The following is a 65,905-nucleotide window of genomic DNA, read 5'->3' as shown; positions in this document are numbered from 1 at the left end:
GTAGTTTTAAACACTTTATTTGCCATTAAAACCTTGGTTTCCAAATGAATTGGAAGGAATGGGTTAAGATTTTAAGCAATGATGGTTTCTGATGTGTATCTTGGCCTGTCTGCCTGCCTCTTGGTCTGCAAACCAATTGATTCCATAACTTTTCCACAGCTGGTGGTTACATTTAGTCCTGGGTGCAACTAGAAGTAAATAGCTTAAGTCACAATATGAATCTCCAGAATTTCAGGTGTTAAGTTTTTTGCTGTCACAGGACAGGCACTTATGGGGAAAGCCCCATGTCGAGCCATAAACCCAATCTAGGTGGGGATGCACAAAAAGGCGATTGAGGAAAGAAACAGCACTAAATGTACAAAAAGAGAGAGGCAGATAAAACTGTAAAAGAGAAAGGGAGGATAAAAGCTGAAGAAATGGGTACTTAAGTGTGGTAATTGCAACAGAAAAAAACACTCTAGCAAGAGAATCTGAAGGAAGCGCTGGGTAGAAATTGGATAATAATAATAAAAAGGCTTGGAGGCTACCACTGTAGTGGAAAAAACGTGAGTGAGAAGCATGTCCTTTGGTATGTGCTCTTAAGGGTGGTTGTGGGAAGCCTGCCAAAAATCCAGCCTAGCTGCACAGACATTTATGTGATTGCACAGAGACTGAGAAAGAATGCCGAAAGAATGTTGAAAAACATTCTGCTGGGATTGCTTTCAAAAGCCCACATTATTGGAAAATCCATCCAGATAAGCAGTTAGACAACGTGTGGTAACAGATGCTCAGTGGAAGTAAGATGCACTAGAAGAAGCACAATGACTTGGAGGGCTGAAGAGAACACCCTGCATCTTTCATCACTTCCTGTCTGGTTCCAAGAATGTGCCAGATTCACAAAATGGTAATATGGATTGAGAGTCAGATGTCACGGCCAGTGCTGTCTGTGGGTACAGGGCAGTCAAAGTCTGAATAACTTTGTCAATCACAGAGACATAAACATAACTTCCATGGTCAAACCGCTGTTGGAATTCCAGGCTTTGGGGTCCTACAGAGATTCTCCAGGTTGGGTCATGCATTCATGGAGTGAGGGAAGTTAACCCACAGCTGTTGCTGGCATGCAGGTATGGGGAGAGTTCCTACAGGTAACAAGCCTACAGGCACTTCTTTCCTCCTGAGAAAGCAAAAAGCAGCCCGAAAACTGAAAGGGGTTTGAATTGTGTTTATGTGTATGTGTATTATTCAAAACAACTGGGGCCGTATTTTTACCTCTCTGCTGCACTCCAAGGTGCACCATTAACTGCTAGCAGATTCCCTCTCCCTCTGAATTATGAAGCATGTATTCTGAGCCTGAGGGGGTTTCTCATGGCTCCGGTGAACAATTTAAACCACGTCGAAAGCAAATTGCTCTCGTATTATCTCAAGCTGAACAAGACAGGCTGTGATAACGCTAAGCGCTAGAAATAGATGTTGCTAGAGGAGTATAATCACAAAGGAGCTGCCATGAGCAGGTGGCCGCCTGCAGATTGTATTTCACTGACAAGGCCATCTCCTCTCTTCGTCACTAGTTGTAGGTGAGCTGTGCTTACAAATACTCGGGACACTCCTGAGCAACAGATTTCTCCGTCCATCCATGTACTGTTTATTCAGTTTGACGACGGTGTGGATTAATTAAGCTTGTTTGCTCTGTTGCCAGAGCAACCACTGTTCTTTGTACATGTCATTCTGTGGCTATGATGAGAACACTTAGGGGGACATCCAGTGTTGTGTGAGTGGACTTCTTATGAATGCAACAACTCCTTCCTCTCTTCCTTGCAATTCCCCCCTCCCCCTGCCATTCTGCTCTAGAGGATCCTCCAATCCTCTGGATCAAAGTGGGGCAGAGGGAAGGGAAGTAGTTCTGCTGGTGGGACTGTTAGAATTCCTGATCCATGATTGCAGTCATGGGATTGTTGTCCTTCACATGATGGTATATGTTTTCACTCCACAGAGTGGGAAGTGACAGAGACAGGATGTTTGTGTTACTGTGTTCCATGAACACAGAACTATTATCCTTTGTTCCTTCTCTTTGCTGTCTGATTGGCTCCCTCTCTTTCTAGCATCAGACAGCAAAGCAAATGAACAAAGGACATAGTCCCACTTCACAGAACACAGTAACACAAACAACCTGTCTCCGTCACTTCCCACTCTGTGGAGTCAAAACATACACCATCATGTGAAAGACAACAATCCCATGACTGCAATCATGGAACAGGAATTCTAACAGGAACACCACTGGGTTTCACCCATAAATATTCCCAGGATCTTAACTGCAGTTGCATGCTCCTGGTTATGTCAGCTGTGGTTAAGATACTGATCTTGGCCATGATAGATGTGAACCAGATTTCACCATTCAGCAGTATTTGGAACCCATATCCAAATGCTGGTTAACAGCAAATGTGGGTTAAGGTTTCTGCCAGCAGACGTTTTAACCAGGCAAGCTGGTAGGAGACTTTCTAAGAGAAAGGCACTTTATCCTGTTCCACAGAAGAGCAGCCCATGCCTTTTTCTGTCTTAAGCTCCATATGCTCTTGTTTAGAAACTCACATAACAGGAAAGCTAATAGCCAGTAGGGGCAAGTCTCCTGAATGGAAGACCTAGTTTTGCATGTCTTCACAGTTAATACGTTGGGTACATTTTTTCACTGCAAGTTTAAGTCAGTTTCGAAAATGGGTTAAATGCTTTGGCTTTCCCCAAAGAATCTTGGCTTTTTAAAGTAATGCCAAGAGTCTTCACTTATCCAGGTCCTGTGCAGCTCCAAAGAACTAGTGGCCAGATTCCCCTGGCTTGTAACTCGATAGTGAGACCTGGGAGTTTGATGGGTGTGGGTGTGGTTGGAAGGTGGTTTGTTTGGTTGTTGCTGTTGTTTTGCTTTTGTTGTTTTTAAGGGATGGCATCCAATTTCGTTGCACTTGTGCAATGTTGCACTAGTGTAATGACAATAAAGAATCTATCTATCTATCTATCTATCTATCTATCTATCTATCTATCTATCTTGTAGCCAGGACAATTTTAACAGGTTTTAGGTTTTTGACATAGGCAGATGCCCCCAACCCATAAAGCCAAAAAGATTTGGATGCCCGATGTAACTGTGAGCTTGATCTTAGATTTGATGGTATGTCCCATTGATTATGGTGGGATTTATTTTCAAATAAATGTGGCAACCAGCACAGACCAGGAATTCAATTATACAAACACTTTTTTTGTCCCCACCTTGTTATCTGAAGAAGGGTTTCAGGAAAGTAAGTAAAACTTTTGCAACTACTCTAAGAGGCTGCTTTGCGCAACACTCCCTTTGGAGAAAGGCAGTGGTGAAACAAAATCCTCTGCCCACCACTGAATTACCTCTGCTGAAGAGAACATACCTCTGTCTGAGAATACTATTTTGGCTCCTCTGAGATCCGGTTAATGGCATGATTTGTGGCCAGAGCTCATAACACCCCTGCTGAATACTTGAGCAGCCTAGTTGTTGACAGCCTATATTAGATTTCAGGACAGTCCAAAGCTTTATTTAGTTAATTGCACCTTGCAGCAAGTGTCGCAAGGCATTGCTTATGGAATAAAGGATAAATAATTAAAAGCTTTCATAGCTGTGAGTTGTGCTCTCTGCTGCTTCCATTCGGATTCTAGCAGCATGAAAGCAACTGCCCTCTCTGCTTCCTATAGGAAACACTAGCTGTTTTGCCCAAAGGCAAAACATTGAATGTCTGAACATCACAAAAGTATTGTGATATTCAGAGGCATCCCTGTAATTGTTACCTAGGTTTCCAATCATATAAACAGAGGCTTCACGTCCCTCTCTTGTTAAAACACATCCAGTAATAGCGATAGAAGTCCCAGTGCAAACATAAAGTAAGCTGCTGTTCGCTCCTTGCTTTCAATCCCAGAGTGCTTACTGTGCTTTTGTTATTATTTACTCATTTATTGCCTGCCCTTTATAAGGTTCCAAGGTGGCTTGCAGCATTAAAACACAGTATTAAAAACAATTTATAACCATAAAAATATGGGGCCCTGAAATCGTAAGTGTCAAAAGCCAGGGTAAAGAGGTGCGTCTTCAGCAATCTCTGAAAGCTGTATCACAGTGGTGCAAGAGGCACCTCTGTGGGGAAGTGATTCCAGAGTTTAGGGGCCACTACTGAGGCTGCCTCCCTCAAAACTCTGAGGATGGAGGAACTACCAGGAAGACCCCCTTTGCACCTGAGAAGGTCTGTGCGGAAGGAGGCGGTCTTTCAGATATTTGGGGCCTGAGTTGTTTAGGGCTTTAAACACCAACGTGAGCACCTTGAATTGGGCCCGAAAACAAACTGGCAACCAGTGCAGCTGTTTTAAAACGGGATTTATAAACTGAACGCAGGCCAGTATCTGGGTCTGCTGCATTTTGGACCCAACTGAAGTTTCTGAGTTGTCTTCAAGGGCAGCTCCACCTAGAGTGCATTGCAATAATCTAATCTTGAAGAAATCAAGGGTTCAGCAGCCAATTCATCTCTATCCGGGGTATTTTTAGAAGCCAGACAGAGCAACGAGGAGGACTCTGATGCCTTCCAACCAACAGATGCCAAGACCTGCCTGTCTGGTGCCAACTAAGGCAAGATGGGGAGGGTGGAGAGGAAAGAATATGCCAGTTTCACGGCTGGTGTACTTCCTCGTTCCCTCACGATGGGAGAGTATCTGCTGAATCCAAATCTGTCCCTGTCACCCTTTCGGCCTCTTCACCGCAGGAGTGCTGCTGGCCAGAGGGGCAGTAATGTCAGCTGGGAAGGGGCTGCCCCAGGAGAAATCTCCCTAATAAGAGGGGCAGATCCACAAACTCCTCTGGATCTAGGATGCCCTCGCGGCATCACAGGAGAGTGCCCTAGAGAGCACACACAGCTCACTTCTTTTACAACTGACACTGCTTGGATATGCAGCTCTATTCCACAGCCTGGCTTAGCATTTACTTTTTCAAAATCTTATCTGCCAACCTGTTTGCATCCTCATTAGCAACTCTTGATTTCAGTAGTGGGTAGCCCAAACTTCCGAACTAAATAGAAAACAATTTCGTAAAATGCATATCCTGGGAGAGTTCAAAATCACTGTTGAGTGTGGCATATGAGTTAGCAGCTGTGCAACCATGTTAAATTCCACAGACGCAACAACGAAAGAATCACTAAAAGCAGAGCTTAAGTGTTTCCACCTTTTTGGAGGAAGGGAGAGATATAGAGACAATCCAGTTCAAAAATATTTTATGTACCTTTACAAGCATATTTACATCCTCTGCCATTTACAAACCAATAAAAAATTGGTTACATGAGGCTTCTCTGCCTAAAACATCACGTGAGTCGTCACGCAAGTGCAAATTTTCGTGTTCCGTACAACCTATAAAACTATTCTGATCATGTGTTCGTGCATTAATCAGCTGAGAGAGAATGGCTTGTCCTTTGGCTATTACATAGTCACACAAATGCATGTGACGATGTCCGATGACAGCAACAGACTGAGTCACCCATCTTGGCACTTTGATGCACAAGAGCACTTAACAGAACTGGGAAAACCAACCACAAGATAGCTGTGCTGAAAAACATATAAGGGAAATAATTGTTTCTCATCTGTAAAAGGAAGTGTAGAATTATTTTCTCCCCGGGATAGAGACTGAAGGCTCAAGCCAAGGCCCACTTGCTGTCTTCACATCATTCTCTAGTCTTCCAGGAGCAGCTCCAGCTCTTCAATTGGTACCCGCACTCTCAGCTCTTTCTCGGTCATTAGATCAAGGATCTCTTGCAGCTCATCTGGAAAATAGCTTATAGCATCCATATACAGCACCTACAAATACAAGTATTACATTGAAAATAATCAATCTGCCATGCTTGTGGAACAGCACAAGTCGGGCCAGGAATCAATTTGACAAGAGAGCAAATTCATGGCCAAAGAGGGGGTGGTCATGAAGAAATGCGGAGAAGAAAAAGAAAAAGACAAACCCAGCTCTAATGAAATGAAAAACAATCAAGGCAACTAAGCTGTTTAGGATAGGTGGGTACAGCTCCCTTCCACGGTGCCGCAGATCTCGAGCCCTTGCTCCAAACTACACTATGCTTCCAGTGCTCCCATCCTCCAAGTCTGCACACTCTGACCCTCTTGAATCTGGTCCATAAAAAACTAAATAAAAAAAAATCCAATTCTGTATGCCCAAAGTTTTCCATCGAAAGAAATTAAACGCAAGAATTTGCTATCTGTGCTATAGGTCATGAAGAAATGCTTGGGGAAATCCCCACCAAGTCCAGTTAAAACCAAACTTGTCAAGAATCAGGAATAATTCACAGTATATTAGACACCGGTCATGTAACCTTTTAAGTCTCTATTCCTTTGATTACATATTTCATAGATTTGGACTTCAGTTTCGCTGCTTTCTGGGCAGTTTCTTTTTTAAAAAACAACAACACCATACTGTTGCAGAACCTATTGCAACCTACTGTCAATTATAAACAATAGTTCCATTTTACCAGCTATGCAAATAAACAGGAATCTGGTTTGACCCTACCAGAGACACATGTTCTTTTGCATTGTCACTGTGTTCTTGAACATACATACATACATTAATTTTTTAAAAAGAAACCTACTTTTGTCCAGGGGCAGTTTTGAAGCGCTCTGTAAAACACTCCTTTACTTTTTTCTTTATCTCCTAAAGAAACCTGAAAAGAATAAGAAAAAGTTTTGCATTTCAAACATACATTTAAAAATAATAATAATGCAGAACTCTATGTACATAAACAATGTTATTTTCATTTAGAATTGAAGAAAGAACCATTAAATATTCAGACTGAGAATTTCTCAGGGGAGAAATCTAACTCTAAAGAACTGTATACAGTGGTGCCTCGCAAGACGAAATTAATCCGTTCCGCGAGTCTCTTCGTCTTGCGGTTTTTTCGTCTTGCGAAGCACGGCTATTAGCGGCTTAGCGGCTATTAACGGCTTAGCGGCTATTAACAGCTTAGCGGCTTTAAGAAAAAGGAAACAAACTCACAAGAACTCGCAAGACGTTTCGTCTTGCGAAGCAAGCCCATAGGGAAATTCGTCTTGCGGAACGACTCAAAAAATGGAAAACTCTTTCGTCTTGCGCGTTTTTCGTCTTGCGAGGCATTCGTCTTGCAAGGTACCACTGTATTAATATTATATGATGTGATATAACATCTATGCATATTTAGGCTGTCTATATCCTAACTCAACTGGCAATGGTCAGGAGGGGGAGCTGTCAAAAATTACTGCCCTCCTCCTTAAATGAAGAGAGGATCAACATGGGATCTGAGCCGTATATTTTTTTACACAAAAAGGTTTTCTAATAATCTATGTTAAGATTTGCATTAACATCCCTACAGTGCATTTTTAAATGTTAATTTTTCTATAGCTTCTGATCTACACAACAGCATCCAAGAATCACTTAATAAAATTAAGAGGGGGCTGCAGTCTCTCACCATAAAGTTTATATATAGCCTCCAAAGCAATGGACAATGAGCACCATTTTCAGTCTCAATGGCATGTTCAAATAAAGCTTTGATTCGATTGGTTATGCCGGTTTCAGGGATGGTTGCATACACATCGCCAGTGGCTACTCTGAAACAAAGAAAAACAAGAGCATGAACAGTGTTTTCGGTGGTCAGGTCCAGGAATGAACACAGTTCTTCTTTCCAATACAAACTCACACTGGAGATTTCGAGAGCAGAGATGGGCAACCTTCTTGCCCCCAAGAGCTACATGTGGTGCTGGGGCTTTCCTGTCACCTGATGGAGGTGGAGATGCCCAGGAATGACCTCTGGATCCTCGGCATGCAGAGGATGTGCTCTACCCAACCAAGAGGTGGCACCTTGTTTGCATCCAAATGTATGAGTGGAGGAAGAAGAAAAGAGGAGGAGGAGGAGGAGTTTAGATTTGATATCCCACTTTATCACTACCCGAAGGAGTCTCAAAGCGGCTAACAATCTCCTTTTCCCTTCCTCCCCCACAACGAACACTCTGTGAGGTGAGTGAGGCTGAGAGACTTCAGAGAGAAGTGTGACTGGCCCAAGGTCACCCAGCAGCTGCATGTGGAGGAGCGGGGAATCAAACCTGGTTCACCAGATTACGAGTCCACTGCTCTTAACCACTACACCACACTGGCTCCCTGAGTTTTAGAAATCTCCCCTCACACTACAACTCCAAGGCTTTGTGTGTAAGGAGCTGCACCGGGGAGAAGAGGGTAGGAAAGTCATGGGGCATGACCACTCATGTTAATGTTTGCATGCAATCCTATGCTGATTCTTTTTTAATCCTCCAGCAAGCTCAGAACAGCATACAGAGCATCCTCCTCCTTCTCTGCATCTTGTCCTCTCAACATCCCTTTACGTTAGGTTAGGCTGAGGAGGTAACTGGCACAAGGTTGGCCAACAAGTTTCCAGTCCAAGCTCACACCCCGCCATAGTGCTCTCTTCAATTATTGTTATACCGTAGAGCAGCCCTCCCCAGCCTCAGGCTCACCAGATTATTCTGGCCTCCCAACTTCCATTAGCCCCATCCAGGTTGACCAATGGTCAGGAATAACGAGAACTGTAGTCCGACAACCTTGATTGTGTGCACAGCAAGGCATTCTTCGTGGTGGCACCTAGTCATGGAACTCCCCATGGATATGCGGATAGCTGATTTCTGCTACATGGTGAAGACTTACTTGCGCTCCCAACCTTCCTGAAGTCATTTTTAGTTTAATTTCACTTTTCCCAGCCTTTAGTCCTTCTATGTTTTATACCTACTGCCAGTATGAAATTGGATTTTAATTGCATTTTTATCTGCTTTCTGCAATTCCTATTAATATGTTTTGTTCTGGTGCAACCTTTTGGGAAGTCAGGGGTTTTTTTGTTGTTGTTGTTTTGCAAAAGGTGATGTAGAGGAATGCAAAATAAATAATCTGGAGGGCTGGGGAAGGCATGTATGTGACAACAGAAGAAATGTAAGTGGATGTAACCCTGCAGAAATTAACAATGCAATATGGCAGTGCTTTCAGCATAGCTCATCGGTATAGCATCCCAGGTTCAAAACCCAGCAGCTCCAGGAAGGGCTGGGAATTTCTCTTGCCCAAAACCCTGGAAGGTTGCTATCAGTTAGTGGTCTGACTCAATATAAGGCAACAGCCTATGTTTGATGTGGAAAATTGGTGCTTGAATCACCACTTGGCCGTGAAGCTCACCTTGTATCCCAGGGCAAATCAAATCTTAGAGGGCTGTTCAGGAGATTTAAAAGACTGGCCAGAGCTCCCTGAAGGAGGGGCAGGATACAAATGTCACGTAGAAATGAAATTAACTTTTGCAAAGGGGAATAGGCCTGTGCCAGTTAATAAGCAAGCGAGGCAGAGAAATGCATCATCTGTAAGCTGCAGTATTACCTTTGGACACTTTCCACAAGCTTTTTCCTCATCTGCTCAGCTATGATTGCAAACAGCCACGGCTCCAGCGACTTCGCAGCCCTTGCAACGCTGTCAAAAAACCGCCGCGCTTTGCTAGCATTGTGCGACTTGCGTTGGATCTGGATATACGCCCTCCAGAGAGGCTGGTTGCTAGGATACCTCTTCAAAGCCTCCAGCAGTGCTTCGCGGAGAGGAGCCAAAGGATAGACGCTCGTTCTCATGTGGTATCGGAGCAAATGCACATGCATCAGTGCGACAGCTTCAAGGCTGGCAGTGCAGTTCTGACCGCCAGAGCTTTCGCCTTCCAGCTTCTCAAAAACCTGCCTGTATATCGACACTGCAGAATCAATCCCAAGAGTCAAATACTGGAAAAGGGTGTAACAACCAACCAAGCCAACGAGGTGGCCGGAGCCGCAGATCTGTTCTTGTTTAGAGGTGGCTCTCTCGCTCAAGTAATCCTGGAGAAGATGTTCATATGTTTTCCGAGCTCTCAAAATGTTCACGGATGATGTCTGTCCACTGTATGGTGTGTAAGGTCCTTGCTCGGCCAGCCTGGTCAATATGTGAACGGCGCGAGACTCGAGCGTTCCCTCCTGGCTCCCCAGCAACTCTGCTTCCAGTTCGGCATAAAGCAGGCCCAGATTACAGAGGTGGGGGTCCTGGATCCCAGCCGTTCCCACCGTGCTCAGAGACATATCAAAAACTTTCCTAGCATCTTCCACGTTGCCAAGCAACCATTCCAGGTAGGCGTAGAGTCGCCAAAGGGAGACATCGTTTCTGTTCTCATGGGTCTTAAGAAGGTTCTTGGCTAATTTCTTACTTCTCTTCCCTTGCCATTTCAGTTTCTTTTTGTTGCCTGTTTCCAAACACTGAATAACCTGCATGTTAATCAATAATAATAATGATGAAGCAGCCAAGAAAAAACAAAACCAGGTTCATTGTTTTGCTTATTTGTAAGCAGTTCCACATAGCTGGCCAAGGGACCTTTACCCCATTTAGGAAGTAGAAGCTCTGGGGGGTGGAACTGGAGCGGGGGGGGGATTATGGGGTGGGGGCAGGAAAGGAAGGGTTAACCTACACAATGGCTTCGTGTTTTTGGAGTGCTTTAGGGATAATTTTACCCAAATGTATTTTTCTATTAGTCCCCAGATCCTAGAATTCCATGGGGATTCTCAGCTAGCCCGGGCAAGCCACTCCAGAGTGTCTGGTGTTTGTTACAGAGATGATTATTTTACAAGTACATCTTGCCTTGTTCCATCACAGAACCCAAGACAGCTCCCGGATGGTCACCGAACCAGTCACTCACCAGACTCAAGACTGGCTTAGCTTCAGCCAAGGGGGAGCCTTGCTAATATTTGTACATTTGCTGTTTGTACAAGGTGGCGGAAGAATTTAAAAATAAAATCCCAACTTACCTTAGAGACTTCATACTGAAGCCAAAAGTTGGATAGATTAGATTTTTCTTTTCCTGAAAGCAGAGGCAGAATCATATGGAAGAAATTCTGTATGAACTCCTCCCCTTCTTTGGGGTGGCCAATATGTCTAACTCCTTGGAGCATCGAGTCCATCTGGCCAATTCTACTGACTCCGGGAAGTGACAGGTCAAAAGAAGTCAGAGGTCCTTGGCCATGCTGCCGATCCTCAAAGATGTTGTTCTCATCCATTGCTGTGTAGAGGAAGGAAGGAAGGAGGCTGCACTCACATGGCACGCCTAAGAATTGCAGAAACGAGCAGAGCAGCTGAAACTGAAGATCTGGGCTGGAAATTTGTATTAGCGATGGACCAAGGTCATCAAATAGGACCTGTTAAACACACATAAAAATGCAGTTAGGTACGAAGGGAAGGAATTTTAGAAAGAAAACGGAATAATCCTAGAAACCATTCAAGAAGTGGAATTCAGAGGGCAAGAAAAAAGGCAAGCGTAAAACAACCCTACAATGTTACTTGGTGCTTTACAGAGTGGAAGAGGCCAGGTCCCTGTCCCGAGGAGCTTACAATCTAAAATCTGAAAATGGGGAAAAGAACAGGAGATGGATGTGGAAGTAGAGGCAGGGCGAAGAAGGAAAGCAATATGCCAGGAAGGAAGGACCACTGGCCTTCAAGATGTTGCTGGATTCCAACTCCCATCAGCCCCAGTGAGCAAGACCAATGGTCAAGAGGATGGAAGGAGTTGCAGTCCAGCACATCCGGAGGGGCACAGGACCACTTTCCCTCCACGTTATGCATTATTGTACAAACTTCTGTCATGTCATAAAAGCATTAGAAGAGCCTGCTGGATCAAGCCAAAGGCCTATCTAGTCTATTTTCCTGTTCCAACAGTGGCCACCCAGCTGCCTGTGGGAAGCCTCCGAGAAAAGCATGAGCACAACAGAACAGAACAGGCCAACAACAATGATCAAGGGGGTGGAACAACACCCCTACGACACCCACCTGTCTCTCTGGATCTTCACAATCATCTACTGTCTCCTTCTTGGTTTTGTCCGGCCGCCAAGGCAGCCAGTGCCTTCCTTCACGAGAACGTTCAACGTGAAGCCAGTTTTGCCACTTGGGTAGAGATCTATCCTTTATTTCTTCCTCCTCCTCCGCGTCTTCCTCGTCTTCATCTGTCGAGAAGCCAAAAACACACCAGCAGGTTTTCAAAATCTGGCCTGTTCAATCCCATCAACTCCAGGCTTGCAAGCTGCTAAAGGGCAGCAATCCCCCCCCAAAAAAGCTCATAAAATTCAAGTAGCCTCGCTGAATTTCTGCCAATTTCTTTAGACCGGCGTGGCAATTTTGCAGGGTGGCGGTACCCTGTTGCAGCAAAGACAACAAGGAGTCTTCTGGTGCCACAAAGGCTTACAAATTTATTATTATATTATAATTTAATACAGCACCATCTATGTATGTGATGCTTAACAAATATATGGTATGGCAGAGATCCCAATCTATAACAGACACCAGAAAATTACAGAGATGTTGTGGGGTGGGAGGACACAGAAGTATGGAGAGAAAGAGCATCTGATTATGTGAATTGAACATACCTCAGCTTAAGTTGCAATAAGGCAAAGGTGGGGGAACTCCTAGTGCATGAATGGGGGCTATGTGAGGAGACAGCTACAAAGAAACATCCGGGAGCATAAAGTGAGCTCCTGCTTGCTCCTCTCACAATATTAGAGCCTAGGGATGTCCAACGAAGCAGAAATGTTGAGAGATTAAGGAAAGAGAAAATAAGAAAGCACTTCTTCGCACAGCACAAACTATAGAATTAGGTCCTAGATGCCCTGATGGCCACCAACTTGGATGCTTTTAGAATGGGCACAGATACGTTAATGGTTATCAACGGCTCTCAGCCACGATAGCTACAGTCTACCTCCATACTGTCAGAAGCAGTGTGACCCTGAACACCCATTTCCGAGCACGGTAAGTGGGGAGCAAGCTTGCAGGCTCCCTCCCCATAGGCATCTGGTTGGCAATCATAAGAAGAGGATGCTAGACAAGATGCAGAGTTCTCCTTATGTTCTTACCAGGTGGGTTGATGGCAACCCAACCACCCTTTTCTTGTTGGTGCATCCAGGCCTTCCAGCCTTTCGCTCCTTTTTCTCCAATCCGAGGCTCGCCACTGTCCCAAAATGGCTCGAAGAACTCCACCTAAAGTTTGAGGATAAAGACACACACATTCTTCAGTCTGATACACAGCACGTACAACTGCAGTTATATGTGCAAAAGAATCTGGAGACATGTTTCGCTAGTTCAACTGATAAGTCAATTTTATAAGTTTCTGGCTGACTTAAGAGCAGTGTTGCCAATTCATGGTTCCACATTTTTTATATAAAAAAAAAATCACAAAATTAAATGTAAGTACTTCTTTAAAAGGGACAGGAGGGAAGCATGAGTCTACTGGAAGGCTAGTTTTTCATCCAACCTGGGCTGCCAAGTTCATGTCTACAAAAAACTGTAAAACGTGGACTTCACAGCTTTTGAAGAGCCATTTTGGAATCACCGCTGTCCATGGAGGCGCAGGTCAATTCTGTGTCCAGGACAGCTGTCTACCACCTCCATCTGTTACACAGGCTGAGACCCTACCTGTCCGCAGATTGTCTTACCAGAGTGGTGCATGCTCTGGTTATCTCCCGCTTGGGACTACTACAATGTGCTCTACGTGACCCAGAAACTACAACTAATGCAGAAAGTGGCAGCTCGACTGGTGACTGGGGGCGGCCGCCAAGACCATATAACACCAGTCTTGAAAGACCTACATTGGCTCCCAGTACATTTCCAAGCACAATTCAAAGTGTTGGTGCTGACCTTTAAAGCCCTAAATGACCTTGGCCCAGTATACCCAAAGGAGGATCTCCACCCCCATTGTTCAGCTTGGATACTGAGGTCCAGCTCCGAGGGTCTTCTAGTAGTTCCCTCACTGCAAGAAGCAAAGTTACAGGGAATCAGGCAGAGGGCCTTTTCAGTAGTGGCACCCACACTGTGGAATGCCCTCCCATCAGATGTCAAGGAAATAAACAACTATCTGACTTTTAGAAGACATCTGAGGGCAGCCCTGTAAAGGGGAATTTTTAATGTCTGATGTTTTACAATTTTCTATATTACAGGAAAGAAACCTTTCATTCTGAGGCATAATCTGGGTTATAGCTGCACTATGTCTTCTTGCTGAAAGGAAAATACTAGTGGGTTTAACTGAAGACTAGAGCCAACTAGTGGTGACTTATATGTAAACTTGCTTAGCACAAAACAGAAAAGGCGATATTTCTGTTTTTCAGTCCTAGTGGCATGGGCACACTAAGCATCAAGTTCAACCTAAGCTGGGAAACCAGTGATGAAATGGTAGGGATGGATCTGGTTAAAGGCAGGCATCCCTGTGACATTTCCTTTTTCGGTCTCCAGTTCGTTGCTCTAACTTGGAGAGGAACTATACTTACTACCAATATATTTTAAATTTAGCCTCGTTGGAATTCAAAACTATAAATAACAAAGCAGTCCTAATATGCACAAAAGATGTTCCAAGCTGAATTCAATTATTATGCTATTTATTGCTAAGGAAAGCCTCCCTTCTCTGTGTTCAGGGGCTGCAGATTAGGACACGGTGCCAAATCCTTGAAATTATGAGTCGCGACCCCTTCGTGAGCTGAGAGGCCACATGCTACGGGCTGCCTGTGCCGCTTGAACACTCACTAAGCCACACGCAACTAACGGCTGTCGCAGAGAAAAGGTATCTCTGAACAATGGGTTACTACCCTGGGATAACAACCTTTTGAACTCATTTCAACTTCTAGCTTATTCACACATTCAAAGGGTGAGTCAGAGATAGAAGCAAGCCAAAAGAGAGGTAGTCATCTCCAGCAAGATTGACAGCTTCCTAGGCAGGTCATTGATCCCATCATGATACGGGGGGGGGGGGACACAAAACAAAGAAAATGCTGTTATTTTGGGAGGCATGGGTGTCATGGTGGCCTTTGAATAACCCAAATAGTCACGGTAAAGAGGTCGGAGCTGAAACAGCCAGGGGGTTCTTCTTTGCACTGATAGGACTAGGCCTGGGCGGTGTATCGATACATCACCCAGGACCAGTATGATGGCCAGACCGTGATGGCGGCTTCGCCCAATGGTATATCGCAAGTGAAACCGCCACCGCTCCCGAGCCCCTCTGCTACCAAGCACTAAGATTTGGGTTTGAAGATAGAAACCCTGGTAGTTTGGGAACTGCAGTGGTACCTTGGGTTACATACGCTTCAGGTTACAGACTCCGCTAACCCAGAAGTAGTACCTCGGGTTAAGAACTTTGCTTCAGGATGAGAACAGAAATCGTGCTCCGGCGGCGCAGCAGCAGCAGCAGGAGGCCCCATTAGCTAAAGTGGTGCTTCAGATTAAGAACAGTTTCAGGTTAAGAACGGACCTCCAGAACAAATTAAGTACTTAACCCGAGGTACCACTGTATCTCCCATAAACCAGCTAATAATTCTTTTCTTGAAAACCAGTAGATGTTTCTCTGCTTCTAAACACCTATGGACCCGTAGTATTGTAGTGTTGCTGTTTTGTTATTTCCCCCCTCCTCTTGTTGGAAGGCAAAAGAATGGCAACCCCCCAAAAAAAAACAATATCATTTTCTTGATCATGCTGCGTTTCAGTCCTCATGGCCAAAAGAAGCGTCTCTGCACAAAACAATCCCAGAACACTGGTGTAACATGCTGACTAAAGAGACTGGGCTGTGAATCGGCACGTTCACAGTTCGAATCTTGCCTTTGCCACGAACTCACTTGGTAGCTGCAGGCAAACCGTTCTCTCTCAGGCTCAGTACCCTCATTTGCAGCATGGGAGACGATAATACTGGATTACCTTACAGGATTGTTGCAAGGGATGGCATGTAGGCAGTACACGTGAACATTGGGAAGCACTGCACAAGTGTTAAGTTTTTATTATTAAAATGATTCAAGCAGGTGATGAACGTTTGTGCATTCTGCAGAGGTTTTTTTTACAGTTACAGAAACCCAGATTTATTCCTGAACTGTTCTATTTTGCTTTCTTATGTAAGAGGGAAGGAGGAGAACAAGAGGAAACAACTTGGGGGGGGGAGATGGGGGGAACAAAGCAGGGCAGATGAAAAGATACAGAGCAGGGTTAGAGCAGGCGATGGAAAATACAATTGCCTCCTCTTACCTGCCGCCTTGTTGGCAGTTCCCTTACGCTATCTGGTTTCAGGAAGGTGAAGTCAATCAGGGCCTGGAACAACGATATTGCTTTCTCCGAATGGCCAGCCTGCCGGAGGAAATGGCACTGCTGAAGGAAGATGGCTGGAAGGAAGGAAAGAGAGGCAACATTTCACACAGAGAGTGCCAAGAGATTTGGGTCCGCGTTTCAGCGAGTCACACAAGAGGCTGCATTACGGCGATTGCATTAAATAAGAATAAATGTTATGCCTTTTATACTTCCGTTTGAAGGAATAAAAGGTTGGGGCCAACTGAATTCTTAATTTCATATTAAAAGTAAACCTCCCGTTAATGAGATTAACCAATCATTTAAACAAATCTGCATTTTACCAAAATCTCAGTGTAGGCGAACGAACTGTAACTTGGAGGCACCCAGAGGCAGCTGGCTGGCTGCTCTTGGGAGCAAGGAAAGGGAAAGGGAAAGGGCCCGTGGACGGTCAAGTCCAGTCAAAGGCGACTATGGGGTGTGGCGCTCATCTTGATTTAAGGCCGAGGGAGCCAGCGTTTGTCCACAGATAGCTTTCTAGGTCATGTGGCCAGCATGACTAAACCGCTTCTGGTGCAACAGAACACAGTGACGGAAGTCAGAGCGCACGGAAATGCCATTTACCTTCCCGCCACAGCGGTACCTATATATCTACTTGCACTGGTGTGCTTTCGAACTGCAAGGTTGGCAGGAGCTGGGACAGAGCAATGAAAGCTCACCACCATCAGGGAGAATTGAGCCGCTGACCTTCTGACTGGCAAGTCCAAGAGGCTCAGTGGTTTAGACCACAGTGCCACCAGCATTCCTGCACTTGGGAGCACCAGCAGGGGTCTCCTTATGAAGGAGGAAATAGCAAGCGAAGCGTCATTGGGAGCTGAATGAGAAACAGGGAAGAACATGGCAGGAGTGCGTAAATGCGTTTCATGAGGAAGAGGTTTTTATTTTATTTTTTAATGAAAATATATTGTGCCCTTAAAAGCTGGATAACTACATTAGGAACAGAAAAGGAAGCAACTGGCAATGGAGGGACTGAACTAAAATGCTATTCATCTCTGGACAGGAGATCTCTGGACGAATTAAAGCTTAGGGATGTAGAAAGCTGCCTTATACAGACCATGGGCCTACCTAGCTCAACACTGTCTATTCTGACTGGCAGCAGCAATCCTGGGTTTCCGACAGGTGTCTTGAACTGGGGATCCAATGCATGTGCTCTGCACTGTACTATGCCAACCGGTAACTGCACTCCATAAACTAAACTCTTAAGAACCTCTGGATGCTGAAGGCCCTCTCTGAGCGCACAGATGGGTCTAAAATGACCAGGATCCACATTTGTTTGACGAATTCCGTCACGGCAAGCAGTGCAACGAGCCGAACGCTAGGGGGCAGAGGCCTTCAGCATATCTTGGTTCGCAGACATTGCCAGCGCTGATCAGAGACTGTCATCTGAAGCTGGCTTTATCCAACAGGATCTTCGTAACAGGGCTAGACATTTGATATAGCCATAAATGACTGACAATTGTGTAATTTCCTTAATAAGTAAATGGGACCCTGTCAAGTCAAATCTAGTCGAAGTTAGCAGTGTGGTTAAGAAGGAGCATTCAGAAATCCTCAACCCGACGGCAATCCTTCCCCACAGCGGCATTCTTTTTTACAGCCATGTCAAAAGTAATTGGCTCCGCTGCTTGCAAACACTGTAGCGTTTAGCACCACCGCAGACCCTGGTGATGCGGCAATAAAATTGCTGCCGTGTTTGCAGAGCTAAGCAGGGTCTGGTCTGGTTTCAAATTGGATGGGAGACCACAGTGTGTTTGGATTCCTGCATCTAAACTGAATGACCCTCAGGATCCAACTCTACAATTCTATGATTCTAAGGTAAACAGGAGGAAGGCTGCAGCCCAAGAGGGTTGTGTGAGTGTATACAGAAGCAAAACCTACTGCATAAAGATAGATACATTCATTGTTCCACCCCTTTTTGCTTCTGGCCTCACCGTCATGTGACCTTGGATTGGAAAAGATTCGCTGCCTCTGCTCTGTGCGGAGGGAAATCCCACAGAGAAGGCTCTCTCTCTCTCTTTGTCACGTAATGTACCTCTTACAACAGTATTTGCTTTAGCAGGTCGCTGAAGAATATCACTGTTTCCATGTCAAAAAGAGGGGAAGTGAGTGGTGGTCTTTAAGAGTCAACGGACGGGCAAGACAAGAGATGGGAACCAGGCAGAGGGCCTCCTCAGTAGTGGCACCCACCCTGTGGAACGCCTTCCCATCAGATGCCAAGGAAATAAACAACTATCTGACTTTTAGAAGGCATCTGAAGGCAACCTTGTATCAGAAAATAATTAATGTCTGATGTTTTACAATTTTTATGTGCTGTACGGGGGTTATAAATAATAAAATTGTTGGTTTTGTTATTGTTGTTGTGCTCTCACCTAGCATGGCTTCCTCTGTGTGCGGCAGGGCTGGGTGAGACACCATGCTGCCATCATGCACCGCCGACAAAGTACTCAGGCATTTCCCGTACAGACTGTGAACTTTGGAAACGGTAAAGGTGCTGAACTGACTCTGGCAGAACAGGAGATATTTCTGCCACAGGGCTGGGTTGTTTGGATGCAAGAACACCAATTTCTGCCATTCCTTGATCACAGCCGACGGCTCCCAAAACTCCGTGCAAAGCTTGAGCCTGGCCAGTTTCAGGTCGGCGTTGTTTGGGTTGCTCTCAATAGCTCTTTCCAGAATGGCCAGCTTCTTCTCCAAGACGAGCTTGAGGGACACCTTCCTCGTTTCCCGTTCTCCCTCGCTGAGGGCATAGCAGCTGGGGCCTCTCATGACTTCATCCTTTCAAAAAAAGTAAAATAAAAGGAGTGGTAGAAAGCAAACTGGCAGCAAGAAATCTCCGCCAAAATCCTCTGTTGCAGTTCGGATGGGAGAAATGGCTTAAAGGGGACTCAAGCGTCCCATAAATGGGGATGGAGTCTGTGTTATGGACTCCCCTTAGGCATGTGGTTGGCCACTGTGAGGACAAGGTACTGGACCTAACTTAGAATCACAGAATTGTAGAGTTGAAAGGGACCCTGAGGATCATCTAGTCCAACGGCTCAGGACCTCAATACCTCAAGGACCACCTCTTTCCATATGAACCTACCCGGACCCTGAGATCATCTTCTGAGGCCCTCCTTCGTGTGGCGTCTCCTCGAGAGGTCCGGAGGGTGGCAACACAAGAACAGGCCTTCTCTGCAGTGGCTTCCTGTCTGTGGAATGCTCTCCCCAGGGAAGTTCTCCTGGTGCCTTCATTATACACCTTTAGGTGCCAGGCAAAAACGTTCCTTTTTAACCAGGCCTTTGGTTGATCTGATTGACATCCTATGCCCTTTAAAAATGTGGTTGGGGGAGATACAGTCATACCTCGGGTTGAATGTCCTTTGGGATGAGTGCATTCCGAGTTGCACTCCGCGGCAACCCGGAAGTAACGGAGCACATTACTTCCGGGTTTCGCCGCATACGCAGATGCACAAAATGACGTCACGCGCATGCGCAGAAGCGGCAAAAAGTGACATACGTGTGCGCAGACGTGCCGTCGCTAGTTACATTTCCTTCTAGATGCGAACGGGGGTCCGGAACGGATCCCATTTGCATCTAGAGGTACCACTGTATAGGGTTGTTGTTTTTCTTTTTATTGTATATTTTGTGGTTTTGTATCTTGATTTTACTCTGTGAGCCACCCTGAGACCCCTAGGTATAGGGTGGTATATAAATTCAATAAATAACAACAACAACAACAACAACAACAACCCACGATGCAGGAACATGCAACTGTCCTATACAGTGATAGAATCTGCAACCTTGGTATTATAAGCACCATGTTCTAACCAACTTTTGAGTTAAATTTTGTTGAATGCCAGCTTTTTGTCTTCATCCATAGGGTCAAAAATAACATCACTCTACTACAAATATTCCATCTGCACCAAATTTTCAGCTTGGCAGATGGAATGATCACCCCTCCCTTCCCCCTGCTGTTCTCCTGACACCCACTCATCTGCCCAGAGCCAACTGGAGGGCCATGCAGCGGGTGGGGCGGCGGAAAGCCTTGCTGTACACTGGAAGTCCTTGTTCGGGGCTTCTGCCAATGGAGCACATTGGGTGAATCCCAGTGTCTTTAGAAAATCATACTGCAACTTTACATTTTAAAGAGACACCTACCTGAAAAGAAACAAAATCCATCCATGCTTTGATATCTCCAGGGTCCTCTCTGACCTTCCTGTTATAGTCCTCCACTTTGGCCAGGAGGCGGGAGTCCCCATTCTCAGAGCTCTCTTGCGCTTCCTGCGGCTTTCGTGAATCGTGCTGAGGGGGCCCCTTCCCTTGCAGCCACAATGTGGTCCCTGGATCATAAATCCCAAGAGGATTCGCCCAGCTTGTGGCCAGAACAACATCAGCTGAGTCCTGCTCCGAAATGGGTATCCAAGAAGTTGGGCCAGACAAAGAGCCTTGACTTTTTGTGCTGACGGGAATGCCATCCGCATTCAACAGCTTCCGGCCACCTTTGGAAAAGTAACGCTCAGGCTGCTTATGGGAGGCCTTTTTCTCTGCTGAGGAACTCTCCCAGGCAATATGTTGCCTCCTTGGATCAACGCCCAGACAGAAGTTGCTTCTTCTCCTGTATCTTTAAAAGAAATAGTGGAAACTGTGAGTCTTTCCCAAAGGGCAAAGGAGGAAGGGGACAAGCATTTCTCAGCCAAACCCCCAGATCATGGTATCATCACGGGCTTCAAAACTTTTTTCCTGAACTGGGCAAATACAGTATTACTTAGCGCTTGCTTCATTAAGTGTTTGGAATAGCAGTCTATAGATATTGCTTCCTTCGCGGCCCCCAGACACACAGCATGATCCGAGAATATTAACTCAAAGTCCCACCGAGTTCAAGGACGCTGACGACCAAATTAGTGCATCTTGGGATTGCAGTCTCAGAGGTCAGAGCTGAGACCTTGCACTTATTTTTGCCAGAGGCCAGTTCCTGAACCTTTCTGAGCGCCTTATGTGCCTCATTAAAAAGTTATGGGTGAAGAGACTGAGGTCTGAGAATGCCAAAAAAAAAAAAAAAAGCAACCTGAGAGGCAGCTGTGTTTGTTTTTTAAAATTATGTTTGGAATAGAACAAATGAGCAAGAGTGTACTTCAGAGATCCTCAACTAAAAATGCTTTTAAGGTAATTATTACAAATGGGCACCACAGCCTAGGCTGATCTGTCTTGCCAATGGAGATCTGTCCCAGATCATTAAGATTCCAGATGTATCGGGCTCCGATCATGCACTCTGCTCCCTTGCCGGCTCTAACAAGCCAGACTCCATCTGTGCTGCAGGCGAGGCAGACAGACATCAAGACAAGGACAGAAACAGGGGGAAGCTGCAACTGACCACTCTTCCGATGAATCAGGAGTTTTCAAGGTACAGACCAAGATCTCTGGGCAACTAAGCAAACGTGTATATGTGCAATCATAGAATCATAGAATCATAGAGTTGGAAGAGACCACAAGGGCCATCGAGTCCAACCCCCTGCCAAGCAGGAAACACCATCAGAGCACTCCTGACATATGGTTGTCAAGCCTCTGCTTAAAGACCTCCAAAGTAGGAGACTCCACCACACTCCTTGGCAGCAAATTCCACTGTCAAACAGCTCTTACTGTCAGGAAGTTCTTCCTAATGTTTAGGTGGAATCTTCTTTCTTGTAGTTTGGATCCATTGCTCCGTGTCCGCTTCTCTGGAGCAGCAGAAAACAACCTTTCTCCCTCCTCTATGTGACATCCTTTTATATATTTGAACATGGCTATCATATCACCCCTTAACCTCCTCTTCTCCAGGCTAAACATGCCCAGCTCCCTTAGCCGTTCCTCATAAGGCATCGTTTCCAGGCCTTTGAACATTTTGGTTGCCCTCCTCTGGACACGTTCCAGTTTGTCAGTGTCCTCCTTGAATTGTGGTGCCCAGAACTGGACACAGTACTCCAGGTGAGGTCTGACCAGAGCAGAATACAGTGGCATTATTACTTCCCTTGATCTAGATGCTATACTCCTATTGATGCAGCCCAGAATTGCATTGGCTTTTTTAGCTGCCGCATCACACTGTTGTCTCATGTCAAGTTTGTGATCAACCAAGACTCCTAGATCCTTTTCACATGTACTGCTCTCAAGCCAGGTGTCCCCCATCTTGTATTTGTGCCTCTCATTTTTAAATGGCATATGACTAACTCTTCCAGGCTAGGACGAGGGAGAAAGAACAGTTTAAGCTCACTGAACTCAACGAACCCTATGTGGCCACAATCATCGGATGCAATCCCATCAGGCTGTTGGATCTGCCCATAGCTGTCAACTTTTCCCTTTTCTTGCGAGGAATCCTATTCGGAATGAGGGAATTTCCCTTTAAAAAAGGGAAACGTTGACAGCGATGGATCTGCCACCGTGGGAACTTCAGGAATTAAAATGGGACTCAGATGGTGAATAGTGAATGCAGCTCGTTGAGTGCAAGTATGACATTTGGGAGCAAATTTCTTTCCACTTGCCAGCTGGATTCAAAGCATCCTTGTAGCACACATTAAAAATTATGAGGGATTCTCGAGGGATCGAGCTACGTACAGGAAGAGTTGCCTATTAAAAGCCACATTTTATTTTAACGGTAAAAAAAATGATCAGCAGTTTATCTTGGGTTTTTCCTTTGTTTCAGCTGATCACAACACCAATGTGACAAAATGTTTTCTCCTCTATAAATAGAACAAACAAGTACAGAGACAGCACAGCCAATTAGGTACGGAATCATGAGCGCAAAGCAAGTTTGCAAATCCTAATCTCCTACTCTTTAAATACCGAAGCAATTTTGCTTCACGATGTAGAGCAAGCAGAAGAGAAGACCCTGCGACCTAAAAGGGCAACAGCAAAATGGTGTTTCTAGTACAGAGCCCCTGAGCAAGGACTCCATGCAGACCGTACGCATGCAGCTACACACAGAAAAATGTGGATCGGGCCCAAAGATTTCCTCTTGCCACATATTCAGTTTTTTATTTATTTATCAAAAACCGTTACTGCTATCAGATTTCATACCTGTAAATTTCATTACCTTGCAATGTTCCCTCGATACAGAGACTTATACTGCCAGTTGGCAGGATCTGGTTTCTTATCTGTTCTGAATACTTCTGCTGTCACACCTTGAACATCATCTAGCCAGATGGAGTGAATGCTCACATTTGAAGCTTTGTCTCCTAAACTGCAAAGGAAAAAAAAAACGGGGGAGAGATTCAAGATTTCTAGTTTCCATCATATATTCCAAAACATCCCAGGAAAGCTAGCATGCCGTTGTGAATGAAAAATTTAGCTTTCATTTACAGCCCCAAAGCCAATTTCGGGAATCATGGATGGTGGTTAAGCCCTAATTTTCTCCCTAATTTTCAAATGGACATACAAGTTTAAGTTTGCCTTCTTAATTTTTTTCTTTTGGAGCATTGCGCTATTGTGCTGGGAGCAGAGCTAACTTTCCTTAACTGTTATTTTAATATGCCTGGCCAAACAGGAAGGTGTTTGCCTGGTGCTGAAAAACTTCCTGTGTCAGCATGAGGTGAGCCTCCTTAGTGAGAGTATTCCGTGGTCAGTTTAATTATTTATTATTTCATAAAATGTACACGCTGCTGGACCGTTTTTTAAATAAAAAAACCCTCAAAGTGGTTTACAGCAAGATAAAAGAATAAAATTAGAACCAAGAATAACAATGATTTGATTCCTTCAAAAAGTTAAAACAACAACAAACTAAAAACAAATTAAAACTCGGATCACCTTTCTAAACATCTAGTTTATAAATCACAGGGTTCCTGAAGCAGGGGTTGTCATTCTCAACCAAGGAAATGAGTTTGGTGTTAGCATATATTGGAGATGGGGAACCTTGGAACTTGCAGGTGTTGTTAGACTACAGTTCTTATCATACCTGACCAATTAACATGCTGGTGGGGGGTGATGAGACTCTAACAATGGGAGGGGGCACAGGTTCCCCATTCCCATCCCTGGTATATGGAACAAAGAGATGATCATGGCACATATAAATTCAGAAATAAAGGGTACTTACGTACTTCAGTTCTGCTTCTTTTTCATTATTTCTATCGTCTTTCACATCATCAGCATCTGATTCCGATTCACTTGTTCCCTGATGCTTTCTACTTCTCTTTTTTACTTTCTTGTGGTCTCGCTGTTTTTTCTTTTTCTTTCTTTTCTTGGCTGGTTTTTGGACACTTTCGCTGACTTCACTTTCTCCCAATGCCTCTAAGCTGGAGGTTGTTCTGTTTAAAAAATGTACAAAAATCTAAGAACAAAAACCGCAATGTTGATAATATTCACAATCCAATACTTCAAACTATGCAAAAACATAAAGAGCTGGCGGGGAATGCTAGAAAAACTTCTTTTAAAAAAATGGATGAAATACATGCATAAACTTAAAGTACTAAAGAGATATTAATCAAAAGGTTAATTTATTCCAGGGCATTTAAAAAGTCACCCTTTGTAGCTAGTGTGTTGCTGAAGGGCAAAAGCTACACAACGGGCAGCTTCATTTACTGTATTTTTCGCTCTATAACACGCACCCGACTATAACACGCACATAGTTTTTAGAGGAGGAAAATCCGTAGGCATGCCACCCGTAGGCATTCCCTCCATAACACGCACAGACATTTCCCCTTACTTTTTAGGAGGGAAAAAAGTGAGTGTTATGGTGCAAAAAATACGGTATTTATTCATAGGGTCTCTTCAGCTAAAACATTTCAGAAACAGCTAACAAAAGATTTTAAAAATATAAAAACGATATAAAACATAGCCATGAGTTTTAAAAAAACAAACCAAAAAGGCTAGATTAAAGCAATATGGAATTCCATACCTTTACAGGCCTGGGAAATTAAGACGCCAAAAAATTATCAGGCTCATAGTCAGGTGAGCCACCTTGGGAAAAGAATTCCACGTGATAAGCTGAGACATCAGCAGGTGAATGGGAACCCACGAAGGAAATGATTGTGAGGAGGATCTTAAAAACCAGACAAGTGTGTGCAGGAGAGAGCAGTCCTTAAGGTAATCTGAACCCAGGCTGTACAGGACTTGCATTATTCCTCCTAACGTTCCCCCCCCAAAAAAAAAAAATGAAAACAGAGTAGAGGATGTTGCTGGGTAGGGGCTCCTTGCCTTACCTATGCCAGCCTTTTTTTTCACCCAACAACAACAACATCCTCATCCACAGGGAAAAGATACAGGGGAGTTAAGTAGCTGGGAGGTGATTTTGAGCTGAGAGGAGAAAGACTGAACAGTCTCCTCCTTTGCACCCGAGTTCAGTTTCTAACGATCATTATCATGAGGAAGAATCACAGAACTGTCCCTTCCAGGCAGCTGAGCCAAAGCCATCACCTTTTCTAACACAGATTGATTACTGGGAAGAATCCAGTAAGTTTTTGCTATACTGAACAGAGCATTACATCAGTGGTAGCAGAGCATCTTAGTGGTCGTGGCAGGATGATTCTTGAATCAATGCGAAATTCAACAGCCACAGAAATTAAGTATGAAGCATTGTTCCCAGCGGCCTAAAACCATGTTTCATCTATCAAGACAATCACTTAATATTTATAAAGTAAGCATTAACCTAAACGTAATGGCTGTGATCTGAAAAGCCACGTGCAGTGGGGAATGTATGTGCTTGTATACAAAGGTTTTTCAGAGTTCCCTTTTCCTAATATAGTGGTGACTTGCAAGACGAAAATAATCCGTTCCGCGAGTCTCTTCGTCTAGCGGTTTTTTCGTCTTGCGAAGCAACCCTATTAGCAGCTTAGCGGCTTAGCGGCTAAAAGGCTATTAGCGGATTAGCGGCTTAGAAAAAGGGGGGAAGCGAAAAAAATCGCAAGACTTGCAAGACGTTTTCGTCTTGCGAAGCAAGCCCATAGGGAAATTCGTCTTGCGAAGCGCATCGAAAAACAGAAAACCCTTTCGTCTAGCGGGTTTTTCGTCTTGCGAGGCATTCGTCTTGCGGGGCACCACTGTACCCTTTCCCTGTATTCTCAGATGCTCTTTCCTGAAAGCAAAGGACACTCCCAAGCAGTGTAAATCTTAATTTGCTTCAGGTAGATAGCATTTTAAACATGGTGGGTGGGCATCAAAGTACACCAAATTCTAGGTGCATTGGGGTTCATCAGGACAGAACTCAAAATAAACTTTGCATCAAGGAACTGGCAGACTAGCCTAAACATATTTAGGCATGGCTAAACCCATCTAAGGTTTAGGTGCAGTCAACTGTGTAAGAGCAAAGCTGTATGTTAATCAAAAAGATTTCTAGACAATAATGTTATTTTTTATGGCAATTAATTAGTGGCAGTATGGTTTCAAACTGGATGGAGGCCCGCTTGTTGGGATTCCTGCATAGCAGGGGGTTGGACTAGATAGCCGCTAGGGTCCCTTCTAACTCTACAGTTCTATGATTCTAATACACCAACCCTGTTATGATAATGCTGAACCGTAATTTTTTTAAAAAGGTCCTCAAAAACATTCTGCCAAAAATTTCAAAGTTCACTGAAGAACAAATTAATTGATGCATCTATTAAAGGGGGGGTTCAATCATTACTTTTGTGCCCTAATGAATATAAACACAGGATGCTACTACTACTGTATATAAGCAACCAAGTTTGCACTGTAAAGCTGGCCACATGCTTCCGCTTGCTTTCAGTATATTACAAGGGGGGTTGCTCAAAAGTGCCAAAGTACACAAAATAAACACCAGTATCTCTCTGCCCTTTGCTGGAAAGGCTGTGGCGAGAGAGTCTCCTATTTTCATGCATGTTGGAGCTGGACATTGGTATAGTCCTTTGGGAAAAAGGCATTTCACGTTATTGCCAAAATGACACAGCAAGCAACCCCCTCCGACCCAATTTGGGTCTTGCCTTATCATTAGATCCAAATTCAAACAAGAACCTTAAATGAAAAGATAGGCAGCCTTCTTTAGGGAAGTTTTAAATTGCTGATGTTTTAATGTACTTTTAATCATTGTTGGAAGCCGCCCAGAGTGGCTAGGGAAACCCAGCCAGATGGGCGGGGTATTATATATCATCATCATCAACATTTAGCATTTTTTCTTGTTATCGGCAGCCCAATATTCAAAACAATCTACAGAAATCCCCATTTAAGTCGGGTTAAATAATATTTTGAACATGGCTTTATCAGAACACCTTACTCGCCACAGCAAGGTAATTACGGGCCCTTCAAAGATGGACACTTTGGGTGAGACTTTTCTTCCATTCTTTTTCTTTATAAATGGGAAGGGAGATGCAGTGGTGCCACGCAAGATGAATGCCTCGCAAGACGAAAAACTCGCTAGACGAAAGGGTTTTGCGTTTTTTGAGTTGCTTCGCAAGACGAATTTCCCTATGGGCTTGCTTTGCAAGACGAAACGTCTTGCAAGTTCTTGCGAGTTTGTTTCCTTTTTCTTAAAGCCGCTAAGCCGCTAATAGCCGTGCTTCGCAAGACGAAAAAAACGCAAGACGAAGAGACTCGCGGAACGGATTAATTTCGTCTTGCGAGGCACCACTGTACTTTCAATCCACCTTCAAAACAAGAATCTCTGGGGAGAGGCTACTTGGAATGGATAAATACATAAATAATCATATTGCTTGTGTACTATGTACTGCATGTGAGACTAAATAAGAATGTACCACTGGACAAGTTGCCGTAGTTATATGTTGTTCTTGCAATTAAATGAAATCAAAAACAGTAACAATGTATCGTGGGAAGGCAAGGTCCCAAAGAACACACTACCTTTGGAGCAGGGATTTGTCTGAGGCAAGGTCTGTGGCCTTTAAAGCATGCTGGTGTAATCTCAGAGCATCTTCACTGCAGAAGCTAGGGTTGGTGAGCCAGTTCAATTCTGCAGATACAAAAGACAGGTCAATTGTTCAAGAAAAGTCCTCACTGTGTTGTTGTTTTTAAGCTGGGGGTTTACCTTGTCAGCAGACAATGCAGCTTACAACAGACATAATGAGGAAATAAATAATCATCATCAATTACAGTCCTTGAAAATTTAATAAAGTAAAGGCATGGCTTTCACATATTGTGTAATACAGTGGTACCTTGGGATGTGAACGGGATCCGTTCCGGAACCCCGTTCGCATCCAGAAGTGAACGCAACCCACGTCTGCATGTGCCGTCATTTTGACCATCTGCGCATGCGCAAGCAGCAAAACCTGGAAGTAACGCGCTCCATTACTTCAAGGTCGCCGCAGCGCGCAACCCGAAAACACTTATCCCGAAGCTACTTCAACCCAAGGTATGACTGTATTCCAAGGTAAATGCCTTCCACCGGATAATAAAAATGCAACTGTAAGAATGGTGCTAAAAAACACTTTGACAATGCTAGACAGGTGGCAACCATAGTGAGCATGTGCGACTGACACACAACCGCCAATACGTGGGCAGAACAGGAACGGGTGGAACGGGTGGGCGTATGTACGCTCAACCAACACGTGTGGGGGCCAGGAAGGGAACCTCCATGCAAAATGGTTGCCACCTGCACAAATAACAGTGGGAACTAGATGGAATTCCACATGCCATGTCCTAATATCCTTCTTTCCCCTGTAATACTCCTGATGTCTGATGTCTTCAAATTTGTGCTTTCCCAACCGCCTCCCACCTAACAGCCAATAAGGTGGAAGGGCAGAGAAGCATATAATATTTCTGGGATTTCCCAGACATATCCAGAATCCAGCTGTCTCTAGCAGTGTTCAGGTGGACACCAGAAAAATGTCCAGTTATATGGCAGCCCATGTTGGCTGTGCCATAAAACAAAACAAAACAAAACAAAACAAGCTTAACAACTTTGCCAAAAAAGCTCAACAACTTTTCTGGCAACCCTACGATATGACAGCATCACATTACGTATTTCTGGAACTAAAGTGGGGGGGAGACGTTGGATTGCAAGCCTGTGTCTGGAGCAGCCTTTCTCAACCTTGGGTCCCCAGGTGTTGCTGGACTACAACTCCCATCATCCCTGGCCACTGGTCCTGTGAGCTAGGGATGATGGGAGTTGTCGTCCAGCAACATCTGGGGACCCAAGGTTGAGAAAGGCTGGTAGAGGAACCTCCAGTTCCACCTTTAATGTTTGTAGGCTGTAGTTGGAGAGCAGCCATGGTTCAATGGCAGAGCACATAGAAGGTCCTAGGCTTGATCTCTAACATCTCTGGGTAATGTTGGAGAAGAGCCCTGTCTGGAACCCTGAAGAGTTATTGCCAATCAGTGTAGCCAATACTAATGATCTGACTTGGTATAAGGCAACTCTCAATGTAAATATCTACATGAAATGAAGATGCACTGAAATTATGAGGGCTTAAATGTGGCTTAGCTTGCCCGCAATATCATGCTCATCTGCTACTTTTAGGAGAACTAAATTATTTTTTATTATTCAGGCGCTTGGCTATAATGCCATTGCACAGTGGGTCAGGAGAAAATATTTGAAATGAGTCACATATTTCATGGTTATCACTTTGGCTTTTTAAATTAAATCCATTCCTCCTCTTTTCCCATCAGTTGTCCAAGACATAAAAATCCCCCAAGAATTTATTTCCATATATCTTTGCGCAGCACTTAGCATGAAGTCCTATAAATCACAACGGGATAAGATTTAATATCTGCTCATCTCGTTGAGAAGCCCTATGAAGGTTTAAGAGATGATGTTTGCATTATCACCAGGAACATTCTGGTAATTTTTCTTTTGTCCTTCACAGTAGGAAGAATAGTCGTGTGGGGGCTGCGTGAAGTAGACTGTCACATTTTCTATGGAAAGCTAGTTTGAGCCACAGCAAGGGCCAACAGTTTGTCCAGCTGGTTCATCTAGAATTGTGAGGGGGAAACAGTATCACATTTATCTATTCAAAACTGAGAAAGACATTTGGCCTTTCTGGTACATCAAATCTTGGTAGGGAACCTTTTTCTGCCCGAGGTCTGCATTCTCTTATGAGAACCACATTCTAGTGATGGGGAGACCCAGTGGGTGGAGCAATTAATGTAAAATTTACCTCTGAACAGTAGGTTAATTTCTACACACACACACACATACATCCCTATCTACCCTCTTATAGGCAAGCAGGAGGCATTATCAGAGGTCAAGGGTACATTCCAACCCTCAAGGAGGGTACAAAACAGAACTGGTGATGAGGCGCGCAGAGTCTCGGGGGCTATACAGAGACATCTGGAGAACCAGATGAAGTTTCCAATCTCTGTATTGCACAGTTGCCTAGGCATTTGGATCTCGGCTGGCAGCCTTAATCTGGCAGCCTTATTCCACCTTTAAGGCTGGAATAATGGTTTAGGATCAGACAGATGTGGCTCACCAGGTAGGCTGGAGCTGCTATGCTAACTTCCAGGCAGGACGGTCACTGTTGCTTACTGGGAGAGGGGCAAGGCAGCAGGGAGGTTAGTGCGGAGCAAACACACCAGCAGAGCCAATCCAGCAGTCCCGGCCATGCGCTTGCACCATGCCACCATTGTACCACACAGCGAGCAGCTTCTGGGATTAGAGTTCTGAGTTATTAGTGGGCAGCTTACAGAATTGAATCTGGAATATTTTGTAGCAAGATGGGAACGCTCCATTTCAAGAATGCCAACCATTCCCACTGCTAATGCCGTCAGCTGACAACTCATAATGTAAACAAATCAGAAGCTGAAGTGAGTTCGTGGGTCATTACTCCTAAATAACTGGCAGTGTAAAAAAGCTCCTTAATTTGTCTGCAGAGCAAATCGTATAACTTCGCAGAATCAAATGAGGACTCAAGAATTAAATCAGTTTTCAGAAAAAGAGATCTTCAGCTGACAGCAGCAGTCAGCGCCATCTGTTTTCTAAAATGATTACAGTGGCTTAGACAAATTTCGTGCGGGGATAATCAGGGTCTAGTGAAAACAATTTTGAAAGCCAGCACCACCTACTATGTGGCCTCAAGGAAGTCACCTGCCTGAAAGACACCAGGAAGAATGATGCGGTGAATGTGAAAATGAATTGCGCAGAAAATGTATGAAACCAGATACCAGTGTGGAAACAATAGTATCTATTGTAGCTTTTATTTGAAAAGAGGGTAAGTGGCAACATTATGGCCCAGAAATTATGGGGGGAATGTAGACTCAGTAAAGGCCCCCAAAGGAAAGAGAACTCAATACCATTTGCTGCAGGAACTAGTTGCCCATTTTGTGGTAATTTGAATGAATTTTGATGGGATCATAACATTTGATGACATAAGAAGAATACTGCTGGTAGTATCCTGTTCTCACAGTGGTCAACCAGATGCTTGGAAGTGTTGCTGTTTCTTTGCTACCCCTATGGATACAAAACTTTATTTCCAGAGCTATTCTTTCTTTAGCTAAAATAAAAAAATTCCTTCCAGTAGCACCTTAAAGACCAACTAAGTTAGTTCTTGGTATGAGCTTTCGTGTGCATGCACACTTCTTCAGATACACTGAAACAGAAGTTGCCAGATCCTTCTATATAGTGAGAAGGTGGGGAGGGGTATTACTCAGAAGGGTGGTGGGAATGGGAGATTGGCAGATAGCTGAGATGAGCCTGTTGACGACTCTTAACGACTGTAATAGGTCTTACAGGAAAAGGCAAGGGGTGGCAACTTCTGTTTCAGTGTATCTGAAGAAGTGTGCATGCACACGAAAGCTCATACTAAGAACTTAGTTGGTCTTTAAGGTGCTACTGGAAGGAATTTTTTTATTTTGACTATGGCAGACCAGCACGGCTACCTATCTGTTTCTTTAGCTAAAATTTGTGCTCCTTTCTTCTTATAAGACTCTAAAGACTACCTGGGATTTCCAAATTATCTATCCAGGTGTAGGTCAGGCTCAAACTCTGTTGAGCTTTAGAAAAGAAACTGTATGGCTTTAGTCCAAATAAAGTATGAAATCAGTTCACAACGCAGAGATGCAAAAGTATCGTTCCTTTAAACAGCAACTTCGGAGGTACCTTATTGCTTGAAAGCTAAAAGTCTTGGGGAGCACTCTACAGATGCATAAGTATGTATTTTTGTGAATTTAAAAGAAAATTACATTATTAACCCACCCACAAAAACACATGCCTGACAGGAAACTATGTACTTGCAGCATTTTGATAGCAACTGAGAGGGTTTAGAGAAACCAGACATCAGACAGATGGTAATCCTGTTCAAGCATTCAAAGAACACGTGAGGACATAAAGTATTAAGAGGGTAGTGGGCATCCCGCCATAACCCCATCACTTGACCCCCAATATGGGGAATTATCTAGATGATAATCAGTTGTAACTGATTATCTAGATCCACAACAATCTGGGCTCAGAACTAAATCAGTCTGGTTGCCTTGATGGATGACCTCTATTGTGAGAGACATGGGGAGTGTGACCATGCTACTTTTGATCAGTCTCTCAGGGGCTTTTGATACCATTTACCACACTATCCTCCTGGACCAACTCAGAAGGGTAGGTACCAGAGGCACCAAACTAGGGTAGTTCCATTCTTACCTTCAGATCTGTGATCAGACAGTAAGACTCTATAAGTGTACCTCAACACTCAGGCACTAGTGCTATGAGTAATATCCTCACTCCAATGCTATTTAACACCTATATGAACACGGCTTTTGGGAGCTGTCATTAGGAGTTTTCGAGCAAGGTGCCACCAGTGTTGTTCTTATTGTATTTTAACTGTTGTACATAATTATTTGCTTCAGCATAAGCTGCCAGGCGCTGAGTACGTACATAATTTTATTTGTATGCTGCCTTTCCATAATTAAAACCATACTCAAGGTGGCTTAGAACGTTAAAAAAAATACATAATTGCAAACTTAGCAAAAGTAGTCATAAACAATGAAACATCAAAAAATACACAACCAAATCGAACCACTTTCCACAAAAATAATAGGATCTAAAATAAATTTACCAAAAAAATTATCAATAATAGCAACGAACACCCCCTCCCCGCCTCCCACAAACCCCTAAACGATACAAAAGTCTGTTTAGCAACCTCAGCTTTTGTAACTGGAGTCAGACAGGGCCCCACCTGACAGGCAGGGAGCTGGTCTTCCAGGACTCACAGCCGCGATGATCCACCATGAGGGCTAGAAACTTAAATATTTTTAATAGTGTGACATCCCTAACACATTACCTCAAGCACGTGCATCTCATACAAATGTGGATCCCATAGTTCTTTGCCAGTTTCTAAATTTCAGCAGGATTATTTCAAAAGATTAACATGACAGAGGTTGGAAAGAAATATTTAGAAGTTGTTAAAAAACTATGGACATTGGGATGCAGAAAGGGGAGGTATGGGGAAGTCCGAGAAAAGAGGTTTATGAAAAAATTGTTATGAAACTATACGTGTTTGTATGTCTTTTTATGTGTGTGTTTGTTTAAAAAAACTTTGTAAAACTATTAAAAATTTTATTAAAAAAAAGAAGAGGATTACTGTATTTCAAACTGCTTGAGCACAACATGCCTTCAAAAAGGCCATCTCCACCTTTACACCATATTAGGATCTCTCAGAGAGAATGAATCCTCTTAACAATTAGTTGCATGACAGTTCAGGATATCAAATGCATGTAAGCAGACCGAGGAGCATGGCTGTCACGGAGAAGGGGTGTTAACGCATGCCGTCCATTTTAATCAGCCATGTTATCTACAGTTCTCTATCATGTTACTTGGCCAGAAAGTTTGAGACTCAGAAGACCAGTCAAAAGAATGAGAGCTGGACAGCAATCTAAGCCAATTCATTTAGAAGCAAATCCCGCAGAAACCAACAGAACCTGTGGCCCAGTTCTGTCCTGATGTTGCTGGACTTCTTCAACAAGGCTCTGAGCACAAGAAATAAGAACGGAGAAGACGGAGAAAAAGGAGATGCTTGGAAAGAGGGCGATGATCAGAGGTAGTTTCCCCGCTGCCACCGTTTTACAAGCCACCCGTCCATCCCGTCCTTTTGCTCAAAACTAAGGGAAATGTGCATTTGCCTGTATGGGGAATGAGCCTATTTTGTGTGTGTGCATGCATGTGTGTGTGTGTGTGTGTGTGTGTGTAAATATATATATTTATATATATATATATATATTTTCGTGAAAATCTACGAAAGCATATATATATATATATATATATTTGCTTTCGTAGATTTTCACGGGTACAGGAATGTAGGTTTTGGTGTCTTCGGGTGTCTTCCCGTGTAAGAGTCGGGGTGTCTGGGCGACGTTTCGACGAGGTCTCACTCGTCATCTTCAGGCTGGTGCTTTCGGCTTCTTGTTACTGGAACAGAGCAGAATCTGGTGTTTGAGTTCCTATAAATACTGTTGAGGGGTGTGGTGTGTAGCCTCCAACGTTCTGGGCAGAGAGGAAGTTCCTAGATTAGTGTGCCTTTTCTTCTTTTGTTCCTTAATTACTTGAGGGATATCTTGAGTGATTTCATGAGTGATATTCTGAATACCACTGGGTGGGTCATTAAGTGTAGATTAGTTGCTAAAGCTTTCGTGTCTTGACCTCTTGAGCTTGTGAATCACCAATCAACCAATCACCAATCAACCACACCAGACCCAAACCCAGACCCTCTCCACAGACATACTACAGACTCCATCCAGTAGCCAAACTATAGTGGCACCTCCGGATGCTGCACCCCCCTGCAATCCCTACACAGATCTGGCTGGCACAAGGCACAAAATTACAGCTCGCCCCTATACACGAAGCCAAGCCAGAGCACAACTAAATGCAGCACAGCCATCTTCTCAGAAAAACTCTTCACAAGCTCAAGAGGTCAAGACACGAAAGCTTTAGCAACTAATCTACACTTAATGACCCACCCAGTGGTATTCAGAATATCACTCATGAAATCACTCAAGATATCCCTCAAGATATCCCTCAAGTAATTAAGGAACAAAAGAAGAAAAGGCACACTAATCTAGGAACTTCCTCTCTGCCCAGAACGTTGGAGGCTACACACCACACCCCTCAACAGTATTTATAGGAACTCAAACACCAGACTCTGCTCTGTTCCAGTAACAAGAAGCCGAAAGCACCAGCCTGAAGATGACGAGTGAGACCTCGTCGAAACGTCGCACAGACACCCCGACTCTTACACGGGAAGACACCCGAAGACACCAAAACCTGCATATATATATATATATATATATATATATATAGTGTGTGTGTGTGTGTGTGTGTGTGTATATATATATATATATATATATATATTTGCTTTCGTATATATATAGTGTGTGTGTGTGTGTGTGTGTGTGTATATACACACACACACACACACACACACACACACACGCAAAATGCAAGAATCCCATACTTTTCAGAGGTGAAGGGGCAGGATATCCCTGCAGAAACCACTTTAGGTCTCGGCGCGCGGAGGTAAAGCAGGGACCCGCTTTGAAGGGCGAGTGGCTTCAATGAACAGGACGAGCCCATCAGGGCAGACGGAGGGGGGGGAGGAAGAGTCCATTTACCTCTCTTGGAGCCCTCGGTCTCGCCCGCTGGCGCCTCCCCGGGTTTAGCAGCGCCCGCGAAAGCCGGGAAAAGAGCCATCCCCTCCCTGCTCACGGAAGCATCGGCGGCGCTTCCCGGATGCCGTTCCCACGGAAGAAATCGCGTGGGCCGAGACAAGATGGCGGCAGCGCAGCGCCTTTGCCCGAGCATGCCGGGAAATGTAGTTTCGCCCGGTTTCAGCTCCAAAATGGCGCCGGCTACAAGATGCTAAGGCGAAGAAGCCACACTGGTTATAATGTGGGCGAATGGCTAGGATTAAGGTGGCTGCAGTCTCAGCAAACCCCGCCTTGTTCCTGGTCGCTGTAATTGTGTTGCTGCAGCTACTATTGTCGCTGTCTCTTCTCCATGCATCTTTATTTTTCTCTGATTTCACTCCTCCCCATTCCACCCACCTCCCCAAATATCTGTGATAAGGTGTGTTTTGGAAAGTGGTGTTTTGGGGTTTTTTTGGTCCATCTGTTATGTGTAGGTTCAGCTGCCTCTTAATACATCATTGCCGAACTCAGCATGAGGGTTCCCGAGGTGAGAATGGCAACTGGCGTCGGCATTTTGATGCCGGGTGCCATTTTGAATCGACATGGCAGACCAAAACATGACTTTGGTATGACTTCATGTGTATTTTACCATAGGTTTGGCCGCCTTTTGATATATCGTTACCAAACTCAGCATGAGAGTGCCCAAGGTAGGAGCTATGCTCATTGTTGGTGTTTGAGTGCAGGTGCCATTTTGATTGAAGATGGATGACCAAAATGAGACTGCCCATTTTTTGGTGTGGTGACACCAAACTCACAAATTACACTCTCTCTTTCACACACACACATAAATATTTGCTAGTGTGCAAAAATGCCTGCCAATTTAATTATGTTTTGTGTATCTGATGGACGGTAGACCATAAAAGCTTATGCCACAATAAACTTCTAAATCTCTGAGGAGATTTCTCAAATTTTGAGACTATTTGAGGGGAATTTGTTTGCTTTAGTATTTTCTTTTTTATTTTAACACGTGAATCCAAATCTTTTTGTAACTAAGGCTAAGTGATAACTTTTATGTTTGACTTTTAGATGACACTCATAGTGCTGATGCCAACTCCTGCTTAGTAGGGTAAATATGCCCTTGCAGCCATGATGTTTAACCAATTTTGATGAAATAGTGAAGGCAAGCTAATATTAGACCTACCATTTATCCTAAAGGTTTTTAGAAATTAAGTTGAAAAGTTACAAAATGATAGACAATTAAGAGTTCTTCTTTTCCTCTTCTTTTTTTGCTATCACACATACTCTGCACTAAATACGTTAGAAGATCAACTGTGTTAGCTGTTAAATGACACAAAGTTTGATGGTGTCTAAACCAGTCTTCTGTAACAGTAGAATGCTGAGAAAAGAGAAATGTTAAAATCCAATATGGTTGCCAAAATCAATACATAAGAAGAGGCTTGCTGGATCAGGCCAATCGCCCATCTAATCCAACGTTCTGTTCTCACAGTGGCCCGCAGATGCCTGTGGGAGGAGGACATGAATGCAACAGTACTGCTCACCTGGTATTCAGAGTTACAGGTAGGTAGCCGTGTTGGTCTGCCGTAGTAGAAACAAAATAAAAAATTCCTTCCAGTAGTACCTTAGAGACCAACTAAGTTTGTTATTGGTATGAGCTGGAAGGATTTTTTTTATTATCTGGTATTCAGAGGCATACTAACTTTGGCTATGGAGGTAAAATATAGCCATTAAGGCTAGTAGTCATTGATAGCCTTGTCCTCCATGAATTTGTCTAATCCTCTTAAAGATATCCAAGTGAGTGGCCATCGCTGCCTCCATCTGGGAGCAAGTTCTATAGTTTAACGATGCCCTGCATGGAGAAGTTAAAATGTAAATATATGCATCATTTTATAATCAGAACAACAATGTAATGCTTAGAATTACAGGGGGGGAAATCTAATATTATAGGACAACTGTGTCATCTATAGCCAATTCATTCTAGATCTAGCACTGAACTCCCTTTTTCACTCAGGCTGAACAGCAGTGCTATATGATGTCACTGATTCATAATAAGCCGTTCCATATATAAAACAAGTCAGTGTTTGCTTTAGAGTCAAAATAATCTGAGAATCATTTTAGGTCTGTTTGGAAGTCATTTTCATCCATTGTGACTACTAGGGCGTGTGTCAAATATATCACAAATGCCTTGTCCTGTTTGAAGGAAGAGCAAAGCTCTTTTCCTGTTACTATCAATAACACCAAGTGCCAGAGATAATCTTTGAAGTTTCTGGCCATTCTCTCCCCCTCCCTTCCCTCCCCCTGCACTTCAAACTGTGGGAACAATGATTGGCTTTGTTCAGCCATTTTACGATGGGAAAGTCACTCTACTTAAAACAAGGCCAACCTTGTTTGTTTGCCTTTTTTGGTCTGTTTCTAGGTCCCTTTTTCCTTTCACTTATTTGCCAGTTATTACTGATGAACAAGTGTTTAGAACTTTACGTTACAAAATGACTTAACTGAGCACGTTCCACTTATCAATCCTTTCCTCTTCCTGTCCTCACAGAATCATAGAATCATAGAGTTGGAAGAGACCACAAGGGCCATCGAGTCCAACCCCCTGCCAAGCAGGAAACACCATCAGAGCACTCCTGACATATGGCTGTCAAGCCTCTGCTTAAAGACCTCCAAAGTAGGAGACTCCACCACACTCCTTGGCAGCAAATTCCACTGTCAAACAGCTCTTACTGTCAGGAAGTTCTTCCTAATGTTTAGGTGGAATCTTCTTTCTTGTAGTTTGGATCCATTGCTCCGTGTCCGCTTCTCTGGAGCAGCAGAAAACAACCTTTCTCCCTCCTCTATGTGACATCCTTTTATATATTTGAACATGGCTATCATATCACCCCTTAACCTCCTCTTCTCCAGGCTAAACATGCCCAGCTCCCTTAGCCGTTCCTCATAAGGCATCGTTTCCAGGCCTTTGACCATTTTGGTTGCCCTCCTCTGGACACGTTCCAGTTTGTTAGTGTCCTTCTTGAACTGTGGTGCCCAGAACTGGACACAGTACTCCAGGTACTCACTTTCCGTTTGCTTCCGGTTCTACAATATATGCCTACCAAACACTATCATTTCCTCATCAGACCCCATTGTTATAGTTTGCCATCTAGTTTGTCCTACTTCCTGTTTCTTCCCAATGCATCCTGCCTTTCTAACTCTTAAGCACGGTCAGAGCAAGGCCAAGCGCTTTCAATAGTAGTGGGCCATGTGGCGGGAGGAGTGGCCTTTCTAGCACCAAGGCAGCGTACCAGAACAGAGTAGGGCATCTTGGCAGCAAGGTCAGAGCCTTGTGGGTATACCAGCAGGTGCATTGAATTGGTCCTGCAAGAACATGCAGACAGTCCAGACTTCACCCAGCTACAGCAACACTGGGATTGGGAAGGCAGATCCACATGGGATACTACTTGTCTTCACCTGGTATCCTTGATCAGATGCTATAGCCCTGTTGGTGCCTGTTGTGGGATCCCCTTTTAAAATCAGCACCAGTGACTGATCCTTGTCAGCTTTTGATTTCCCACAGTGCCTCCGATGTACCATCATCCTACGGCATTGAAGACCCTCCAAGTGTCCCTATTTTCCAGGGACAGCCCCAGATTTACAGAAGCCATCCCAGTTTCTGATTTGATCCCAGAATGTCCCGGTTTTTGTCCCTGTTTTCATTGGAGAAATGTTGGCGGGTATGGAGTTATGCAAAAAAAAAACCCCCTAACTATACAGTGGTACCTCTGGTTGTGAATGGGATCCGTTCCGGAGGCCCGTTCGCAACATGAAAAGAGCGCAACCCGCAGCGGCGTGTCTGTGCACGCATGGGTTGCGATTTGCTGCTTCTGCGCATGTGCATGGTGTCATTTTGCGCTTCTGCGTATGTGCAAGCGTCGAAACCCGGAAGTAACCCTTTCAGTTTTTTTGCGTTCCTGCACATGCATGCGTGGCGAAACCCGGAAGTAACCCTTTCGGGTACTTCCGGGTTGCCGCAGTACGTAACCTGAAAGAACATAAGATGAAGCGGACATAACATGAGGTATAAGTGTACTGTATAACCTTTAGAAGACATCTGAAGGCAGCATTGTATGGGGAAGTTTTTTAATGGGTTAATGTTTTATTATGTTTTTATATATGTTGGAAGCTACCCAGAGTGGCTGGGATGACCCAGGCAGATGGGCAGGATATTATTATTATTATTATTATTAATTATTATTAATTATTATTATTATATCATTATTATCCTTATGGAATAGGACATCACTATTTTCATCAGAGAAATGTTGGAGGGCATGGCATTGTGAGAAATTAAATGGGTGTCTAGACACAGCCACCCAGCACAGTTTTGAATGCTTACAACACAGCTAGATAAACCTGTCAGGGCTCTCTGACAGTGGAAAGAGACCCAGAGGACACGGTACGCAGGGCCTCCTCAACCTAGAGCTGGTCAGGCAGATCTCCTTCTTGATTCAGTTCCCTGCCTTTCTAAGAACATTCTGACAGCATTGTTCCATGTGCAATGGGATCATTACCACCAGCTCCTTCAGTCGGTGTCAGATACTTCAAAACCACAAATGTGATTCAAAAAAAGACTGCCAAAAAGCAGCACATTTTCAGAGTACCTCTCAAAGAGATTTGGGCATTTGGCACGCACATCGTTTGGGGGCGGGGGATATGAATGAGGAACCAGGAGACCTCCAGATGCAACTGGACTACAACTCCCATTATCCCTGACCATTAGCCATGCCGGCTGGGGCTGATGGGAGTTGAAGTCCAGCCACATCTGGAAGGCCTCAGGTTACCCAAACCTGGTTTAGAACAATAGTTATTCAGGTCACTTCCGGAAAACTTGTTTCTTGAGCATTGTTCCTAATGGTGAGATTAGATGAAGCCAGCTATTTATTAAACATTCATTCTGATTTGTTTACAAAAAGATGAGACAATGTTGCACCAAGCAAATCTTATAACACACATTCCAGTGCATTCCCTCATCTCTTTTCTTAAAGCAAAAAGTCCAATTGGGGGAGGGAATCTGTTGCATAATAGCTCCAAATCAATTTTTTTTGCGTAACCTGAATGTGACTGAATTCCTCCCCAAAATAGTGACAATCTAGAAGTGCCCTCGGTGTGTGGAACAGGTGGGTTGGACAGAGATTTATTTAGCTGCTTCTGGAGAATAATCTCAAATGGTCTGAAACATAGCTAGGCTCTGCGAGACCTCTCCAGTCCTGCTAAATTGGAAAGATCTTATCATAACATATTTTTGTTATTGTTTGGGTTCACTTCTGAGCTATATAGTTTCCTCGTTTCTATGTACATACTTATAGCTTAATGTGCAATATTGTTATACATTTATAAGTTCCGTTTAATATGTTATTCAAAAAAACCACAGTGGGCTTAATATGCCTTTCAGTAAAACATACACACACACCCCTTAAGGATACAAAAATATTTCCTGCAGGCAGCTGAAATAATGAAATTATAGCTCCCTTTCATTCCTTTACCATTGCTAATATGATTTTACACTTGCTGTTACAGTGCTCAACAAATTACTTTACTGTACTTTGAATTAACAATCCCAGTGATTTATTTACTGCTCTGGGTGCTATCGATTACATTTTCAATTACACTAAAACTTTATTCCTTAGTACATTAGACCTATTTAGATAAAATGCAGCCGATATTTTTGTGATGGAAAGATATAATGCAGACAAAGGACTTCGGGTATGGTAATGAGTAGTATTACAGAGAGTCTAGAGAGAGCTCCTAACAGCACTTTGAACATATATTTGATAAAGGATTTCCCCTCAAGCTATTTTGTAATGGTTTGTTGAAATTTTGATTTGAAATGAGTCCACAGTCTCACTTACTGATCAACTGGATGCATTTCAAATGTATGCTTATAAAATATAACGATGAAAGGAGATTTAAAAGTTATTATTAGAAAAATGTATTAGGGATATATCAAGTAAAAAAAATATCTAGACATGTAGGGGGACTCCAGATACGGAATAGAAAATGCAATTTAATGTAAAGCAAGTGTACAGTGCACACTGGGGCAAAAAATCATAATTTAACATGCACACTAATGGGATTTGAACTGACGGTGACTGATCAGGAACAACACTTTGGGGTTGTAACAGATGGTTCATTAAAGATGTCAGCCCAGTGTGCAACAGATGTGAAAAAAGTACGGACCAATGAGTAAGCAAAATAAGATTCCAACGCACATTTAAAGTACATGACTTTCCCCACATAATCCAGGGAACTGTCGTTTGTTAAGTATGGTGGGAATTATGCCACTGTGGGGGAACTACAGTTCCCAGGATTCTTTGGGAGAAGTGATGTGCATTGGAAGTGTTTTAAATGTGTGTCACAGATCTGCTCGTCATGCTGGAACTCAGAGCCAGCCAAAGAAGTTGAATGTTACAAGATTCAGGACAGATAAATGAAAGCACACAGCACATAAACGATGGAGCCAGTTGCTGAGAATCGCATTTGGGGGGAGTGCTCTTGCCCCCAGGTCCTATTTGCAGGCTTCCCATTGGCCACTGTGAGAATAGGATGCTAGGCAAGCTCAATCCAGCAGGGCGCTTCTTATGTTCTTAACTGAAAATCGGAGATTCAGTTCTTAGTGTGATTGTTTTTAACAAACTTGAACCGAAATGTTGTTTTGATATGTTGTAAATTGCTTTTCTCTTTGGCACAGAGTTCCGTTTAACTGCAGAGTCATGTGCTGTTGTTTTTTCAAGCTATAAATAATGTAAAAAGGATAAACCTCCTAAGTGCCACTTGCTCTAGTGTCACGCTGCCAAAGCTATCAGGACTGGTACCCATTCATTTCATTCACCATCAGAGCACCTCTCCGCTTTGATATGTAATGCAAGGAGAAGATTAACGCTTCCCTCGTCTTTGGCCCTACCAAATTCTGATAATGCAGCTATAAACAAGATGATGGATTTGACATGTTGAAGAAGCCAACCTCAGTAAATTATATCACCAAGGTATCTTTTATTGGTATTGAAATTATAAAAATGATTTATTATTACACTGGACAGTTGGTGGAATTAGATATTATATCTCAGCAGAAAGCTCTCTGCAGTTCTTGAACAATCAATATGACAGAGGTTTGGAGGAAGTCAATACATATGCAGTAAAAGAGCCTCTGCAGTGCATTGAACTGGAATACACTGCAGTTGTAAACTATTGAATGATCTTGCTAATGTACAAAGAGGTTATTGTGACCTTAATGCATTTAGAAATCACTGTGAGTCACATTACATCAAAATATTATTTCATTCATAAACCACTGATGCTTTATCCTTACAAAACATAAAAGATGTGAGATCCATATCTCAGAAGACACTTCACATTGTAAATTAGATAGGTGTGTTTTCACCTAGTCTTTCAAATAGTAGTAATTTCCTTGGTAGGCATCAATACCCTAAAACGGACAAGAGTATTTACTCCCAGCTTGTTGGCTGTGCAGACAGGAGTACTTGCTGGAGCATCGCTGTTGATGTTTTCACAATAGCTGAAACACAGCTGCTGAGGGCAACAGGAGGAAAGCTATCTGCTTTTGTTTTCATTAAAGCAGAGAGCTCTCCACTCTCTAGGCTGGCTGGGGATGACTGGAGTTTGGAGTCCCACAACATCTAGAAGGCCGTAGGTTCCCACCCCTTCCCCATAGGCACCTTCTGGTGCCCTCCCGATGTTAAGACTCCAACTCCCATCCAGCATTGCTAAAGATCTAAGATCATGGGAGTTGTAATTCAACATTTGAAAGGTCGGAGACTCCTCATCCCTGGTCTAGGCAATAAAGGTGAAGTCTGCTCCTCAACTCACTCCCAGTTCTGGACACCTTAGCTCTTCCACAAGTTCCTATGGGGGTGGTTTTGAACTCTGTGTGGTGTAGTGGTTAAGAGCAGTAGACTTGTAATCTGGTGAACCGGGTTCGCGTCCGCGCTCCTCCACTTGCAGCTGCTGGGTGACCTTGGGCCAGTCACACTTCTCTGAAGTCTCTCAGCCTCTCACCTCACAGAGTGTTTGTTGTGGGGGAGGAAGGGAAAGGAGAATGTTAGCCGCTTTGAGACTCCTTTGGGTAGTGATAAAGCGGGATATCAAATCCAAACTTCCTATCTGTCCCAGCCAGCATTGCTAATGATCAGGGATGAATGTTCTAATACAGCATTTGAAGACACCAAACTGGAGAAGGCTGCTGAAGTTTCATTATCATGGCTAAGAGCTGCTGATAGATCTGTCCTCCACAAACACATCTTTTTTTAAAAAAAAATGGCATATACACTTTCAGCCATCACAACATCCATTTCCATTTTTTATGGGAACTGAGTGCTTCCTACTGTTATCTGAATAAATTAATTCCCGTGCATCCACCAAGGATGCAGCCCCTTGTAAGCAAGAGTAATCACGCTCCTTCCCCTCACCCCCCGAATTTATTTTAATTGTTGTACTATGAATATTCTCCAACTGTGTTTTTGAAAAGATGGTAACAAGAACCAGCTCCTCGGGGAATGATCATCATCACTGGGTTGTTTGTCTTTTATAGTATTCAGAAGCTAAAGTTGCTGTTTTTCTTGTTTGCATTCTTTAGATAGATAATAGATAGCTATACATGATTCACAATACAAGGCCTTGTTCCTATATGTACTTTAAAAAACCTTTCTGCAAAAAAATAAAAAATCCCTCCCCAGCCATACAGGAAGCCATACCCTATTTCATACAAGCAACTTATTTTTTTTATCAAAACCCAGTTGGAAGACATTTCAATCTGCTTGTCAAGGACGTGTGTCAAATTACAATGCGAGTCTGCCCAGGATCTTCCTGAATATACAAAATAATGTAGAACTATACTATTCCAGCCAAGACATTTCAATGACTACGCAAAAAAATCAGGAAGATGCAAGCAAGAAACACTCAAAATCACCCGAGGGTCTAGCTCACAACTTCTCAAACAGGGATCCCACTTGGTTCCTGGGTGGGTTGCATACAAAGGAACTGTATAGCATTACTGATAGGAGTCAGGCTGGTGGGTGACAGTGTGATGAAGCGGTTATAGTTTTGGTCTAGGACCTGGGAGACCAGAGTTCAAATTCTGTTGCAGAAGGGGAAAGTAGGACTTGAAAGGTGGAGCTAGTCCCCAAAGCCTGGGTAAGCTTACAGGAAGTCCCACTTCAAAACATTTCAGAGGCAAGTAAGGTTAGTTAGGGGACTAACCTTACTTGCCTCTTAAATGTTTTGAAGTGGGACTTCCTGTAAGCTTACCCAGGCTCAAAGTGCCAACTGCTCCGACGGGAAGGTAAATGGCATTTCCGTGCGCTGCTCTGGTTCGCCAGAAGCGACTTAGTCATGCTGGCCACATGACCTGGAAGCTGTACGCCGGCTCCCTCAGCCAATAAAGTGAGATGAGTGCCACAACCCCAGAGTCGGTCACGACTGGACCTAATGGTCAGGGGTCCCTTTACCTTTTTAAGGTTAGTTCTCCATGGAAGAGCATCCCAGCTGAGATACAACAGCAGTCCACTATTTGTACTTTCCGTAAACAATCGAATACATATTTTTTTTCTACAAGTCTTTCCAGCTGGATGAAAAAATCTCTGCCACGGGTGTTCATCTGTAGTGTTTTAAACCTATTTTCAATTTGTTTTAAAACCTCTTTATCTGTTTTTTTTCTATGTCTGCAAATCACATTGAACTGCAAAAGTTGATTCAATGGCAGTAGCCACCATTTTTATTTCTCTGAACAGGAAGTACCCAACACCACATTAAAACCTGCCTTTGAAAGCAGTTTCAAAACTAGTTGGCCATCAGGCAAATGGCTGTGGGCGATGATTTGAAAAAACATGAGCCTTGCTCATGCAAGACAGAAGCATTCTGCAGCAACAGATCTTCAAAACTGTATGCAGCATTCTAAAAATTGGGGGGTGGGGAAGGAGGGATGCTTTATATTCTGTGGTGTTCTAATGTTCTGGAATATGGAACACAGACTGTATTTAAGGACTCTTTCTGGTAACCATGGATCAGGCGTCAGCATCCTTCTTCAGCTGTGGGCTGGACCACGTGGGTTCAGACCATGTGGTGGGCCAAACTATATATAGAGAGAGAGAAGTTTAAATGTTTATTTGATCATCCTTGAATCTTCTTGCCAAAAAACCTTAATTGTGAAACGTTTAAAATTTGACTGTCTAGTTTCTGCTGGCCCCTTCCATCTTGGGAGGGACAAAGGCAACAAACAACAGCCATATTTTCTGTACCACTCACTCCATGTTAATTACAACACAGCTGGCATCTTTCAGGTTCAAAGGCAATCTGTAGAATGCGGTGCTCTAAACCACTTAGCAGGAATGACTAGAAACAGTTTCTTCCTACCATCTGTAAAATCTCGTGTTTATTCACGTGCAGTTGGGGTTCCATCTTTTTTCAGATAGCCGGACTATATTTGGGGGGGGGGGAAATGAACGAATTCCTATGCCCCACAAATAACCCAGAGATGCATTTTAAATAAAAGCACACATTCTACTAATGTAAAAACACCAGGCAGGCCGCACATATAACCCAGAGATGCATTTTAAATAAAAGGACACATGTAGAAACACGCTGATTCCCGGACCGTCCATCGGCCAGATTAAGAAGGCGATTGGGCCACATCCAGCCCCTGGGCCTTAGTTTGTCTATCCATGCCATAGATTATAAGGAATTGCATATAGTGGTTTAGCAGACGATAGGAGTTGGGTGAAAAGAGAGAATGTTCAGAAGGCTAGTGGAAAAAACAAAACAAAACTTGGCAAATTACTAACTTTTGAGAGCTTATTTGCAAAGCACTGCATTATAAAATAAGGCACACCGGACAACCTTGGTGCTCGAAAGATTTCCCTTCAGCTAGAGAAGGACAAAATAAATATATTCACTGATCAGGGTCAACATCTCACAAACAATTTCACTATGTTATTAAATGATATCAAAGAGGTATTCCAACGCTGGAAGTTAAAAGCTTGTCAATTAAACCCAAGTGTAGGAGGGGGGAAAGAGATTGCCCTTGCTTCAACTTTCTGAAGCGACAAAGATGCTGATGTCATTAATTATAATAAAGTGCTGCTCAGCACCGTCAACTGCCCACCCAATCACTTATCTGGCCCCGCTAAAAGTAATGGGATTAAACTGTAGTACTTCAGTTAACTGGCTTGTTGTAGAATAGGCCTGATTCTAATTCTGTCAACTTCGTGCCAACACTGATTCTACAATGTCATTCCAAAGCTTCCAAAGAGCTTAGCAATTTCTTCTGAGATAAATAAACATTGTTTGAATTTCAAAAATTTACACTGAATTTACTTAAAGAAGTACCATCATATTCGCATATGCAAAACAGAAGCAACAATGTGAGTATTTATTTAGAGAGATACCTCCCAAACATCTGTTAAAGAACTCAGGCTCTGATCCTACAAAATATTTGCTAGAATTGTAAAATGGGGGTCTCGGGGGGGGGGGAATTGGGGGGCAGGGAAGGAAACAAGCAAGTAAACTCCAGTAGGAAGAATGATAAAAGAAAAAAGAAAATGTAAACAGATCATTCTCTTGATACTAATGACTACCTTCTACATTTTATCTATTTTGGTAATACCAGCCAGGATCCATGAGATGGCAGAGCTGCATATTTTGAATTGATTTCAGTTGTAATTGTGCCGTTTTATAAAAATATGCTAGTATGTTTTGAAATGAGTGCTATTTTATCACACCACTTGTCTAATTATATAACTTTTTCAAGAAACAAATCTGAAGGTTTTAAACTGTGACCCATTAAAAACATGCACAATTATTTTTTTAATATTCTGCTCCGTTTTTCTCTAGAACAAGAGTTGCCAAATTGTGGTCTACACGCTTTATTCAGGGGTCTACAGAGCGCCTGTGGATTTGTGCTTGGAAGATGGCGCATCCATCGCATTAAATATTCAATTTGATTTTCAACTGTATTTTCCATTGCTTCTTTTATTTCTTATGTTGCATTGTATTGTGTTAAAAATTGAATTCTGTGGAATTCAAATTGAAACACAATAAAATGCAATATATAAGAAATAAAATAAGGAATAAGGTACAAGTAGAAATCGTACGGCTTCTAGGACAGCACAGCACAATTGCTACGACTGGCAGAAAAACCAGTAAGCAATTTTCAAGTGATTCATGGGGCAGGGGGAAGTCTGGGAAACACTGCCCTAAAGGTACCCTTCACTGAATATATAGAGTGATATCTAACTAAATGACAATCAGGGTATACCCAATGAAAGCAGTTACGTTGCTGAAGGTCCTTTATTTCAATGCATCTACCTGCAGTAGAACAAATGTGGGATATCATCCATAATTATTAATATAGCAAGTCTAAAATCAACTTACAACCTGTTTCAACAAATTTGTGTGTACACTTACATATATTCTTAACGAAGCATAAACTAGCTAAGCGGGCTACTGTTATATGCCAAATATTATGAGTCCCAGTTCCACCCAGCTCCAAAACACCAAGTTCTTTATTAACAGTAGAGTTTGGACAAGCAACAATGTTTTCATCACTGTAGCAAGAGGTAACAACAAAATGTCATTTACCTTGAGACCCATACAAACAGCAAAGCAATAATTTACTTTTCAAGTAGATGCTAGGACTTTTATCACTTTCTATGATAGTGAACTCTTATCTGTAGCCCAAACAGGGCCTCTGAGAAGCAAGAGGAAGTTTCTCAGGTTTGCAAAACTGCAAAAAAGGTATTTTGGGGAAAATAGGGGAACTGGGGGGGGGGCACTCCCAAACAGCCCAACGAGAACTAAGCATGCTCAGTAGCTACAGAATGCTGAATGTCTGTTGGGGGATGAGGAGAAAACCCAGAGGAGGGAAATTGAGTGGAGTGTCCTGGAAAATGGCTCAGCTCTCAAGTTGAAACACTGAACAGGAGCACTTCACACTGCAACATTTGACTGCAGGTCCCACAAGTAATTACCAAACACACATGCACACAGCCTTTTTTTTTTTTTGGCCTGTGTACTGATTTCCATTCATTAGGATCTTGGGGGGGGGGGGTGTCAAGCAAATGTACTAAAGCGACCAGACACAAAGGAGAACAGGTGCTTTAATACAGCAAGAAAGAGGCAATTTGGCCATGTGCAGATTTGTCATCTCCTGAAACTCCCTCTGGTGCACAACTTCTAAAGGCACAAGAACTCTGTTCTCTTTTGCATTTGGTCCTCCTACAAACTGCAGCAGACTAAGTTTTGAATATGCGTGTATTAAATCATTATTGGTTAATCCTACATATACGAGAAATATGAAATATACCCCTTTTTAATGAGTTAAAAATGTGTTTTGGTATACTTCAAATTATTTTGCTCAAAATGGTCAGAAGCCACACAAACGTTGCACTTAACTTTTTCAAACTTAGTATTGCTTTTAGCTTACCCTGGGTTAAAGTACCAAAGAAAACCAACAAACAGACAGACAAACCCACCACAGAACAAGGAAAGAGGGGAAGGAACTGGAGTATCCAATCTTCCTTTGCTCAGTTCAGACAAATTACAAACCCTCAAATCACAAATACTAAAAATGGAATTATACAGGCATGGAAAAGTCAAATGACTTAGTGTATTGCAATAGTTTACTTTTTAAAAGATGACATATTTAAAACTGGATGGTCATCGTTGGTTTGGAAGAAAACTAAAAATGTACAAACGTCATTTATCAAAGGGTAAACAAACAAACTTGAAATTATTTAAAATAATAAACCTAATTATGAAAATCTTTTTAAAAGCTGTACTCTATAAAGACTCTGGGCATTTGGCTCAGGCAGCTTTGCACATGAACTTTTTCTACTATTTATGAGAAGTATTCCGAGTATTAAGTATTATTATTTCCAAAAACTATTCAGTGTCGAAGCCTCACCGAATTGAATGCCTTGCATTCAGAGGCTTATTGCTGAGTCACCTTTAACGCAGCTCTTGAAGGGGAAAATAAAATTTTTAAAAAACCGCGATAGCAATAGATAGATAAACATTCAAGCGTTTTTAAACATACGGAGAAGAATCGACTCTTCCCCCCCCCTCTTCCCTAGCGTGCGTTTTCTCTCCTCGTCCCCCTTTAAATGATAGTTGAGACATATGAAACACACACATGTATATTATGGCGACGCGCCTCTTTCGCATCGGAGCGCGAAAGGACGATCGAGAGCCTTCGCCCTACTTCTACCTATTTAAAGCTTGCTCTTTACAGATTCCTCTCTCAAGTGTCACCGGGTCCCAGCCCTGCTTAGAAACTGAGCAGCGCGTCCCTACGATCTCCGGGCGAGGCCAGCGACATCGATACTTGGGGATGCGGTTACCGCGCGTCCCGCCCTCGCGGCTTCCCCTCGGCCCAGCAGCCTTTGGGTTGCCTGCGCCCGCGAGGGCACGGCGCTGTTCGGACGGTCGATGCGGGTCTGTGTTGCAAGCATCGGAGAGGGAAGGTCTGGGTTTGGGGCGTGTTGCAAAACCACCTGCCCAGCCAGGATCTGCTCTCGGGGTGTGTGTCCTATTCAGGAGGGAGGGTGGAATAAAGAGAGAGAGAGAGAGAGAGAGAGATGGGTGGCGACGCGCTGGTCACGCTCCTGACAGCATCCCCACGACCGCGTTTCCACGCGGGAGCCAGGAAAAAGCCAGAAGCCCTGACACGCGTTTGGCCATCCAAATCCCGCGCGCCTTCAGCCGCCCCTGCTGCAAATCGCAAAGACAAGCCCCGATTGCACCCACCGGGCCAACCTAGCAGAGGCGAGCGGCGGCGGCGGCGGCGGCGCAAACCCCGCGCAAAGGAGTCGCCCTCCATTCCCTCCCCCCGCCATTCACACAAAACCCCTTCTCCGGCACATTCACTCCAGCATCACTGCTTGACGCATTGCAGGTACGAGGCCGCCAATCCGGGCGCCCGGCTCTTGCCCGCCAACCATTGCAGGGTCCCTTCGGCCAATCGGAGAGCTCCTCACAAAACCTCCGGCGAAGACGCCTCGGCAGATCCGGAGCGTTTAAGGGGCTGGGCCAAGAGATGGAGCGCGCTTGGTAACCCTCCGCGAGGAGATGTAATCCCTCCCCGATTAATTCGCATGCAAGCGCTTCTCCGCTCTGGCTCCAGCTGCCCGGGGCTGGGCTCGTCGTCGTCGTCGGAGGCAGGCGCTGTGCGCGCCTCGCTTTTGGGATTCGTTGCACGGCTGCGGCTGCTGCTGAGCGCGCGCCTCGCCTTGCAAGCCGCTCCTGCTCCAGACCAGGCGCTTTTGCACAGCACGGATCTGGTCTTGGGGAGCTAACGGCACGGCGGGCTGCTTTGGGCGCATCTGAAGTTGAAACGGGCTTTTTACAACCGTTTCAAATGCGGCTCTTGTTTTGCTTTGTTTTTGGTTGCAGCGGCAAAGCAGCAGAAAATTGTGGGATTGTAAAAAAGAAAGAAAGGGGGGGGGGACACAAGAGATCCAGCAGACTTCCTTTCCTGCAGATCCATTTAAAAACTCTGCAGCAAGCTTTTTTTTTTCTTTGGATGCCAATTGGATATGCTTAAGGGAGGTTTGGGCTCCTGCAACAGTTTGGGTCTCCTGGGGGGAAAGCGGAGAAGAGCGCTAAGATGGGAAGAAAAGTGTTGACCCCCCATCCCCCTCGAGCGAAGAATGACCCCTTATTCCCAGACCTCATAGCTCCGTGAAATAGAATGGATCAGCCGGCCTAGGATTAGCATTTGGGACCCAGGTTTCATCTCCTTGGTTTCAGCCTTATAAAAAACCCAATCACACCGGAAAGGACGGATAGGGAGGAGATGTGTTTGGGAAATTACTTGTTTGTGAATTTTGTTTCCCACCTTTTAGCCTCATGGTGCATAGGGCGAATGATAGTGCAATAAAACAACAGTATTTCAAAAGCAAATCAGGTACCAGTTAATAAAAAATATTAGTTTTCTTCCTAGACCACCGCCCCCTTTCTCAGCTACCAGGTTAATAGTAAATTAACCATCCAGAGGAAGTAAGTTAAATGGGACAGTGGCACTGGAGTGAAAGTTGAGTATAATTATTAAGTAAGGAAATAACTCCCTTCTTGCTTATTCTCATGTGTGGGGTCCTGGACTTGTGCTGCAAGCTGCTGCCCTGGTGTCCACGTATGGCAAGTATGTATGTGACCTGTGAACACTCAGGTACAAGTTAAAAGCATATCAGGTGCTGCAGATTCTACCACAGAATGGGACATCCAAACAAGTACGCTTTAGTTCTGGCATCGCCCGTATGGTTCCCGCTAGATGTTTGATGGCCTTGCTGGTGCTGCCACTCGTGGCTGCTGAGTTGGCATTGACCCATGACAGGGCCTTTTTCGTGATGGCTCCCTGTTTGTACAATGCCCTCCCTTGTGAGGTGTGCCTCCCTCGGTATTGACAGGAATAATCTTAAAACATTCATGTTTATCCAAGGCATTTGATGGCTGAAGTATGATACTCTTGGCAACCCTGAAATCACAGTTTGAGAGAAAGTTTTTAGATTTATTCATTTTCCCCATCTTATCGATGTGTTAAATAATAGTGATGCTTGACCTTCGGCCACGCTGCCTGGGGCTGATGGGAGTTGGAGTCCAACAAGACTGGAGGGCACTATGTTAGCTACTATTGAAACTCGTGAGATTGAGGGTGATTCACGTCATTAGCAATAATCAAATAAAAGGAAAATTCTCAAAGATGTTTTCGATCTGTAGTTTTATTCTCTACAGTGACCCCTAAATAGCTTTTTTTTTAAAAAAAAATGCCTATAAAATAGAGTAATTAAAGCTCTAAGCATATTGGGAATTTAAAAATAAAACAGATCTGAAGCACCTTTTGTTTCTGTTGTTGATCGCTGAGCTTTCTTGTTTCTGGACTAGTATGATTAGCACAGTATTTCGGGGTACATATGATAAAATGATAATGACCAACTAGCAACTTGAAGTAGTACAATGCAGGAAAAGATTTAGCACTTTGGTCTACTGGTTTCTTAACTCGGCCCCTAGTCCTCTCAGAATAATATTGAGGATACAAAATCTAATAGTACAAAGTGTAAAGTCAGGTACCTGCGGTCTGATAATAAAGATTTTTTATTACCTTCCTGGAAGCCATGAACATGAACCAGTGAGATAGATAGATAGATCTATCAGTGATATACCGTATTTTTCCATGTATAACACGCCCCCTATTTTTGGGGACTCCAAATTAAGAAAATGGGGGGGGGAGAGGTTGCCCAGAGTTGTTAAGCTTTCTTTGGGGGGGAATTGTCTAGGGTTGTTGAGCGTTTTTGGGGGGATTGCCAACAATCGTTCACCCGCCTGACCGCAGCTGCCAATCGCATGCCTCGCAGAAGACACCAATCGTCTGCCCGATATCTCCTACTCACGGCTGCCAACAGTCGCCCGTCCCCCCTCTGCACTAACCGTATAGAAGACGACGCCAATTTTTCTTTCTTATTTTAAAATATAAAACCCTTGTCTTATACACAGAAAAATACGGTATATATCCCACCGACTACCATCAGTCTTGTATAAGCTGAGCACTGGATGGTGGTTTGTTGCTTGGTTCAGTAAACTATTTGAAAAAGTCATCACAAAATATGAGGAAACTAATTTGATGATAAAACTGGAGGAAATTGTACATTAATAGCACCACTTAATAAAAATTCTTAAAATAAAAATGCCAGAACTTCGTGTGCAAACCCACAGCTCATTGTTCTTCTGGCTCTTCCAGACAACCCATTTATTGAGCATTAATGCTGGCTTGCTTACACAGAGGTTAGACTATGTGCTATATTTATTGAGCATTCATTCTGATTTGTATTGTGAAGAAGTTATACGATAATGAACATTCATCTTGGTTTGCTTGTGTGGTGTTTCTATGCACTCAGTTTTTTTCTTGTTTAGTCGCGTCCGACTCTTCGTGACCCCATGGACCAGAGAACGCCAGGCACTCCTGTCTTCCGCTGCCTCCCGCAGTTTGTTCAAACTCATGCTGGTAGCTTCAAGAACAATATCCAACCATCTCGTCCTCTGTCATCCCCTTCTCCTTGTGCCCTCCATCTTTCCCAACACCAGGTTCTTTTCCAGGGAGTCTTCTCTTCTCATGAGGTGGCCAAAGTCTTGGAGCCTCAGCTTCACAATCTGTCCTTCCAGTGAGCACTCAGGGCTGATTTCCTTAAGAATGGATAGGATTGATCTTCTTGCAGTCCATGGGACTCTCAAGAGTCTCCTCCAGCACCATAATTCAAAAACATCAATTCTTTGGTGATCAGCCTTCTTGATGGTCCAGCTCTCACTTCCATACATCACTACTGGGAAAACCATAGTTTTAACTATACGGACCTTTGTTGGCACTCAGTTATGCAAACCTAAATGTTGAATATGCTCTTGAATTACTCCTGCAAAATACCGATAGTCCAGAGGGGTGACCGTCCAGTCACCTGCCTGCTTTTTCTGTGGGTGGTGGTTCAACCATTGCACCAGCCAACATGGCGCTTCTTCAACAAGCCCAGCTCCTGCTTTATAAATGTCTGTACTACCTTCTTTAATTCCATGTAAAAAGAAAAAGAAAGTTGGGAATATTCTCACTGGTTCTTTGGAATAAAAGGTTAGGCTAAGATGCTCCCGAAATATGTATTGTAGGGTAAGAATTTTCCGATCCCAGAATGCCAGGTTTCCCTGTTAGAGTTCCTGCATGAGGAACCTGAATGTATGGTTTGTGAAATTAATAATAACAACAACAATTTTATTATTTATACCCCGCCCACCTAGCTGGGTTGCCCCAACCACTCTGGGTGGCTTCCATCACATATGGAAACATAATAAAAATAAATAAAAATAAAAGCTTATTCTAAAAAGGAGACGAGGACACACAAGGCTTTTAAACTATTAAATGCAATGTTTGGAAGTTATATTGACGTCTTTTCATTAATTATTGAAGGACACAAACTTGTGGCTGGATCAGGAGCCTTCCTCCAGGAAACCAAATTGCCTTCATACGTTTTGCAAAATTTTGCGTGTCCTGCATCTTAGAATCATGGAATTTTAGAGTTGGGCAAGCACCTCTTTCCTGTAACAAGCTCAAGAAAGCCAGCTATGTGTGTTTCCAACAAGCAGCTGGCTTTTAACAGCAATGATTGGCTAGAAACCCATCTGACATCACTAAACCATCTCCTCCCCTCCCCAAAGCCATTTTTCAAAGTTGTAAAAACCTATTCTGCCTTTCCATCCCTGCATATGTAAACAGGAGCCGGGGGGGGGGGTAGTAGCAAGTTACCATTTGCTCAATATCCATTTTGGAGATAGGCCTTATCTTGGGAGGCCTCCTTAATACTATGAACCTGCTGGCGTTGAATGTCCATATTTGTTCTCTGTTTGCTATATAGACAAATGAAAATTAAAAGAGCCCTGTGACATAGGTTGTTTATTGTAAAATTTAATAATAATAATAATAATAATAATAATAATAATAATAATAATAATTTTTATTTACCGGTATATCCCGCCCTTCCCAGCCGAAGCCAGGCTCAGGGCAGCTAACAACAATAAAACAGTACAAAAGTACAGCATAAACAACACTCTAAAATCATTCATTATAAAATTAATTAATTCAAGCCACTGGCAACCATTGGGCCAGAGCTCCGCGAAGATTGGCGAGGGAGGGAGTCAGGCTGTGCCCGGTGGCCTGGTGGAGCAGCTCTGTCTTGCAGGCCCTGTGGAAAGATGTCAAGTCCCGCAGGGCCCTGGTCTTTTGTGACAGAGTGTTCCACCAGATCGGAGCCACAGCCGAAAAAGCCCTGGCTCTAGTTGAGGCCAGCCTAACTTCTCTGTGGCCTGGGACCTTCAAGATGTTTTTATTTGAAGACTGTTAGTTCCTCTGTGGGGCATACCAGGAGAGGTGGTATTTAAATAGATGAAGCATTTAAAAAAAGAATTGGTTACACTTTTTGAAAAAGGCACATTTAATATAATGCCTGTAAAGGTAAAGGGACCCCTGACCATTAGGTCCAGTTGCGGACGACTCTGGGGTTGTGGCGCTCATCTTGCTTTATTGGCCGAGGGAGCCGGCGTACAGCTTCCGGGTCACAAAGGAATTCTGTTCCCCTTGCACCTGGACAAGGCATCACTGCTACACTATGTAACAAGGATGCAATTGGATCTCTTAAAAACAGATTAAGTAGTCTCTCTAGTAATTCCATATATAAACACTTGGTTGCTTCCCTGCCACCCCCCCTTTCCCTCTAAGAAGTTAGTAAAAAGGTAAAGGGACCCCTGATCGTTAGGTCCAGTTGTGGACGACGCTGGGGTTGCGGCGCTCATCTCGCTTTATTGGCCGAGGGAGCCGGCGTACAGCTTCCGGGTCATGTGGCCAGCATGACTAAGCTGCTTCTGGCGAACCAGAGCAGCGCACGGAAATGCCGTTTACCTTCCCGCCGGAGCGGTACCTATTTATCTACTTGCACTTTGACGTGCTTTCGAACTGCTGGGTTGGCAGGAGCAGGGACCAAGCAATGGGAGCTCACCCGGTCAAGGGGATTCGAACTGCCGAACTTCTGATCGGCACACCCTAGGCTCATCATTAAAAAATATTTTTGGAGGCAGATATCCTGCTTGTAGCATGCAAGGGATGTGGGGAGCTGGGGCTGGAAAGAAAAGGCAAGCTTGCATTATGAGGGGACGACAAAAATAAACGTGCTGAGTCCTGATAGACGTGTGTTTACATGCATCCACAGTTCTTACCAAGGGGAAGGGCACCAGAAAACACCGGTGCCCCAAGAAATTGTGTTGACTGTAAACAAAGTAGGAGAAGCCTCTCCAACACCTATGCAAATTGCTGTCTGGATTCGGCAGCATTTAGCCAAGGACTTTTCTGGTTGTTCAGGATGGATAATCTCAAAGTAGCATCTGGACACTTGAACGCACAATCACAGGTATTTAGGAATTAAGTCTCCAAAGGAGAGTTCCCTTTTGGCAAGAAATTTGTTAATGGGGAAACTGAATGCAGCCTGTTCCCGGTTTGGCTTGAATAAGACTGCTGGGCAGGAGCGACATATTTGCTAGGTATGAATGCATTTATTTATTATTGTTTTACAGGGACGCGGACTTATAAAAAATATTGGGGGGGGTCGGGAAAGCTCATGAATAATAAATAAGCTCATGAATATGCAAATAAAGTGGCGCCGCCTCCTCGTGAGCGAATAGGGGAGAGCGTGCTGCGCCTATTAATCAGCTCCGGAACAGCTGATATGCGGGAAACGTGGGGCTAGCCGGAGAAGAGAGGGCGAGCCCCCTCCGCTCCGGCCCTAAACCGCTGAAACCGCCAGGAGGAAGGAAATTCCCCCCGGCAGTGCCTTGGCAGTGGCGGTGGTGCTGCGAAGCAGCGAGGCAGGAGCCCCCACCCCCGGGGATTCCCTAATCTCGCGGGGGATGGCCGGGGCTCTCCGACTAGGGCGCACGGCTGGCTGGCTGGCTGGCGAGGGAGCAGGTGGGGAGGAGGCGGGGGATGGCAGCGGCGCTCTGCTGGAAGGGCGCCCGAGATTATTGGGGGGGCTGAGCCCCCCAAAAAATTTTTTTGAGGGGGCTCGAGCCCCCTCAGGCCCCATGGAGTCGGCGCCTATGTTGTTTTAGCGAAAACAAAGGTGGCTTACCTTTGCTGACAAGAGGGCTACATTCATCCCTGGCCAGCTGTTTGGGGGTCCTTCTGCCAGCAGTGAGTGTAGCCATTCCACACACTCACATGCATACATGGGGGGCATGCAGTTCCCCTTCTCCACTGAACTATGCAGATCATTGGAGGAGGAGGGTTATTACTCCCTCCCCACATATCAGATGATCAATGTGATGACCAGGGAGAGGGCAATTTGCATCCCCATCTAGGTGCTGGGCTGGGTAGAGAGGTTTAAATCCCAGTGTTGTGTCTGCTTAATTTTCTTTTTTGTTGTTGTTCTCTTTGCCACCACTGCTATCAAAATCACTTGGGTTTGGGGTCGGGTGCAGGGCTAGAAAAATTGGCTAGGAGGAGCAGTCGCCTTGGGGCAGAGTTTAGCTACCCCTGATTTATAGCATTTTTGCCCCTTTCTAGAAAAAATAGGGGCGCGGTGGCGCTGTGGGTTAAACCACAGAGCCTAGGACTTGCTGATCAGAAGGTTGGTGGTTCAAATCCCCGCGACAGGGTGAGCTCCCATTGCTCGGTCCCTGCTCCTGCCAACCTAGCAGTTCAAAAGCACATCAAAGTGCAAGTAGATAAATAGGGACCGCTCCAGCGGGAAGGTAAATGGTGTTTCTGTGCTCTGCTCTGGTTTGCCATGCTGGCCACATGACCTGGAAGCTGTACGCCGGTTCCCTCGGCCAATAAAGCGAGATGAGCGCCGCAACCCCAGAGTCGATCACGACTGGACCTAATGGTCAGGGGTCCCTTTACCTTTACCTTTACCTTTAGAGGCAAAAATGGCTTCCAGAGCAACTTAGATAAGAAATAAAGAAGCTTCCGGCACCAGGCTCACAATCTTAGGGCTCATCCAGACTTCTGCTTCTCTGTGCTTTCTAGGCATGGATCCAAGCCCTTCCTCCTTCCTGCAGAAAACCCACTCTTTAGCACTAAATGGAAGCAAACAACCATCCAGAAAAAACCCGGTTAATATTTGCTCTGGTTCAGCAGTAAACAGAGGGTTTTCCCTGGGGGAAAGCAGCAGAGAAAGCAGAAGTGTGGATGAGCCCCTAGAAGATACGGCACAAAAGGAAAAGGGTTTGGAAGGGAGGAGGAAAAAGTAAACCCAGGCTCCGGTTATTTGTTACAAACTAACACTGTAATGCTCATTACAGTACAGTGGTATCTCGGGTTACATACGCTTCAGGTTACATACGCTTCAGGTTACAGACTCCTCTAACCCAGAAATATTACCTCAGGTTAAGAACTTTGCTTCAGGATGAGAACAGAAATCAAGCTGCGGCAGCACGGCAGCAGCAGGAGGCCCCATTAGCTAAAGTGGTGCTTCAGGTTAAGAACAGTTTCAGGTTAAGTACAGGCCTCTGGAACGAATTAAGTACTTAACCTGAGGTACCACTGTAAAGGTAAAAAGGTAAAGGATCCATGGACGGTCAAGTCCAGTCAAAGTCAACTATGGGGTTGCGGCGCTCATCTCGCTTTCAGGCAGAGGGAGCTGTGGTTTGTCTGCAGACAGCTTTCCGGGTCATGTGGCCAGCATGACGAAACCTCTTCTGGTGCATCGGGACACTGTGACAGGAACCAGAGCACACGGAAACGCCGTTTACCTTCCCGCCGCAGTGGTACCTATTCATCTACTTGCACTGGCGTGGCAGAGTGAGAGAAAAGGGCTCACAGCCAGAGCTGCTTCTAGATACGATAGAGGGTGCTTGGGTGTGGGTTCCTCTCCTTCTGGTGGCCTTGATGAAATATAGATGTAGAACAGCAAGGGCTGAGCTGTCCATTATTCCAACACCTTAAGAAGTTATTCCATGGTTCAGAAACACCAGCATGGGAATGGGAATCCTGAACCTGACTGTTCAGCCCTTTGACTTGTTTGGAGCTCTTTTCTTGTATCAGTTCCCCTCCCTGGCAGTAATAGATGCCCATTCAAAGTGGATGAAAATCACTCTGGGCAGGATAGCTATCTCTGGGCCAGCTGTCATGGACCTGCTCTGCTTCTTGTTTACCATCCAAGATAGGATCAACTGCCCTAGCTTAGCATGGAGCTTTTTTCATAAAACGAGCCAATCTGGTAGTCCCTCTAGGTCCAATTGCTTTTAAGATCCAAAATGTAATAAAACAGATTTATTTAAAAAGAAAGTGGCAGAACAATCTTCGATATAAATTATATATTTATAGTTAGTTATTTTATCTGTTCATGTTGTTGATAATAAAGCAGGGCAAAAACAAAACAAAACTCAACATTTATTCATTCAGTTGCCAAAGATATGTTTTAAAGTCTGGGTTCACATTGCAGGTATTTGCGCTAGTGGAAACCCCCCCCCCCTTTTTATTAAAAGCTTTCAACATAAAATACAATAAAAGTCAAACTAGTCTAAAGATGAAGAATAATGGAAAACCAAAATAAGAGGAAAGAAAAATCAATAATAGAGAGACAGAAAAGAGAAAGACCCATTGTCCAAAAGCACACAGAAATTCAGAGAACAAAGCCTGGGGACTGAAAGTAACATAATCGTCCTAGAAAAACCCAACAGGAAGACAAAAATCTAGCAACTGCAACCTCACTTCATGTAGGAAAAGATCTTCAGGTCAGGGGAAAGCATGACCTCCGTTCCCCTGTGATACGGGGTAATTCTCAATCACAGCCGACTACAGACTGCGTTAAGAAACCCGTCTTAGGTTCCTAGCATCTCATTTTTAAGATGCATGCTCCCATGTCCTTTGCAAATGAGAACTCAGAGGGGAGTCCAATTCACATTAAGCTTTCTAAGGCTTAGACTGCAGGAGACAGAGAGTCCACTTTGCACCTAGGTGGAGTGTCTTGCACAGGGTACTGAATTCAATAAAGATCCTGAAAGGTGCATGGATATAGAAATTAGCAGGTTGGATGTCAGTCTTGATCCAGAGAGAGAGAGAGAGACCACTTTGAAGGGACCTGAAAGACTGCCATTATGTAGAACCAAAATGACTTCCCGCTAGCTCAAAATAAAAAGAAGGAAAAATGAGCATATACAAAACCACAGCCATCGCAAGCTTCTTTTTGTCCTTTTCAAATGAGACACGACATGGAGATGCATACAAGTAGCTGCACATGGGGCAAATATCTGTGAGAAAGATTCCAATAATAAAAACACCTGTATGGAGAGGGGTAATTGCAGGGTTATTCTCCAGTGCCACCACAACTACTTCTAACATCTACATCTAAAGCCAGATCACTGTTCTATCAAGTTCTGGATAGTCTGCATCAGGGATGTAGAACAGGATCCAACTGGTGGGCCAGATCCTGAACTTCCCCACTCCCTACATGCCACTGAATAGGTGGGTTTTGCCACACACCTGCCTGTCACCTGATATTGCTGTGACATCAGTCAACCCATTTTCCCTTCACAATACACCTTGAGTTCAAGCCAGGCGGCAAAGGAAAAAAATGTTCCTTTGCAGGCATGGGTTGAATGAAAGCTGTGCTTGTGAAGTTCCTGATTGGAAACTCCTGAGTGAAGGTCAGACATAGCAGGACTTGCTAACCACCTGGTCAGTGTTGCCTTCAAGCTCTGCTTTTGGCAGGAATGTGATCTGTCCGGAAGCCCAATTGTTCCAGTGATCTCTTTACCTGCTCGAGGTGGGGCAGGAGGGTGTGGCTTGGGAAAAGCAGACCTGCAAGTGAAAATAGATCCCCTAACTCAGCCTTTATAGGCTGTCTTTGTAAGGTCCACTTGGGTTACCCTTTGCAGAAAAAGCTTTTAACCTCTCAGCCTTGCTTGCTGGGCAAGGTCTGCTTGTCGTGTAGGCTCTGGGCATGCAGAGCACACTCTGCTTCTCTCTCCCGCTCACTGGTTCCAAGGGTTTGGGCACATGCCTTGGAACCAAACTCCTGAGTAAGGTGCGATTGTACTGTAGTTGCTTGGATACCTTGGTAACAACTGTCATGCATTAAAAAAAAATCACTTTAAAACACCATGGCTCACAGGTATGAGTGCATGAAATGTATAATGAAGTTGGAAGCTGTTTACACTGCAATACTCCATGGGCCTATTTCAGTGATTTTCAAGACTGTGGCATTAGAAACTATATATAGTTTTCCCTTACTCATGATTGGGATTAAGGGGGGAAAACGTGTAATGAATGCTATTTGGCATCTGGCCTAACGAGGAAGAAAAACAGTAAATAACCATCCAAGAATACATAACACAAAAGGAACTTGATATACTTGTGTAGTACGGAGGAGTTTATTTGTCAGAGCTTTTGTGAGCTGTGAAAGCTGAGATTCGGACTTAATCCCCCAATTTCCTCATGTGAACAGCTTTCGAAAAACTCTTTGTTCAGGGTATTCTATACATCTTACAGTAGCTTTATGGCAAGGCTGACCTTCGGCCTTTCGAAGCAGACAAAGTGGTTAAAGTGAAAGGAACTCTGCCAGGGCGTTTCGTTGCTTGAAGTGAAGGACAAGATGGGACTCTCCTCAGATCCACATACGAAAGCAGACCAGATTGTTGCAGAGGCGCTCCTTGGATTCCATCACCTGAGGCAGGTGCCTCAGTCTGCCTCATGGACAGCACGGCCCTGTAGTCAACTCTCTGGCTCCTCTCGTTTGTTGTCTTCCCTGTTTTTCCAGAATGCCTGAAGCGACCTCTGCTGCTAATGAGGCCTGATAGTGAGAAGCAGTGAACACACCTAATTCTCTTCTGCATGTTCCTGTGCTTTTAAGTAGAACTGGGAGAAGGGAGCACCTAGTGTTTGAGGATTCCATTTCCAAGCTAAGAAATCCAGTAACCTTCCAAGGAATTCTGGGGTTCCCTAGAACATAAATTTTATAACCGCTTGGTCACTTGATCCATGAAGTCTATTCTAGCTTCCATTCAGTTCTTAAGAGAACAACGTTGATTCTGCAGAGACCTAGACATCAACTTTAATGTTACATATTAACTAAATATCCACAATATAGAACTGGGGGTTGGGGAAGGGGGAAGTAAAAGTTAAATACATCCCAGATCACAAAAAGGTAATCTGAGAAGAAAATCATGAGGTACTGATTTTTTTTAAAAGGCATATTATCTGCCGAATGGCTAATCTTTTTCTAAAAGATAAGGAGGTTGGTTTCAGAGAAGATCTAGAGGGCTATTTAATGTTACACATTAACTGGAACTACAAATTGCTGGCCAGCAAGGACCTCTGGGAGAGGCCTGGCTCCAAGTTTAATGCTTGCTTAATTACTATTTTGAAACAAAAGAACAGTTAAAAGTTATATTAACCAGTGCTTCAAGATGCAGCACCCTGGCAACACCGCCACTCGGGGCTATTTTGCCAATTACACACCACCATGTAAGCCAAAGGTGAGCTGCATGTAGACCTCCTAATTTTGTCATTGGGGCAAGATGTGGGGGGAGGTGGCAGAAAGAGAAGAGGCATGGTGCCACTCTCACTTTTGGCTCGGATCCTGCCCATCACTGGCTCCAGCCCCAACAAATTCCCCCTGAGATAACACGAGAAGTCACATTCTACTGAGTTGGTCTACTGAGTTGGTCCACCTTGCTCCATATTGACTGGAGCTGGGATTTCATGGAGACGATCTCTCCCATACCTACCAGTCAGGGAACTGACATTGGAGCTAGAGGCGGAGGGAAGGCTCTCAAATGATGCTGGAGAAGGGCCCAGCAGGGGGAGAGGCAGCTCTGCAGATGGGGAAGCAAATCAGCGCAACACCAGGGATATAGAGGGGCTGATGGGGGAATCAGTGAGAGGGCTCCAGGACTCTTCACCCGGACTCTTCACCGGACACCAGCGGGGAGAGCACGGGTCCTCCACTACCCACGCCCACCCTGTGCAGAAGACTTCCGCGCAGAGAGAGTAGGAGGAGACTGGGTGTCAAACAACTTTTATGTTGGAAAAGATTTAAGAAACGCCCACTGACAGATTCTGCTAGCGACTGAGGCAGCCACGAAGTGAAGGGCTGTCCAGACTGAAAGGTTTAGCAAGGCAACAAAGCCTGGAGAGGTGGCAACTTACGCACGAGCAACCCATACACATTACACTACCTGAAGATACTGGCGATTGAACTTGAAACCTTCAGCACGCAAAGAAGGTGCTGGGAGCCAGTGTGGTGTAGTGGTTAAGAGCGATAGACTCATAATCTGGGGAACCGGGTTCGCGTCTCCGCTCCTCCACGTGCAGCTGCTGGGTGACCTTGGGCTAGTCACACTTCTGTGAAGTCTCTCAGCCCCACTCACCTCACAGAGTGTTTGTTGTGGGGGAGGAAGGGAAAGGAGAATGTTAGCCGCTTTGAGACTCCTTAAAGGGAGTGAAAGGTGGGATATCAAATCCAAACTCTTCTTCTTCTTCTTCTTCTTCTTCTTCTTCTTCTTCTTCTTCTTCTTCTGCCGAACTGCAGCCATTCCATGGGATTTGAGAGAAGGTTTCCCAAGGATGATACAGCATGTATGCCAGTGTTTGCCAAAACTTGGGTCTCCAGCTGTTTTGGGGCTACAACTCCCATCATCCCTAGCTAGCAGGACCTGGTCAGGGATGATGGGAATTGTAGTCCAAAAACTACTGGAGACCCAGGTTTGACCCAATTCACAGGCAGACTCATATATTCCAAGTTGTCAATCATATCAAGTACAGTATATATCATCAGGACTTCATGGAATCAATGCCCGCTCTTGTTGGTATGTGAATCCAAATTGGCATAATTCGCCATATTTAATGGTGACATAACCTAATCTAGTGGAAAATCACTATAAACTGCTTCACAATAGGATCCTATTGTCCAGCCAGTTAATCTTTGAAGGTACTTCCTAGACTTCTTATCTAATTAAAGATTTGTGTAAACCCCATTGTTCTACAAATACTTAAGAATATAACTGCAAACATTTTGGTCACCAATCTAACATTGTAAACAGTTACATTGCTTTAGTGTTTCTTGTTCTGTGTTTGAGGGTGGGTTTTTTGCCTCTCAATTTGTTGTCATGAAGGTCATGTTTATTGTATTTATATTGTGTAAGGATATAATTTTATTTATGCTTATTGTGCATGGCCCTGGAATCCTTGGATGAAGGGCAGGCAGTTCAGAGGAAATTAAAAATAAATAAATAACAGTTTCATTTCTTTAAATAGAACGTTGAAGTTTTGAAGACTCCTTTCACCTCAGTCAAACTGCAGTGTATGCCCTCTCTAAAAACAAATAACTGGCTTCTCTGAAGCTCTGCATGCTGTGGTTGAAACCTATCATCATTCTATTCTGCAGGACCCAAAAGCCCAGTTGGCAGTTCAACCTCTGGTTTGGGTATGGATTTCCTATTCTAGTGCTTTGTAATTAATATGCCATAATCTGGGTGTAATTTGCCCTCTGAAAACATAAATCAGAATTATTTGTCAAGGTAACCACAACTCTGTGCAAGGAAAAGGTGAATTCTGTGACCTGTATAAATCAGGAAAATTTGCATGGTTTCTCTTCCATTGCACTGCTGTGCATAGTTGTGGTATTTCGCATAATTCATTTTGCTTCTGGTAGTCTTTGGGGAAGCGCATAGAGCTACATTGGGGCACTGATGCCTCACCCTCTTCCACTGGAAATTTTATTCCTCAACCCCTCTGGCTCCTGAGTATTATATGACTCTATGGTTAGACCACTCTTGGAATGCTATGTACAATTCTGGCCGTGCCATCTTAACCCCTTAGCTAAAGTGCTACCTCAGGTTAAGAACAGTTTCAGGTTAAGAATGGACCTCCGGAACGAATTAAGTTCTTAACCTGAGGTACCACTGTAATAGAAATGGTGCAGAAAAAAAGGTGCAGGGATCTGAAACACCTTCCTTGTGATTAAAATAAATAATACTATAATTTAAATAGAAATACAATACATCCAGTATGGTGTAGTGGTTAAGAGCGGTAGACTCGTAATCTGGTGAACCGGGTTCACATCTCCGCTCCTCCACATGCAGCTGCTGGGTGACCTTGGGCCAGTCACACTTCTTTGAAGTCTCTCAGCTCCACTCACCTCACAGAGTGTTTGTTGTGGGGGAGGAAGGGAAAGGAGAATGTTAGCTGCTTTGAGACTCCTTTGGGTAGTGATAAAGCAGGATATCAAATCCAGACTCTTCTTCTTCTCTATATTGGGGGAAACTGTGATCAAATGAATTGTGTTCGGGATCCCTGTTCCACATACTTCCATAGAATCATAGAATCATAGAGTTGGAAGAGACCACAAGGGCCATCGAGTCCAACCCCCTGCCAAGCAGGAAACACCATCAGAGCACTCCTGACATATGGTTGTCAAGCCTCTGCTTAAAGACCTCCAAAGTAGGAGACTCCACCACACTCCTGGGCAGCAAATTCCACTGTCGAACAGCTCTTACTGTCAGGAAGTTCTTCCGAATGTTTAGGTGGAATCTTCTTTCTTGTAGTTTGAATCCATTGCTCCGTGTCCGCTTCTCTGGAGCAGCAGAAAACAACCTTTCTCCCTCCTCTATGTGACATCCTTTTATATATTTGAACATGGCTATCATATCACCCCTTAACCTCCTCTTCTCCAGGCTAAACATGCCCAGCTCCCTTAGCCGTTCCTCGTA

The 65,905-nt window shown here is 44.1% G+C and overlaps 2 protein-coding genes across 2 annotated transcripts in view; one reads left to right on the top strand and one right to left on the bottom strand.

Annotated features, from left to right (window-relative positions):
* The window catches only part of PSMC1 (proteasome 26S subunit, ATPase 1), a 15,464-nt gene extending 15,417 nt beyond the window's left edge, over positions 1-47 (top strand). Inside the window, exon 11 of the mRNA XM_082233784.1 lies at positions 1-47. This exon is cut by the window's left edge and continues 287 nt beyond it. The gene's annotated coding sequence lies outside the window, so the exon portion shown is untranslated.
* Positions 48-5,223: 5,176 nt separating this feature from the next.
* NRDE2 (NRDE-2, necessary for RNA interference, domain containing) lies at positions 5,224-36,156 on the bottom strand. The gene is made up of 14 exons (XM_082232411.1): positions 35,597-36,156; positions 27,911-28,019; positions 24,205-24,411; positions 23,205-23,351; positions 20,300-20,762; positions 18,532-18,937; positions 16,070-16,203; positions 12,928-13,051; positions 11,852-12,024; positions 10,837-11,223; positions 9,401-10,299; positions 7,464-7,602; positions 6,612-6,683; positions 5,224-5,817 (listed from the first exon to the last, which is right to left on the bottom strand). Exons 1-14 carry the CDS (start codon positions 35,784-35,786, stop codon positions 5,692-5,694), a joined length of 3,576 nt encoding a protein of 1,191 aa, XP_082088537.1. The 5' UTR covers positions 35,787-36,156; the 3' UTR covers positions 5,224-5,691.
* Between the last annotated feature and the right edge of the window lie 29,749 nt (positions 36,157-65,905).

The sequence above is a fragment of the Podarcis vaucheri genome, assembly GCF_965113315.1.
Source record: "Podarcis vaucheri genome assembly, chromosome: 1".
NCBI lineage: Eukaryota > Metazoa > Chordata > Lepidosauria > Squamata > Lacertidae > Podarcis > Podarcis vaucheri.
The sequence above is the reverse complement of the archived record's forward strand: the minus strand, read 5'-3'. Positions and strand labels throughout refer to the sequence as shown.

What these genes read in the sequence shown, in the direction of transcription:
- NRDE2 (XM_082232411.1), bottom strand. Translation starts at nt 35,786, where the DNA reads ATGCTCGGGCAAAGGCGCTGCGCTGCCGCCATCTTGTCTCGGCCCACG. An exon ending in GAAAAAGAAGCAGAACTGAA is followed by an intron (nt 23,352 to 24,204) that starts GTACGTAAGTAC and finishes TTTCCTTTGCAG; the next exon opens with TTTAGGAGACAAAGCTTCAA. An exon ending in AACTGCCAACAAGGCGGCAG is followed by an intron (nt 13,052 to 16,069) that starts GTAAGAGGAGGC and finishes CTCAAACTTTAG; the next exon opens with GTGGAGTTCTTCGAGCCATT.